Source organism: Mycetomoellerius zeteki, unplaced genomic scaffold (assembly GCF_001594055.1).
Source record: "Mycetomoellerius zeteki isolate Tzet28-1 unplaced genomic scaffold, Tzet1.0 scaffold243, whole genome shotgun sequence".
Lineage (NCBI taxonomy): Eukaryota > Metazoa > Arthropoda > Insecta > Hymenoptera > Formicidae > Mycetomoellerius > Mycetomoellerius zeteki.
The window spans coordinates 31412-103500 of record NW_017257220.1 but is presented as its reverse complement, the minus strand read 5'-3'; the positions used below and the strand labels follow the sequence as shown (position 1 = coordinate 103500).

The 72089-nt window shown below is 35.6% G+C and overlaps 1 protein-coding gene across 1 annotated transcript; it reads left to right on the top strand.

Moving 5' to 3' along the window:
* Positions 1 to 24081: 24081 nt before the first annotated feature.
* LOC108723510 (homeotic protein proboscipedia) lies at positions 24082 to 51005 on the top strand. Its single transcript, XM_018449327.1, has 3 exons — positions 24082 to 24607; positions 48661 to 48803; positions 49021 to 51005. The coding sequence occupies exons 1-3, from the start codon at positions 24082 to 24084 to the stop codon at positions 50914 to 50916; spliced, it is 2565 nt and encodes an 854-aa protein (XP_018304829.1). The 3' UTR covers positions 50917 to 51005.
* Positions 51006 to 72089: the final 21084 nt, after the last annotated feature.

The window sequence follows — 72089 nt, the reverse complement described above, 5'->3', positions numbered from 1 at the left end:
AGTGATGATGCTACATGCCTGTTGCTCGCTTCTCTGAGATCTCCGACGCATGGTTGCTAGTCAGTGGAGTATCCTGGGACCACGAACAGTCCAGGAACCTGTAATGGGAGGAGCCGTGGATTCTCTTCAAACGGCGGATCACAGCCTGTGCACTTGACTAATCGAACGTCAAACGCTAATAAGCAACCACCGATTGCCGGGGCAATTTCATTCGGCGAGGCGAAAGCAGCTTTGCCACGGTTGCCCATCGCCTGTTCTTCCTATATGCTTTTTCCTCTTCCATCTTCTCTTTTCGCGTAGAAGTTGCAAGTGCTTCAAATCAGACTTGCTTGCGTTGAATTTCGCGGTGTTTAACATTGAATCGTAATCCGATCGTTTTATAATGTAAATTTTAAAAAATACTATACAATTGAAAAACTAAAAGTACGATTACTGTATTAACTCTAAAAAATACAAAAATGAATAAAGCACAGTTACGCATTTTAAGCAAAAATATCTTTTAATTAATATGTATGTTCTTATGCACATACATATATATATATATTCTAGTAAAATAATATATTATAGTAAAATAATATATTAATATATTTTTATGAAAGAGGGATATCCGTCGTGTCAAGTACAACAATTTTCAGAATAAAATAAAAAGATGAGAATATATTGGCCTACACATGTTCAGTGCCGTGTTAAAAGATAAGAATTCGTTCCACTAAGTAGCGTTAGGAGAAAAGAAGGAAATTAACTTTGTTAATGTATATCGCGAAGTGGAACAATCACTGTTCATACATGAAGCTGCAATTAAAACGCTAATTATTGTGCTGTATACGCCACGATGCACTTCATGCGGGTGTTCTGGTCACCTATTTCACATTGCTATCTTTCGTCTTTGTTTAATTCTATCGGCTTATTACTCTTAATATTTTAAAACTTTTAGAAACAGATTTATGATAAATCATATAAAATATATAAAAGAGATAACAAAATATAACAAGGCAATAAATATATATAAAGAGGTGTAACAGAATTTGGCAAAATCAAATAAATATAACTAATAATAAGTAAATATAATATATAACTAATAATCTGTAAACATAATTAATAATCTAAAATAAAATATTATACAATACCTAATATCAATTTATTTTAATTGCTTATAAAAACAGATGCATTTTATGTGACATTTGAAAAATGGATTCACTGGAAACATAAATTTATTAGATACATTTGACTCAATGGCTGCGTTCAGCAGAAAAAGCAGCTTTGCAACAGTTATAAAATTCTTTAATATGATTGGTCTTGCCCTTAGTTCCTCGCTGGATCTAAATGTATAAACCAATGATATTCAAGAATTTTACAACAGTTGCAAAGCTGCTTTTTCTGCTGAACGTAGCCATTGATAGTCGTACGTATGAAAAAAGGCAAAACTCTAGAGACATAGAAACCTATCATTCCCAGCATCAGAGAACAAGCCATTATACTGATCATTTTTTACTGAATTCATTGTGTCATCGCCGCCATTATTATTTATAATTGCGTAATAGGTACGGAAGGTATGGAGAAAAGAGTCCCATCGGCGCGGAGAATTACAAAAGGCCGAATCAACTAAAGAGTCTCGCATTTGCAAGTAGATTATCATTCTGAGAAGTGTCGGAACTTCCTTCTGCTCCGAAAACAACTGGGCAACGTCTTTGTGCTTGACGTTTGACAAATAAGAAACAGGGTCCAGCCGTATCATTACCCATCCTTCGCGGTGGATTCGACTTCGCTTCGGAGCCCGGGCATCCTCAAAAACTCCTTCGGCGATCTAATAACGTCGAGGACGCACCGCCTCATTAGTCAAGTCCAAGCTCCTCACCCTCAGGCTCACCCTATTACAGGCGCTTGCATGTAACCGTTGCCACGTCACAAGCCAACCTGGATACCCTGCCTATGAAAATGCTTCCTTCTCCATCTCGCCGAAACTGACACGAAGGCCTTCACCTTTCTCTTTTTTTGCGCGAGTGATCGATCGTTGATATAGATGCTGACAAAATCAGGATTAGATACATCTCACGAAAATTCTCAATAATAGTACAAGAAACATATGCGAAAATATTGAATTGTCGCGATGTATTGCACAAAGCATTGATGTTCAGTTTAAAATAAAAATATGGAGAGTAACAATTACATCAATTACATAAACAGCATATACACAATGTATATTATGCGCATATAACTTTTTAACTTTTCGGTATTTGTTAATTTTGTTATTTTTATATAATAATATTAGCCTACAAACACATATTTACTCAGTACACTACGTACACACTCACAAATAAAAATAAAAAAACAATGCAATAATTCAAGAAGTGTTAAATACATTTTATACTTTGTATACGTAATTAATAAAGTTATACAATAAATATTAAAAAATTTACTTTTCTTGTGCAAAGTAAGAAATAAACACAGAGTGTTAAAAAAACATTCAGAATTTACCTACACATGGTAGACAGTACAAATCATAAGTAAGAAAGTGAGAGAGAACATGGGTTGAAAGCGTGCAAAAAAACATGGGTTTTAATCGTTCCTGAGATATAAACAATTTTGTATGTTAGTCTCATAATTAACTTATTGTCTCTTTTACGTGTCGCGTACAACGTAAAAAGAGAGAAATTGAGATAAGTAGCACTGATAGCCTATTTGAGAGAATTACAGCTCCAATGAGGTGATCTCCCAGAATGCCTATCGTAATGACTGCTTGATGAACTTACTAATACCCGGTGAAATTTTTCATTATAAAGTGTATATGGAAATTAAATCAAAACATTCAGAACGTGGTTTGTAAACACTGAGGTAAAATCTTTATGTCGCATACGACACATAGAAGTCAATAAGTCAGTTATGATACTAACATACAAAATTATTTATATCTTATTGTTAGAAATGGTTGAGTTTTCGACTTATGTTCATTAACACTGTTTTACTCACAATCAGTATTGCATGCGTGTACTATCTACCATATTAAATGCTAAATGGTTCTTTTAACACCTTATAAATTTGTTTATATTAAGTGTATACATAAATACAATGAATTATAAATATAAATAGAAAATAAATGTATTCATAAATAATTTATACACATATTAATAATTGCTTTGTTTTGTTTATTTCATCGCTGTTTGTCTCAAATATATCGTCCCAATTAATTGTCAAATCTGTGTGGTAATATGGGATGTATGTTCACACGGAAGTCCGTTGACACAGCGTGTCACCCACGATGGTAAAAATCAAATAAGTGGTAATCAACGCGTGTCAGTCGGACGGATTACGAGTCCAGGAGGGCCAAACACGGATCATCTCCTCTTTCGCTTCGCTCTCAATCTAGAAACAGAAAGCGCCGTGCGACCTCGCCGGAGAAGGCCCGCCATAGGTGATGGATGGGTCTCGCCTCTAACAGTTTTGTCTATACATGCCCTCGCGCCGTTTCCCCAATTAAACAATTGCATTCACATCCATTCACCCCGTGAGATCGCGACCCCCTTCCTCCTCCCCCTCGTCTCGGTCGCCATTTCTTCGTCCCTCTGTCACTCATTGTCCTCGTACGTTTCTCTCGCCGTTCGTACCGAAGCATTAGACGTACAACGGACTCGTCACCGGAAGATTTCGCCTCGAAGCAATTTACGATCAAATTGCTCGCTGCAAGCCCACCACGTAGCTCAGCGCGCGAGCTGCAAAACGGCGGATACGTGATGTCTGATCAGAAGTAATTGCGCTTGGCGCGCGGAAGGTATACCCGATGATTTGCATGCATTCGCGATGCCAGCTCTAAGGCAATTTTTCGCTCCTTCCTACTATGGCGTTTCCCATTTAGTAAAATGATTGCGCATCCATGACAACGAACAGCATTCTATCCCGGTAGAAATAAACAATTATATTGTATTTATCAAATGGCTCTCAAGAGCTTATAAAACTTTTAAGATATTTAGCGAAATTATCTGTGTTTCAGCAGCGCGCGCGCGCCGCGCACTAACATCTAAAATATCCTCAAATGTTTTGAACGTTCTCTGTAAAATATTTTCCAGTTTCTTATGCCATTTGAGAGTTTACCGAGATATCTAACGCATGCTATAATAATGCATGTGGAAGGAAAGGCTTGCTGAATGTAAAGCACGACGGCATATAATCCGTAATCATAATTCAACGTAGCGTCGCGTCGCCGGTTTTGCGACCAATGACTGTCGGTGGTTCGTCACGTCTCCCCGTCCATCTCTTGAAATCACGGCTCTCGGCCGGAATTTTATGTAAAATCCGATGCGCCTGTTAGTTTATGCGGGCAGCATACATTGGCGGTGGTCCCACGAACGTGCCCTACGTACCAAGCCCCACTCTTTCTCTCCCTTTTTCTTTTGTTTCTTCCCTTCCTCCTCTACCTCCTCCTTCAACGACCCCAACGTCGATTCGAATCGTCCTCGATATTTCGGTACGATCGCTCACGGCGATACCGAGATTTAACGACCCCGCCAAAAGGGAAAAAAACGGATATAAAAGATCGGCAGAATCTTTTTTTTATTTTCCGCGGTGCGGGGGAGGGGGGGGAGAGACGTAATGGATGGAATTGAAATTAGAAATTTTTGAGTGCCGTTCATTTTTCTCGCTTACGACGCCCGTACGATTGATCACGAGAACGTCGCGGCGCGAGAGGAATTGCAATAATGTGTCTCATAGCCGGATCAGCACGGCGGATTCAATAGGCTTCGTGTGTGTACCGGCACGCGAAATGGAAGATACGGAAATGTCAAGGAAGAAGAAAGACGCATTACAGGCAAAGGGCAGCAGACTGTTCGCTGACGTTTGACATCGCCGGCGGCCTCGGCCGGCGTTTCTCTCGCTGTCTGTCTCTTTTACGAAGCACCGTTGAAAAATGATTCTCCCCGTAGCTGCCCTAGCTAAAAGCACAAAAATATTTTTTCGCCTGCTGAAAGATACGCCTCTCGGTTTGCAAATGTAAAATGTGCCGCGGATTCTCTTGTTCTTATTCTTGTTCATGAATAATTTATTTCTATGACAAATAAATACTTTATATAATATCATTCAATAAATTCTTCTAAATTATCAAAAACATCAGAACTCTCATTTATATATAAAAAAATACAATATTAAAATATAAAACATATTATAGAATATTCAAATTAATGTAAAAATTTAACGCGTTTCTTATTAGCTTTAATGAAACTTGCCATAACTTCCGTGAATATGCATATCCAATTCTTTTAACCGCAGCGTGACCACGTGAACACGTGGTAACCAAGTTTGGGGCTGAAATTTGTTCCGCTTACGAACGCGTACTAGCTTTCCGGATAGAATCCTAAATTCTGTCCAGAACGCAAAATTAATGCATTTTCTGGACACGACATGTCTAAAAAGAAAAGAAATCTTATGTAAACATCGCGTGAAATTCACCGACAATATCACTAAAAGAGACTTTGAAAAGAATAAATACTAAATATTGTAAATGTAAAAGATATAATCAATATTATAAAAGATATAAACAGTATTAATATTATAAAAAATAATGTGTCATAGTACAAGGTATATAAATTCCATAATCGAAAACATAATTCTTTATAAGCACACAATGAATATTAACAATCAGCTGAGCATATATATTCATTCATTAAAATACGCAACGAATTTTTCTCTCCTTTTAATATAAAAAAAAACAACAATCGTAAACAAATGTTATACTTCGTTTAAGTTGAATGATGAGCTCTATTCACACAAAAGTACCTATTATCAATCTTTATATCAACGGGACCTGTCACCATCTATCGTAAAATTTCATTCGAAAGAAACAGACGCTATTTACGCTAGAAACAAAGAAATCAATTAGAATGTATATGGAAGTAAGGTATGAAAAAGTTTCTCTAAGGGGGTAAATGAGTCTCGCTACTAGCCTGAATACGAGAAGGTCGGAGGTTGCAGATTGCTAGGGGTTGTGTCAGTGCACCAAGAGAGGAAGGGTAGCGAAGGGACGAAGCAGCCACGGGCCGTGGATACGCAGGGAGGTCCTAAAGGGCGAAAGGACCGTCCGACGCAGTATTTCTTGTCCGCTCTGCGCTATATGCTCCCTGGTCAAACGTTGTGTCGCCTTTGGTATTTATCGGGCAAGTTCTCACCTCAAGCTCATTTGTCTTCTCGCCGCGGGGAGTTGTCCAGGAGGGGTTCAGCCAAGAGGTGAACCTGTGACGGCACACGGCCGAAGGAGTAGGGGTGGATGTGAAGGAAAGGGAGGAGGAAAGAGATCGTTTTGGAGCTCTCCGTAGAGCTACCAAAAGCTCGCCAACCGCGCTCTCACGGTGGCCGATTCAACTTCGCGTAGCTATTCACTTTATAGAGCTTAGGTTTAAAGGACGTAAGCGCCGCGCCGACACAAAAGTTATCGAACATGGATAAGCATTTAAAGCGGCATTACGGAGCAACTTTGAAAACACAGCCGAAGATAGTTCGTCGATTTATATTTCGTCTATATTACGTTGTCGCTTTCAAACTGTTATTGACATGTAGGTATGCGATCGAGTATGCGATAATCGCAACGATCAAGCAACGTCTCAGCTTTTATTCATTTCAATCTATAACGATTCAAAATTGAATGTTGACACAACAAAAAGAATTACAGGCACCAAGAACGCACCGAGCACGAGCTATTTTTCTACGGATTTGGTAATAGAAGGTGTATGTGTATATAATGTACAGTTCGCGAAGAAAAAAGATTGCGTAGCACGGCTCGGCGTTATTAATGACACGTTCTCCGGCCGCATAATATTCATTACCACAAATAGTTGATTATGTACGTTGGCTCATATTTTACGAGTGGCCGACAAAGGACGTTGCTACGCTGCGAGGCCATGACGAATTAATCTACTGATTAAAGCAATCCCCCTGACACCAACGGGCGCTACCACACATTTAATACGTCACCGAGAATCAAATTTCGACCGCCCTTTACGGCTCGTCTTCTTTTTGTAACCATCTGCATCGCTCACTTTGTGAGATCTGGAAATTTCTCGTCAAAGATCATGCTCGTCGTACACGCACAGCGTAAGCTACCATTTGCACTAACATTCTATGTTATTGAATTAGAGCCATTAAATGTTTTTACGTTGATGTAATTAATTATAGAGACAGTTCACTACCAATTTCCAGGAATTTGATAACAGATATAGATACATTGCTTGCGCGTAATGGTGCGGGTTTGTTTTACATCTCAAATTAATCTTATGAAAATATAAGTAATTAAGCAATATAAGGTTTTGTATGTGGTATAAAAATATTTATAATCATATTATTTCGCGAAAAACCATAAAAAATTTATTTCCAAATTTGTTCCAAAGTAAGTATATAATGTTTACTTCAAACATATTTCTAACGAAGAAGACGCGTATTATTAAGACACAGCACAGGATAACTTATTAGGATACACGTAACAGATTCTGTCAATGTTTATAGGCAGCGATATACCATCCATCACCATTTTTCAGTGTATCTGCGATCATCCATCACCAACACTCCGGAATCCTGGGGTGGGCCTGACGCGAGCTGCCCTTTCGGGCTAACAACTTGTTTCTGTTGACACTATCGAATGAGTTACCACTTTCGGATGGTTTTTGTTGACACTATCAAACGCTTTACAGTTTACGAACAATTATGCGTGATTTATCACCGCGTACGCGCCAATTCGATGTTATCCTTCCAACATCCGCGTAGTTTGCCGGTGCGTTATACGATTTTTATGGAAAGTCGTGACCGGCAAACACGGATGGCGGACCATAATAATCAACCCGAATCCTTCAATTAAATCTCATTTCATAATCAAGGCTTTCTACGTTACACATGGTATGATAGCAAACTATCACGCTCGTGTAGATCTGAAGATTGGACTGTTCAGAACAGACGAAATTTCCTTCTGGCGGTTACAAGTGCTGTCCCTATAACTTTGCAATGAGAAACGACGTACACGCGAAGGCGTACTTAGCATCACGAATTGATATCGAAGCCGGACGGGTCACGTGACCTGAAACATCAAAAGATCTCTATGCACAAGGTATAAGTGTATACTATAAGGGCGGACTCTGAAAGCCGATTGGTCGACGTGACGATCGACATAGCGTGTCACGTGGAACGCCTACGAGTCACGCAAATCTTCTTTGTTCTCCAATTGAATCTCAAATCTCCAAGTTTGCTTAACGCAAGAAAAAACTACCTAACTGCCTAACATTTTTTTTTAAATTGGATCAATCTATGACAATCTATGAAAAATTGATCAGTATAACGAAGGATTTAGAAACATTATACACATACAGTATAATATAGAATATATTACATAGAAAAATAGAAAGAGCAATCAGTCACGTAAGGCACTCGAAATATTTCTTTCTCTCTTTACTGTTATCTTTAATTATTCTAAAATGTAATCTTCGAAAATATCCTTTCAAATATTAAAAAAATATCGCGATACACCATAATTTGTGACTATATGTAACCTTTCTACCCAACTTAACTGCCTAACTACATCAGTATCGTGATCGAAGATACTGCCTCATTTCTCGTCAGTTGAGAATTAGTAGTAGAACAATAAAGCCTGATCTACATAAGACGCAGAACGCAAGTCGCAGGTGAAACGTATTTCAGCTTGTAATAAGTCGCAGACCGCAATACGTAGAACGCAGGACGCGAAAGTTAAAGTTCACCCAACTACCTGCGTCCTGCTTCCTGCAACCTATTATAATTAAAATACGTTAGGTTAGTTTCTAATCTTGGTCAACGACCCGCGTTCTGCGTCTTATATAGATCGGGCAGCATTTGTTATAAACGATGGCCCAATAGCATCGAATACGCCTACTTACGAAATAATTCCCGCAACGATACATACTTAATTACATAGCGACCAGAACTTACCCCAACAAACATACAAACGCAAACACACGCATGCGCGTTAGTGCACGATAGATAAAAAAAATGGCAAAATAAAGAAAGAAAGTATGAAAAATATCTTGTCTCATTCAAGTAGATTAGAGAATAAATGACATTGTCAGTAAATATATATTACAATATCATTGTATATTATATACGTTATATAATTACGTTCATTTATGATTATATATTTGATTAGATTTCGAAATGTTATCATAACTATATCGTAGTAATATAAAATTATTGCTATTATTGTTTATGTCATCTTGATTTAATGCACATAGTATATACATACATACATGCACAAAATCATAAATAAATATCAATAAAATCCAGAAAATACATGCATGTACCTTATGAAACATTCTTTGAAGTTTTGACTTAATAGACAAACACACATTCTCTAAAAATATTTGTATATCTTTTTCATCTACAGGTTTTTATGAAACTCTTGATTGACTGCGGAAATCTTGCGGAGAGATCTGATATGAAACTTTAATGTAGCAAAGGTAGGACACAATTGCTGCAGGTGACCATTCTTATAATTACCGTTACTGCATCTGCTTTCATATTTACCGAGGATCGCGTGTATCCTTTTGCATGCATCATCCCAGTGCATCATTATTTTCTGAGCGATTATCATCACAGTGAATATCTTTATTTCATACTCATAAAATTGCCGAGCGACATTACGCTTACGGCATAATCCAAACTGGCTTTCGTGACACAAATCTTACTTTATGTTTATTTCTCAATATTTAAAAAATGGATATTTTTTAAATTGACATACATTTGTTGTTAAATTATATAATCTAAGGATAAAAATTTATAATCCAGTTATTATTGCATCACTGCTTGATCTTCGCATGTATATTCGATTTATTTACTGAATGTAAATGAATAGGTAAGTGTCAAATATTCTAGAAACATATTCCTATTGAGACCAAGTATTTGGATATTAAAGAAGTTTATATGAACATGGGTTTAGAAACGCTTAGCTTTGAGATAGCAGGAATTTTATGAACATATTGATATAAACTTTTTTAAATATTTGGTCAATTGGAATACATCTCTGGAATATTTGAGACCTATTCATTTATATCTTAGACTCTCTAAACTAAATAAAATTCAACAATTTATAACATTTAACGTAATAGAATTATAATAAATAACATGCAAACATATTAAAAATTAATAAATAAAAGAAGGGCAACGAGCCAATTATAATGTAAGATCTTTAATAAACATATACAAACGTTTCGACACCGATCGGGTCATTTTCAATATAAAATAACAAACACTCTTATTATACATACATTATCAGAAAATTCGGTCAAATTATATTGTCCAGTGAAAAATTAGTTGAATTCATAAAATGCGGTCCATATGTAAAACTATCAAAAGAGATCACATCTCACTTTTCGCAATTCTACAATCTCAATAATAAATAATACATTAACATTGCGTTATAGATTAAATTATCGATGTACATTTATAGTAAATTAAATTAAAATGCAAATTAAATAAAACATATATACCTCATATTGTCTCAATGATGTAAAGTAGACGACGATAGGAACACAGTGGCTCGTTGCCCTTCTTTTATTTATTGATTTATTCTAATTGAGCCATATTAACATTTATTTATATTAAAAATTATACTTATAAATTCATTCATCTAAATATTCTTTAAATTTTAATTTAATTGTATATAATATATACATATAGTTTATATATAAAGTATGGTTTTCCTAAATTTTATTTCTTAATATTTATAAATCGATGAACAGTCAACATAAATAATTATAAAATAATATATGAAGCTACACATATATTATAGATCTTATTGCTACATCAGTTTTGCTTCAATCATTTCTTAAAAATTTGTCGGCATACGATAGCGGTTTCCGCGACAATCCTTATCCGAGTGGTTAATAGAATAGTGAGCTCGTAGTCGCGGCTGCGTCTTCGAGAAGTTAAGCGGACCGCCTCGGGCTGTTCCGTCGCGGCTTTCCGTCCCCGTTTTGCGGCATTCGAATTGCAAATACCAGAATGTTTGCATGTTGTTGTCACCGCATCGGTACCCGGAGGGGAAAAGGTAGAATGCCGCGACGGCGGTGGCGGTTGGAGGCGATGGCGGCGCGAGGAGGAGGAAGAACTCCTCAAGAGGAAATGGAGAGGAACCGACTCAAGTCTCAGATAAAGACGAATAAAAATAGGCGAGCAAGCGAAGAGATAGAGGGTGCAGGATGGAGACGGCGTTTCCTGCCTGGGGAACATTAGCGCCCTCAATACTCCCCCGCCCCCGTTGCTCAGACCGTCCAACCATCTACGTTAGGAAAGGGGCCACATTCCCCTGCCCAACTATTCACCTCTCTCGTCCATATGACAGACATTGTGGGAAAGAATCAAGCAAACATCGCTGAAGGCGTTCATGTAGCATGCGTGTATGATCTCCCTCGATCAAATGATTCAATGCATGTCCGATTTGCCAACCAGCATGTATATCATAGTTACTTCAATAAAGTATTATTATTTATATTTGTTTGTATTATTTAAATTTGGAAACATTATAAAAATAAACTTTATCTTCAAAATAAAGAATATACTTTTACTTAAATGTACATTTTCGAGTCTATATCAATATTGTAATCTTCGTTAGCCTTCAGCATAAATATCTCGGAAACCGGATGCTATGTTCTGACGTAAGATTCATAAGATATTTATATTAGAGTGTTATGAAACTTCTTATGTCTTTGAAAATATACTTTCCTTTCATACCGCCCGCTTGTATCGCAAGTCTTGATCTCGTATCATGCGAAAAGAATGTCAAGATAACGATCAGTTTGTCATAATGTAGGCGCTAACAACGTGGCCTCGAGCTAAAGCAGCTGATAGACATCGACTAAGAAAATAAGAAGATATAACGGAAATTCCATTTCACTAAGTTTTCCCAGCTCAATTCAACTAGCTTCAATTTGACCTTCAATTCAATTTCTATGAGCTACGGAGGATATCGCGTCATTTAAACACCGTAAGCCACTCGAGTACAAGAAAATCATCGCGCGATAAGAGAAGGAACCGAACAGACTCGCAGACCTGTCGTGATTTCGCGATCATCGTACGCGATGATTGCGCGCGAGGATGCTGGGAGGTAAATGTCGGATCCGACTGTCCCTATTATAGAAGCCATTTCGTTGGCTCCGGACATGGTGGATGGCGCATTACGATAATACAACCTAATAATAGAGTGCCGAGAGAGAGGTAGGAACCTGTGGGACGCCGATTGGCCGCCTCGGGCATCGTAATTGCGGCTGCCCGATGATTATTGGTGGCAGAGAGAGCTCGATCACGATCGAGAATCCGGTGCGTCTCCAGATCGTCGACTGGCTGAGACCTTCGGGATACTCGATCGCTTCTCCTGCCCTCCCGCTTGTATCTTTCTCGACAGCTCCCATCGACTAAACACACCCATTATACTGAAAATGCGACTTTGATGATTGGGTGCGCGGTATCTAAAGCGAGCACGGTTCTCCTTTAAATGTGCAGGTTTCCTCAAGATGTCGGGTGTTCTATAGATTTTGTTTTTTAATTCAACTGCTGATCGCTACTTATAAAAACCAAGGTAGTTAGTGTTGCTCTCTTTAATTTTTACCGAATAGTCGTGTAACATGCACGATTGGCCAATCTTGTTCTTTTAAATGAGATGGAATTAAATGAAACCATTGAAGATCATTAAAGAATTTTCCAATTTACTGGCTTGGAACTACTATCTTTAAATGTTAAATACATATGGTATGTTATATAACAAAGTAAGTTATACATACATAAATTCAACATACATAAAATTACAAATACAAAAGTGTTGTGTAAAAGAAGATGAAATATACTAATCAAACTTTTTTCTGATTCGTGACGCAATTGTTGTAGATCGCTAATGAGGAGTGCTCCGAGATGCATTCTAATGAATCTAAGGTCTTTTGTGTTATATTACTTACACAGAGGGTAAGTCACCATACGGTCGCTTTGTTTCCATTTGTCGTCCGTGAGGCGACTTCTACCATTTCTACTTTTATTACGGGTCGCGCAAGCATGTGCGCTACGGTGGTCAACATGCAATTAATTTCAATTATAAAAATATTATTGTCCTTTTTACAGCGCTGGCAGGTGCTTTGTGGTCAAAGGTTAGCTTTCGTTATGGGAATCTTACGGTTATAATTTCTATGTATCTTTAAAAACCATTATGATTTCACTAATTACCTTGGTATAGGTCAGTATTATTCATCTTACATAAAAAAATATTGTCTTCTAAGTTTGCTTAATTTTTTTCTTTTATTCTATTTCATTTAATTTATTATTAGAAAAAAATATCAAGAAATTAATCTCATGTACGATTTTTACTGGTTCAATGGCAAAAATTAGGGCAATACTGATTTCAAGAAATTATGGATTTTATTACATCTAACCGCTTATGTGGTTAGAAAACCACAGCTGAAAAGGAATACTTGCGGGCGCTTGCCGCGAATATTATTCAAAATTAGCGGGGCAGCGAAAGTCGGAAGTCCCAATTTCGCGAGCGAAGACAGCAAGCCCTGCCTGCGCTTTCTCATCGTCATTACTTCGTAAGCTCTCGCGTAGCCGGCAAGCTCGCCCTCGCACAAAAGAGCGAGAAACTTAATTAGGATTCTTTTATGATTCGATTTAACCGATCACCGGTCTTGTAAAGCCGGCAGCCTCACGCGCAGAAACGTCTGACGTGAAATTTCGCACAATGTACGCGCAAAGTATTATTGACTATTAGCAAACAGACAATGGCGTGCCTTTTTTCCACCTACCGGGCGTGATCATATATTCCAACGTTATATGGTAAATCGAATAAAGCGCATCAGAGAGACGTAATTTACAAATAGGGCTTCTTTCTTGACAAATTGCATTGAAGCCCGCGGTTATGTTACCCGATGAGAATGCGGTATCATTTAACCTACAGACTACGGGAGCCTTAAAACAACGAAAAAGAGCTATTGAGCTATTGGAAGCTCGGGAGCTATTTAAATCTGTTGAATGGCTCGTGGAAGCAGAGCAACCTTCTCTTTCAGCACAGGGATTCGGCAACAAAGGCGGAGGTTTTACTTTTAAATTTAGTACACGGCCGAGATCCCTCCCCGGCACCCGTCTTCATCCCTGCCGCCTTTCGGTAAATAAAATAGGGATTTAGTTTCATCTTGACTTGAGTTTATTCCGTATAGTCGCTCTTAAGAGAGTGAGGACTACGGGATAAATCAGCCGCCGAAAATGTCGCGTGTAATAATTCGAATGCGATTAACATGGATGTAATTAAGATTAAACTATAATGAGATAAAATGAGATAAAAATCAAAGATAACTCCTAATAAATTCTTTTGTAAGAAAGTAGCTTCATGTTTATAAAAATCAAATACATTATCTTATACAAGTATTTTGTAATAATATATGATTAAAATAAAAAGAGGAGATATACAAAGGACAGAATTTCGTGTAACAAGCAACAGCGTTTCGACGAGAATTTCGTAGAAAGGTGCACAACTTTCGGAAGTGTGCTGGATTGCTCGTGGCACAAATTACCTCTTTAACGGAGGGCTACCTACTTCTCTCCGAGGATCCGGTTCAGGGAGGAAAGATGGAGTGGTCCCAAGAGGAAGAAGGGAAAGGGAGAACCGTTGGAAAAGAAAGACCACGTACGACGTGGTGTCGGACTCTGGCCAGGCGTCACGACGTCCTACTGTCTTCCCGAAGACAGTCTGCTACGAGGCGGTCCAAGTGACAAATAGATGTACGTCGTGACCACACGATTTACTCCTCTTGCCAAAGGATAAAAGGTTTCTGACAAAATTTCGCAGCGATAGCGGATCTTACCATTACGATCCTATTGTTTCTTTATAACCAATCAATCATTATAATTCTTCGAAAGACCAATACATTCTTTTAACACATTTAGATCTTTAATGTCCTCGTGTGAATCTTATATCATTCATAATTAATTTTTTTAGACTTCTATATTTACCCTCGTTCGTCTCTAACAACTGTTTCTAATTTTCCATATTTCTCTTTCAGCACCTTTCCTCTCTCGATAAGTTTGACGTTCTTTTCTCCCTTTTAACACTAAAGGAACGGCGTCTTCTTCCGGAACTCCTGCCGGTATCTTCCCGCCCACCACCGGCCTCACTTCCTCGTACCCACTCTCATTATCTCGAGGAAATTAAATATGTCATCTGATTCTTAAAGTTAATTGAACTTTTAGTGAATGCTCAACCAATTTTTAATTCATTAATGTAATGCACTGAGAACATGCCAAGAGCTTAATAAGCAAAAAGTTTTGAATACACGATAGACTAAGCCGGTTTAATTTTATTCAAATCCAGCATCCAATATAATATTGTTACTGATACATTCAATAATTACATAAGATGGCAAATATAAATTTCAAATCCAAAGAATATTTATTTCAGATATTTTGTATAGAAGATGTAATAGATATGGACATTTTTGTTTATCTCTACCAACTAATTATAAGTATTCAGCAATGTAATTATAAATTATAATTTTTAATATTTTATATTAACATATAAATAAACCGTTTTATTGTATTTAATTTAATTAAATTCTGTCTCTCATTGCATAAAATACCGCCTGAAGAAAGTTTTATATAGATATTACATATATCTATAACAATTATGTGGTATATGTATGTAAAATAGCATAATCGAAATATAAGAGCAACGTTATCTAGGGATTATATATTTCCAGTTAAAAATAAATGGATGTGTGATCCAAACAGATAACGATCTCGAAGGGTAAAACGCATCGCACATGCACATGAAGGAGATTCATGCTATGTGCTCTGGATGCCTGGTCACGAATGTGCAAGTCATCAAGCTCCATAAGGGGATGATGAGACGCCTAAAGTTAGAACACTGTAGGTGTTTGCGAATAATATGATACACCTAACGGCAGATACAGAGCATGATTGCGTGAATCTGCTCTCTGATCGATTGGAGAAATGTTATTTCTTTTCGTATATTATTCTCAGAAGAGAAGTTAATTTTGTTTTCTTTTATTTACTTCTCCAGTAAAACGACGAGCAGTCAAAAGCGCGATTTATCATGGTTATCGAAATTTGTTTATATATGACAATTATACCATACCGTCAGATTATGTGTCGAGTTATGACGTCATTACAGTACAATTAGCGAGAAACTTGTATACATAGGTAGGTCAGAAAGCGATTCGCCTAATTCCAAGGATTGCCCATATTTTGTCAGGCCATTACCGGAAAGCCTAAATGTACTTCCTAATTGTGTAGTTAATAGTGTAGGATTCTCTCTCTTTCTCTCTCTCTCTCTCTCTTGCGCGCGCGCACGCATGTCTCCATTACGTGTCATATGCTTTGTTAAGCAATTAATTTGAAATTTGTTGTCTTTCTTCCCTGCTTCTTTTTTTAATGGGCTTCAGTGCTGCAGCACTACCTGGACTTTTCTAAATTCTGCTCGAATCCTTACAATAGCAATCCTTTAGAACACAAACATAAATATCTGAATCTCTACTACTATGTAAATATTTTAAGATGTTACAAAAATAAAATAAATACTCTTTAAATTAATTCTTTATTTGTCTGATCAATTTATTTAAATATAATGTCTGCACCTCTTTGATATTTCTCAGAGTAAATAAAAAAAATATAATATTTAAAATACTTTTATAACAATATTTGCTCAATCATATTTGTTGAATATTTACTCCAAGTTTTTTAATTGATTAGAATTAGACACATATATCTGTGATTTATTTCGTAAATATTATAGATGTTTATAATTCATATTGAAATTGAAATAATTTTCTCTATTTCATAATATTATTTATGGCCACAATGTCATTATAACACTTTGCGGAAAAGTAATAGATAAATGTTGAGTAGCCGCAATTAATTATGCTCGATCATCGTCGGACATATAGTCCCATTCGGAAAACCCGCGTCGACCTAATCGCTGCCAATTTATTTAATCGAATAAAGAAGGGCTTACGCTGGAGATCCGAAATTCCTGGTGTGCGACATGGTATTCGCATTACGAAAGGCCGGGTCTGGCTTTCTGACCACCCGAGTAGCAAGTGTGTGCAGAGGTTACAGTTAAGGTGGCCTGTTAGGAGCGGAAGGGTTGGCGGAACTCATTCGGGGACGAGTGGAATATGAGAGACCGACAAGGGTCAAACAAAAGCGTTGTACTTTTACCCAATAGAGTACCACTGTATTTTCAAATACGTATACGCGTTATACTTCCTACCGTTTGCTTATTTTACATACATATTACATACACGTACGTATGACTTTTATTAAACGCGCAGTCATAATTTCCTCTGCTACAGAAGATGTTATCTAATCAAGATTGTACTGAACGATAGAAATGTTTAATTCTGGAAAGACTGTCCGTATTAATAAAAGTAGTTTTGCGTAGTCCACTTCGATTTGAATACTTGGAAGTAAACGTGTATGGTCAGGTGGTTGCGAGAAAAGAGGGATACGAAAACGTGGAGAAGGTCCTCGGACGTGCGGCATGTCGGTGTAGAGAAAGAGAAGGTTTACGAGAAATGCGGCCACCGCAACACACGCGGTGGCCGAGACCAAACCAAACCAAAGATTAATGTACTACACTTACTGGGGCAATTTGCGCCAAGTGTCGGCTGTAGAACTGTGTATACCTCGAGTTGTGGAGGTAGATTTGTTCCACGGGCACTCGCGGGGAGATCCCTCGCTCTCTTCCTATCCCCAAAGAATAACTCAAAAGGAAAGTTTCGAATTCACCATGGGAAAAATGAGGGAGAATGATATAATTCAAATGATATCTTTTAAATTTCAATCTAACGAACACAGTTCGGTTATTGACATCACCAGCGTTTACTAAATTTTATATATATATTATATTATATATATAATTATATATATACATATACTAATAAAAATTTTTTGCTACCAACTTTGAGGAAATCATCCGACATGATTCGTTAATTAATGTGTCCGAACAAATGAATAATTGCTGCCGCGGAGCTTCAAGTTCTGCCAACGTGCCACGTGGGTGCCAAGATATAAGCAAATTAAATATGCATAATTAAAACGAAATAGCGACGGGAGAAACGTCGCTCGTGAGGTTCTAGCTGGCTCGAATCAGAGGGAAGAGGACTTAAGGCAAGGAACATTCTCGTAGCAACATCTGGCCGCTATGAAGTATAAAGAGGCATGCGATATCATCCGCAGTGAATGCTTAATTAAAACCTCAGACTCCTCAGCCACGGAGTTCCCCTTAGTCGCGCGCTAATCGCAAGAACCACCGTTGCTGTTCAACACGAACCAGCTCACCTTTACGTATATTTCCCTGTGATAACAATCTCTTGCTTCTCAGATTCGAATGATTTTCATCCCCGCTGATCATTTAACAATCATATCTGCTTCCATCACACAACTATAATTATCATCAGACTATATTAATGACAATTCAAATCATATTACTTACAATTAATTAAATAGTTTTCATCTTTAAAATTTATTTAAAAGAAAATTGGATTTATTTAAAAGAAGTTTATCTGAGTAATAGGTTTTTTAAATTACGCGTGGATCATTTTAATAATAAAAACTTGATTTTTACTCAAAACTTTCTTCGTATTAAGTTGAGCAATAATTTTTAATCGATCCTCAAAGCAACGTAATAAGCGACAAGAAAGGTGAATTTAAGAAGCGGTAGTGAAAGTAGGCGCTCTATAGCATTTCCGGTGGCATACTAGCTACCCAGCGGGACGAGAGAAAATTTCACTTGGAGTCTAACGAGTTCGCTTTTACCCCAGACGACGAAGAAGAAAAAAGTTGGAAGGGTCGCGAAGTGGGGAGAGGAGTTTTAGGTACGAAAAGCGAGGCTCTCCTTTCCAGTGAAGCAAGGACGGCAAAGACCCGTCTCAGTGATCCGGTGAGATTGACAGGTCGAGCCCTACTCGTGGACTCGTGCCGGTTGCTATGCTAAGATGGCGATGAAAGATGATTTACTTTTAATGGTGGAAAACGCTACTTTCAGTACGTATTTCTTTTTGCCTAGTATTGCAACTCGTTGAAAGAAGGACCATGACCTAGTAAATATTAAGTAACCCTCCCAGATTTCTCATTATAAAATATTATTCTAGCTAAATTTTTGTTCATATTATATGGTAGAATAGAAATGTCTAATCCTAAAATCACTTGATATACAGTGCTATTATTAAGCTGTTGTAATGACGAATATTTGAGCAATGACAATTATTGCAAAGATGCAGGTATGCATTTTTTGTACACCCTATAGTACGTATATCACGCATCATCGCAGGAAAGACAGCAACGTCAATATATATGCAAACGCCGATATAACGATCTATCGGTACGTAAATACATAAAGGGCGAGGACGAGCGTGGGAGAAAAAGCGATGGCACGAGAGAAAAGAAAAAAAATGAGCGAGAGACGCGCGCACGGAATAAAAGAGAAAGAGAAAGAGAAAAAGAGAGAGAGAAAACTCTCCAAGCTTAATATAAAACTTCATTTCGCAATCGGCAGCAGCCGGAGGAAATACGAAGATCCGACACGCAGAAATTCCGCGATCGTCACAAAAAGGGTGAGCTCGAAAGAATCTTATTTTTCTAGCATTAAGCTTTTCGCGGTGCGCAAAATTATTTCAAATATAACTTATTATTCCCAACAAAAATATTGCAGCGCAACGTGCTGCTTTAAAATGGAAAAGATTTTGATGACAACTTTTGAAACGCTGCAGAAAGCAAAGCGGCGAATTATTTTGAGATTAATAAAACGAACGTAGAGATTCAAACGGTGAAAATTATCGCTGCGCAGTTCTCCCAAAGAATCCGTTATCGGGGAAACTCCGCCTTACACGGCAAAGAGAGTAAAATAAAGAATCGCCGAAGAAAGATAGCGTTAGTCGCTTTTATCACGCGAAGCGCTGCAACTGTGTCGATCTGAGGAACGCGCGCACACCTTTTTTCTCCCGTAGCTCTTTTCTCGAACTTTTCGTTCGTATATTTCGGGCCTTTCTTCCTATATGTTTTCGGAGTGCGCTTGAAAGAAGGGGTCGGGCTGCCGAACATCGGTGGCGCGAGCGAGGCGCGCGCGATGAAACTTTTAATAAATGGCGGAGTCGATATGAAGTATAGGACTTTGACATATCGTGTGTCTGTAATGTATAGTTAAATCTGGTGGCAGATGTGGAGGGTGTTCTCCGTTCTCTCGTCTCTCTCTCTCCGTTACCCTCCCGCTTAGTCGCCCTCTTCACCTCCTCTCTAGCCATCCGCGCCTGCTTCGCGCTCTGAAACGGTTGACACCCTTATCCCCCTCCCACCCCTCAGAAATTTCCTTCTAACCCACTGACGCAATTGAATTATTAATTAACAACTATATGCACACAAAATAATTAAAATATAATAATCATTTCTCGGTAAGACTCGTAACCATCAACATCGGTGATCGTTTTCTAATTTTATTACATTAACTATGTTATTAACTTTTAATTTATTTTAGACATTGTGCAATCACACATGGATTATATATTTGCGTGGACGTTTGCTGACTCCTGAGGTCCTTTCATGAGACCATCCAGCTCACTAACTGGCCATGGGAGTATCACATGGAAGATAAACCAAAGGAGTCTACATACTCATCACTAATCGTGACGCAATTTGTTAATGTATTTGCTGAAGAAGGCTAGAATTTAGCCGAAACGTATGATATCAAATTATAGAAAAATATATTATTTGACTGTAATGTATTTAGTCTATTAAGCGCACCACTACGAGCGCCGATTCCTAATTGCCCAAGTTTTGCTTTACTTTAATTATTATTGTTACAAGGAATCTTACTCTTTTAATTATATTAATTAAAATATATTTCGTTCTACTGATAAATAATCTTTTGTAAACGTTTTTACAATTTTTTAATTTTTAATATTTTTCTCTATATTTTTTTTTCATTAGTCTGTCATAATTATTTTTATTATTTCTGTTGTTTAAATATTTATTTTAAGTCTTAAGCTTTATCATTAAAATTTATATAAAGAGTAGTATGCGAATATAAAAACGTTAGCAAGTTTTATCCTTGTCACTCTACTGCAACGTGAGGTACATATAAATGTACCGTTTAACTGTTGCAACATGTAGAACACGATGAATGTGATCATCTCATGTTGAAAGGGATCGATTCTAGCGTAAGTAAACGACTTGCTATATACGGATCATTCGATGAGGGTAGCGGCACAAATTTTTTCTTTGGTAGCGACAGTGAACTTTTCAATCAAACTGCCTGTCTAAATGAAAGCTTCTCCACAAAGCGGATCAGGGTAATCTGTCATCAAAACTGCTCCACAGCGAACCGTCGCGATGCCAGTCGGCGCGCCCCCAGCAATTCTGACCGTTGCAATAACGACACGGGTGCATTCGACCCATGAACCTATCCAGTATCAAATTCGCTTTTGAAGAAGCATTCTGTATATCATATTTGCGTGATATAAATATATATGTATACAAATATAACAATTTACATTCCAATACATGGATTGATTATGGGTGGATAGTTGAAATTTTTCTTGTATGCGTGCGTTGCGTCGACACATTTCCCGTCTCTAAATAATAAGTAAATGAATAAACGAAACCAACATAAAAAGAAAAGTAACCGCACCATTCCATATAGAATCGTCAGCAGTTACAACGAAATCAGCTTAGCCAGGACGTCAACCGACGACAAAGTTTCTGTCAATCAGTACTGGGACATCACTGGCAAATGACTGGCTGACAAATGACGGCCAAAGTTCTGTCAGCCAGTATTGGGCCATCACTGTATGCAAATGACTGGCTAAAATGACTGAGTCAGTGTCATCTGTCAATACTGGGCCCAAGTTATCATCCAATATTTAACCAGTATTGGGCCAGTAGTTTGCCCAGTACTGCGTCAGTACTTGAACTATGGCAGTCAATCCTGGCCTAGTACTGGGCCGATTGTTAAACCCTAGGATGGGATTTGTAATAAAAGTAAAATATCTTAATGGATAATTGTATACGATTTATAAATATACGATTAGCCATTAAAATATTTTGCTTTACAATTATAAATCACAACTTTGAATTATTCCGAGAGAATAATACCCGACTCAAAGACATTCCGTTCTGAAAAAAAATATCCAAAGACCATTCCTTTCCCCGAAAGAATAACATTCAACCCAAAAGCTATACTATTATTATTACATGACAAATACAAAGAAAAAAAGACATTGTTGGACCAGGTCCAAGGCAAAATGGAACGTGTCGAGAATAAATAATTTGACAAATTGTTTTTAACGTTTCCGGTGTTTATGCGAAACTTGACAATGAATTCGCAGTATCATTCGTGGGTTAATAAAAATTAAACTAAAGACTGTCGTACCTTGATTCGAAGGCTCATCCAACGATCCAACGAAGGTGGAGGACCGCGTGGCCGAGCACGTGAGAAGGTTCCCCACCACTTCGCGGGATACCGAACGACGCGCTCGCGCGTACCGCCCACAGTTGCGCCGGGTAACCGTGGCCGCCCAAACGGGCCTCGTGCTCGTCCGCACGAGAGTCGCCCGCCTGCACTCTCACGGCACGGACCTGGTCGTCGTACCCTCCTGGCTGTGTGCCCTCCGAGCCCTCCAAGGCCACCGTCGCCACGACAGGCCAGCCCGCCTACGTCGGCGGAGGGCTGTGCCTCACCGCTCGCGTTACCGCTCCACGATTGGTCGCTCCATTCCGACGAGCGAAGTCACGTGATCGGGCCGCCGCCACATTAAAGGACGACTTCCACCTCGATGCCAAAGTGGACTCCCAGCCGCCCCCTCCCGGAACGAGGAAAGAGACAGCAGTAACAACAGAGACACCGGGAACACCAGAGAGGCGAAAAAGATCGTGGAAATTTCGGTCCTGGCGACTGGAGACAGCCGTCTCTTTCTACGGGACGTCCTTCGCCTCTTCTGCCGCACCTTCTCGCTTGGCAGGTACCTCCACCACGGACTTCTCGGACCCCCACCTTCCTTCGACTACTATCTCTACATCCTCTCACTCCTTCGTCACTTAGCAAGTATACCGCGATCGGTGACTGGCTTGGTGTACCCTAGCCCGCTTGTCTGGGTTTCGGCCGATCGGCACGGTAACAGCAGTCGCGGTACGCGCGATTCGGCACGGCGTTCGCCGTCGATCGGTCGGACTATCGATCAACCCGTCGCGACTACGTGTGACAGTGGTGATCTGTGCTTGGTTGTATTGAGATGGCAGATCTATGAATTGGATCTGTTGTCTGAGCTATGTCGACCTCGAGTAAGCAGTGTCATGTTCGTAGCGTGGTTCAAAAATTTGCTTCTCGTTGACGTCAGATTAAATATCATGAGACACACAAATTATTCCAGTTAGTTTATAAAAGAAGATGAATACGGATATACAGTTTATGATAATGATGATAATATATCATAGTGAGTACCACAGTGTGTAATGAAAATGTACTAAACAATTGTAATTAACCAATTGTTGATCGATGTACCTCTTGGCATAAACCATAACGCAAGTAAGTAATAAGTGTAATCGAAGAAAAGCGACGCTTCGCATGAAAAATTCGCATGAAAATTAACTGATTTTGTGTTATAAAAGTAAAGAATGAATAAAGTTTTGCATCATACGCATATTAATGACAATATATGAAAGAAATGATAATAATAAGTTAGAGGCTATACAAGCATATCCATGCTTTTCTCTAGAGCCTTCTTAAAAATAAATTTTAACTTAACAAATTTCCACTATTAATGACAATGCGATATTTTAATGTAAAAATACATAATAAATAAATATACATACATTTTGAAAGTTGAAGAATAAACGAAACTTTTAGTGAGACATTTATCGAGTGAATTTAAGTGCATAGGGTATTTTTCAAAGGCTACGCTACATTTTGAAATTACATCAAAAAAGGACATCGTGAAAAAGGGATTAGTCAATATCCCACGGTCAACAATTAATTACAAGTCATTCTCTGATTGCTACATTCATCAGAAGAGACATACTACAAGTCCGTATTGTCCCATGCGTAGCAAGCAACAAACGTTGGTACTTCCCGAAGAAGATCTGCGCCAACCGCCATTGTCCAGCTCTCGCAATCTGCAGCTTAGCAATCATCTTCAGAATTTGGTCCACGCGAGTAAAGAGCTATCGACCGTGAAGACGAGGCCGACGACACCCGTCCTGGCGAACGACGGAGGGGGCGGCTTCTGGCTGGCCACGGTGGCCACGGGGGCAAGTACCCCAGCCGGGCTGCCCCCGCACGGAACTCATCATCCAGTCATGGATCCAACATGTGGATCCGCCGAAACCGGCTTCATCAATAGTCAGCCCTCCATGGCTGAATTCATGACGGCATTGCCACAATTAGCTGGGGATAGTAGCCTAGCACACTCGCCGGGAACCGGTGGTTCCATCAGTCCTGGTGCTCATCATCCTGCGTATCATACCATGATGGATCCCCATGGTGTCGCTGACCCGTCGGGTGTCAACGTTCCTGAGTATCCCTGGATGAAAGAAAAGAAAACTACTAGGAAAAGTAATCAGCAAGGTAAGTCATCAAATTATTTAAACAATAGTAAAAAAATTAATCCAGAAATGTTTAAAACCAATAAACGAATAAGGCCATATTCGATCAAGTGAACAAATAAGGCCTTTTTCGCTTATTTTTACTCAAAACTGTTTAGTTTCATAAGTCATCACATAACTGTTAGCAAAAAAAAATAGTTTTAGGAAAATTAAAGCTTTAAAAAATAATAAAAAACGGAATTCTTTCAATTACCATCATTATATAAAGACAACGCATTATAATTATAATATTATAATATATTCAACGAAAAATTACTATACCCTGTACCAATTATTTTTCTTGTTATTCATTAACAATAATTAATAATTAATAATTTTAAAACCAAGTATTTATTTAAAATTTATTACTTAAAAATCGTTTAAAATTTATTACTTAAAAATCGAGTCAAGTATTTATTTAAAATTTATTACTTAAAAATTATGTTTATTGTATAGATTATATTTAAAAACCTTAGCGAGTCGAGAATTGAGAGAAATAGATTTTCTGATCTTCATTATTTCTATTAAAATCTATATTGAGCAAACATAATAATGAAATTTGTCAAAAAAATATAGTGACAAACGTGAATGTCAATTAACGTGGCCATTAGGATTCGGCATGCCATTTACAACATTAGGAGTCTATTGGCTCCTCACCGCTACATTGTGGTTCACCATGGGGTGCCTATCCGACGGCTAATAACAGTTTCAAGCCGTTCGTTTCCTACTAGCGATGTGGCACATCTGGAACACGTCTGGAACGTGTCAATACCACAGATTTCTAGACATTTACAAATATTTAGATAGCCAATTATGATATATTATCATCTGAACAAAATATGGCATCTAGATGAAATAAAATTTTCGAAAACAGAAAGTCAACATATAGCTTCTGGACAGAATTATGCTTTTTAATTTGTACAATTCGCTCATTTGTAATTTACAATGTACTGTATAATTTACATGTAAAATTAATGTGTCATATGCCAAAAAATACGTTCTACATACTTCATTTATGTATTGCATTTATTATTATATTTAATGAAGACTTAATGAAATCCTGTATAGTATTTCTATACAGAAATAAACGTGTCGTGAATTAACTTCGCTATGTTATGTCGGAAAGATATCTGCAGCAATTATTTTTCCAACAACTTGTTGGATATTGCGAGGCTAATCGAGGACCAACCGATAAATTTATGGAGAGATTCACGATATAAATTTATTGGTCTCCAATAGCCTTACAATAGCTAACAAGTTGTTTGGAAAACGAGTAACCTGCACACATATTTTCCCGAGTTAGCATAGTGAAATTAATTTGCAAGGCTTTTAATTACTTATACTTTTATTACAATATTTTTAAATACAATAAATAATGATAAACGGAATGTAGACTATATCTTTTTAATGTGCATTAATTTACACGTTGAATTACATGATACTCCACGCGTCATTGAAGCTCATATAATAGTGGATAGCAATACAATCCGAATAAGGGTTGACTAACTTTATGGGCCACTAGGGTCACCGTTCGGTAACGTCCGGGACCCTACAGACGTCTTGGTCTATTTATCTATCCCCGTTTCTCTCTTTCTCACATCGATCTTGCGTCTACAACGGCGATTTAACGTCGTGCCGACTCCAAAACGTGGTCGGTCCGTCCGCAGGACACGTCGGAAGATTAAGTGTTTGGCACGGAGGTTAACCAGCCGCTGGCCAGGCGGTAACACGCGGAATCATCTGTAAATTGAGCCCAGGACTAGCGGGAGAGAGCGTCGGGACGGCCATAACTCACATGGGGTGCCGCCACCGACGCCTCGTACACGTCGGCTCTTTGCTTTCAACTACCGTGTTATCCCTTATCGCGCGCTGCCTCGGTCATCTCTTTGTGATTTGCGAGTCTATATATAATAATCATGCACATCTTTATAATTATACTTCTGACAATGAGAGCGTACAAAAATTGCATATCTATGAAAATTTTAATCTAATTTTCTAAATATATAATTTAAAAAATTACGTCTTGTATGCTGTAATAATATTAATAAAAATTTTATATTAGACTTATTTTTCAGTTTTTGATTGAATTTATCTTATTTTATTTAAATGTATATTTCTTTTTAGTTTTAATCATATCTAAATTTCCATGAATTGTAGCCAACAGAAATTAAACTCATTATCTTATTATTACGATTTAACTGTCGAACCCTCATTAATGAATTTCTATCCAAGACGGCGCTATCTCCGTTATGAGGATGGCGTGGTCTACGAAACCTTAAGTAACATCTCGTCTTTTCGTATGTGTCACCATGCTGCTCGTATTAAATTTCAATCTGTTACATCTACGTGCCCTCCAGCTGAGATGTTTTAGTTCGGGAACGCCGTGGATGGGACGATGAAGGAGAACGTGGTCTGATTAGTTGAGTTATTTGCCAGGAGAAGAGGCGCGACCGACGTTCCATGCTTCGTCGGTAATTCTTGCTGGATACCTTTTCTACAAAAAAGCCACGAATCTACGAGTGTTTTTCCCGACGCCTTGTTCCAGGCGTCTCATCAGTCACGTCGGTGGGTGCCAAAGCAGAGGCGTCAACCCAGCAGACTCCTCCAAGACGCCGATGTGTCAATTAATCCCTGCATCCCTCGGGATAGGACTAGGCTAGAAGCTGGATTATCATCATCCTCACGCCGCTATCTTCCGTCTTTCGTCTTACACCCTCCTGCGGGACGGCCATTTTCGTGGCCGAACTGCTTCTTACTAAACTACGTCGGGCTACGTTTCCGTCATTAATTAATATAGCGGTGATACTTGATGTCACTAATAGTCTAGCTTGATGTTCGCAAAATTGTTAAATAAAATTATGATATAGTTTTAGACTTGTGTGAAAAAATAACGGGAACGAGGATATAAGAGTGGATTTTCTAAAAGCCTATGGCGAGACACAAATATCGGTAAGCGAAGAGAAACTGAGGGAAAGGAGGGCATAAAGACTCGATAACGAAAGAAGGGTGGAAGGAATTGACTATACTTGGCAATTCCATGATATAGGTGATTGAGTGAGCAGGGCTTTACCCTTCGGGTAAGAGCGCAGTACGAAAAGAACGGAGCATCTAATTTAAAGATTCATTGGCAAGTAAATCCTCACTGAATTAGAGATAACTCTCCTAGAAAATCCCAGCTACTATGATATTCCACAATCCGCTGTCTCTACCATTGCTCATGGGAAAGAAAAGAGTCTTATAACGACAATATTCATAAAAATAAATTCAATGTATAATAAAATACACCGAAAATAATCTGTTTTATATTTGCTGATATAAATGATAAATCTGTGCCAATCACGTTCTTCCGATAAAAAATACTGTTCGTAATATATTATAAATAAAAATCATTTTATTATTAACTTATTATTAATTGTTCTTAAATCAATGGTGACATAGGTATAAATAAGTTTTATATTGCTTCTAAATTTATTAAAGAATCGGCAGATTAAAGGTTATGTATATGCAATATGTTTGATATATGCTTACAAATACATATTACAGTCGCTATCATTCAAACAGCGAGGAGTGTTAACAACCGTTGTGCGCGATGATTGCAAATATTTGATGCGGAGTCCGTTCAATCTGGCAAGACGAATTATAGAAAGGAAGAAACGTAATTCTCATACATTCTCATACATACAATCTTTCCAACTTGCACATTGGCGCAAAACATCTGGAAGAATAACGCCGCATAAAATATTCCAGATTATCCCCCAAACCGTCTAAGTATAGTATACGCTTCACAGCTGCAGCAGAGGGTTTCAGTAGCAAGATGCGGGTGGCTCACCCGTTTGCACAAAGCTCAAATAATAAACACGGTATAACAAATTGATAATCTGAAACCCCATAATCGTACGCATGTTTCGGCCCGAAATCTGTAGCCCGGCACTAAAAGAAGTTTCCACGCTCGTTGTTACGCCAAATGGAGCGCTATAAAAGCGTGGGGTTCGTATCGTTGCACTTATCTCTGTCTTTCTCTCTCTCTCTCTCTCTCTCTCTCTCTCTCTCCCCCTCTCATCCTTTTTATTATCATTCCCTCTTGTTCCAAATAAAATTGTAAATTGTACGTTACAATTTTTTTAGAATGAAAAGAGATTTTTACATTATTAATATTATGATGGCATAAATAAACTATTAATCTGTCTTCTTTTTTTTGTGGAGAAGATAATATAATATAATATAATATAATGCAAAATATATATATACACGGGGAGAATTTTCTTTTAAAATTTTCCCTGAAAATATGGTAGTTGTGGTACAATACAATATTTTAAAGATTTTTACCATGCACTTCAGTAAAATTAATCAAACTTATTTTATACTTTATTGTAGTTTTATCAATGAATGAGAGAGATTTACATTAAAATTCTTCGAAATACAATGTTGTCCCACTATCATATTTTCAGGATAAACTCTAAGAAAAAATTCTCTCCGTGTATAATACATACACGATCAGGAACATAATACGAACCAATCGGTGATATTCTACGATGTTCCATAAAGAAAGTGAAACAACCGCGATTTTCTGCGACAATAATAATTTTATGCAAATGTTCGAAGGTGAAGCTCTCTAGAATGGCGACGATATTGTCAGATAGACATCTCTCGCCATGCTTTTCGTATTTTCCCCTTTCTAGCAGGGAATAAAAGACATTTGAGAGTTCCTATATCTGTTATTCTACTCGTAAAAGGAAAGGAGGTGTAAAAATTTACAAAAAAGGCGATAACGTATGCCAGAGGGTCAACTATAAATCGTAAAAATAAACATCTTATTGCCATTTAAAAATCTTATTTCTCATTAAATGAGCTAGTGACATTGTTAATAATCACTCTAATTATTTGTGCTAATTCTGTGTACAACGCGAAAAATTATATTAACATTTTTTAGTCACGTTAATTGAAAGTAAAATCTGCTTTCACTAAATTTCTCTGATTTGTGTAATACTTACATTCTTTCTAATATAAATAATCCTCTCACTTTGTCTGCTTCACAATATTTTTGTATTAAATACATAATTTTGTATTAAATGATTTTTTTTATATAAATGCTATTATATTTAGACGAGATATAAAAATTTTTTTTACAGAAATAACAGAATTTCTAATTTGTTTAAAAAGAAAGTTTAAAATTACGTAACTTGAGTACACTGATCTCTCACGATCTGTATTTAAAGAATTCTGACTGCCAGTTTAATAAATTGCCAAACTGTTTATAAATCGTTTAAGCATTAACATGGGATGGGAGTGAGAATCTGAAAGGAACTTGAGCCATAGAGTAAAGGGAGAGACGATGAGTGCTATGATGGATGGAGAAGTGGACAGGTCACGAATATCACATGACAATAGAAAAAATTGTTATCTATTTTTCTTATATCTTTTATATTTTAAGGTTTTAATATATATAATTTTAGAAACTTTGCATAGTGATATGACCATATGACTAACATTTTCGCATTTTAAGAAACAGTTCAACCTAATACCTCTGAAGCACAGTGAGGCACAAACAAGATATGCCTTTAACGTGATAGATTACCTACAGCCGTAACTTTCGCAAACCATTAGATATTTCTTATTGTAAATCCGTAGATCTAGATCTAGAGATAGGTGACTCAGCAGGGCAGTTGCCATATTCTTTTTGTCACTGCATCCCGGAAGATCTCGCCCCCGCTCGCGCTTTATATTAAAAATGAACTGTCGCTTCCACTGACGACATGGACGGGTATTTGACTGTACTACCGCTTTTATTTGATAAATCGCGGCGCGACCTCCTCTCTCGGTCATCTGAATTTCTAATGCATTATTTTTCCCGGTCGGAACCATCCGCCTGGCTACGTCGAGTCGCGAGGGTGAATCGCGCCACGCCAGACAGGGATGTCGGATGGCTGAAAGAGCGATTAAGGATAAAGCAGTGGAAAAGCGACCGAAGAAATAACGGTCTGATCCGAGCGAGCTTGGAAACTCCTGACTTTTAGTTATCACAATGATTACCATTAACTTTTATCGTAATTTGAGTATCACGTAATCGTCGAGAGAAAGTTGGATTATTTCGAGCAATCACTTGGCACGCTTCACGTCTGATTAGACTTTTGCCAACCTTCTTTTGCTAGAAAAATAGGGATCAACAAGTTTGCAATGATTTTAACGTTTCATAACAGGTAATATACTGTCTTCAATGTTACCTGTCATATTTCTTGTAGATTTGCTGCGGTCCACTCGGATTTCGCTGTAAACTTTCTAAACGATTAATCAAACTATAAAATTAGAAAAAAGTATTTTAGATATCTTATCAATACGTAATATCGAGTGAAATACAAATATAATTTTAATATCGTCACTTCAATTCTAGACACATGTATAAAATAATTTGGAAACTGTTCTACCTCCTTCCTACCTGTTAACCCCCTCTTCTTTCTGGAGTGGATCAACCAAAACCTGTTGCCTGTAATGGGCCTCACAGAGCGATAAAAAGTTTTCAACTCTACAGAAGCAAAAGCCTACATTTCTTCTTCGCCGACAGTTTAGCTTCATAATGCAAAGTCGCGAGTCATTCGGTGATCAAAGTGCCGCGCTCTCTCTCTTTCTTTCTGTTGGGTGAGTGGGTACGCTTTCAAAAGCTATTCTGACGTTTCTTTGAGTCGCCATCAGATGTAACATCAGGACATTGACACAAGGAAGCACCGTTTTGCAAGACAAGAGACGGTAGGACCACAGCGAGCGAGGTGATACGACATGTCCTTTTGATTCGTTTCAATGATGGAGAGAATTGCATCCTTTGGGTGAGCAAAGTGCATTTGAATTGCTGCAGGATCAGACCTCAATTTATAATTTTGCGATTTTAATTTAAGTTTGTCGACAATTCAATGTAAAAGAAACAAAAAACAAATTTCGATTTTTTTTTAATGGTAAAAAAGCAATCTTTATATCGCGCGCGAGAATTATTTATAAACATTCGACGAATTCATGCAGTTTTTAATGCAAGGACTGCATTAAATCTACAAATTACCGTAGACGCGGTTTGTCCAAAATCCTTTTTCGTTAAATATTGCCAGTCTACAGACAAATAATGCATTAACACAGATTTAAAATTAACTTGACAATTTTACGTGGACGTTTACAACCAGTGTGGACTATAAGTACTTTAGGGTACATTAGCCCCGAAAGCAATGGAGAGCTCACCCTACCTTATCTTCTTTTCTTTCGCGAAGACAACGCACGGTTACGCTAGGGTGGACGCTGTAGGTCTAACGGAAAGAGAGAACAGTAGGAAGAGAGTGGGGGCAAAGGGGAAATCGTCGACAGAAAGGAGTGGGACTGTCTAGAGTAATTAGCTAGCCAGACCAAGCCAATATCGCGCTGAAAGATTTTCAACTCCCCGACGTCAACTTGGAACCGTTGCGGGAAAATCCGGCTCGAGCCACTCTGTTTATAAAATGTCAGAACGTCAATAAAAAGTCATGCTACGTGAAGCATAGATAATATCAAGGGAAAAAGAGAGAGACAGAGAGAGGAAAGTGAATGGAAAATTCCGTAAGTTTATTAACAACTTAATTGTACAAAAAATTGCTAGTAGGTATTTCCGATTCCCCCTGTGTCGTTTCAGATAACTGTGTACAAAAGTCTTATACCAAGAATCCCAAGTGACCTTCTTCTGTAACACTTTTGAGGAAGCTTACTTTCTTCTTGAGAAGAAAAACATGAGTATCGCGATATCTAACTTTCTTACACAATTCGGTAGATCTAAATTAGTATATAGGTATAGAAATGTTTGTGAATTATATTCTTTATATCTGTCTTACATATATTATCAGGTATTCTTGTTATATAGAAAAAACAACTTGTTTATTGCAGTAGAACCGTTTGATTTCTAACATACAATACATATCAAAATCACCACTTTGCTATTAATTATTTAATATTATATTTAATGTATTAATAAACTATTTTTTTTCTCTGTGTATATTCCTGTATATCTTCTTTAGTTTTTATTTGAATAACGTTACTATAGGATTAAAAATCTATATAATGACAATCTTATGCCTTTGTTGTTATACGTTAAGCAGTTTAAGACGAATTATTTAAATTAAGATGAGTTGCGACTGCATTTTTCTATTAATAAACGAGCTGAGGATCAAACGTCTCCGCTCGGTTGTTCCTTTACGTCTGTATTTTCTTCACGGAATGGTCGAATAGAATCCTTAGGCATGGCAAAATAATGGAAAGAACAATTCCGGAATTAGATGTTAGTGCTCAGGTTCAATCGATTGTCAGGATGACAGTCCAAGCATGACTCGCGAATTCGTAGGAAACCTCCCGCGCGAAACTCTGTACACGCTGGACGTGGCTGACCAGCCGGCCGACTGACGGACGGCTGACTGCCTTTCTGATTGATGATCGCTACTGGACTCTCTCCGCCGCCATGCATACCCTACCAACACATCCTCCTCCGTCCTTCACAGGCATCCACCATCCCCCGAGCGTAGCGCGAGTGCCAGCCTTCACCCTCTCCGTTCGCTGGACGCGTCGACTCATTCCCAGAATCGCACCTCTACCCTAATCTTTTTACGTTGCTCGGATAACACCTTGTTCTCGAGCCAACTCACTCTAGAAATGCAAAGTTTAAATTGTGGCTTGATATTATTAATACATTGATAAATATTGCTATCTGAAATAGCCAAGATGTATATCACATAAATTTAAAAATATATATTGTACATAAAAATTATTATTTAAACGATAAATATTTTGTTATTTGTTAAATTCATTATTATATCGATTTTTTTTACAGCATACTTAAAAAATACAGAGATCTTATTATAATCTTTAATAGAGAATAAAACTGTATATACTGTGTATGTGTGTAGGTATATGTTATATACATGTATGTATATATTAAAATTAATGAGTATGCTATTTTCTTTATTGATTGCTTGCACGAAAAGATATTTTTATATAAAAATATATCAATTATTAATATACTAATAGCAATTAATATTTTCTTATATAGTTCAATATAAAAATGATAAAAAAAGTGATCAATCGATATCTAAAAAATTATAAATGTATCAAGGGCTAACGAGTCAATAGCTGGTTCTTATGTGCTTATAATTAAAAACTTTTAATAATAAATTCAGATATAATAATTATGACAAACGTTTCGACCTATTATTAAGTCATTTTTAATGTAATCATTTTGTAATTATCACAAACAATCGCAAATATATAAAATTGTTAATACAAGTTAGAGGTTAATATATAAAATCGATCTTTTTTAAACGGATAATTTCGCAAACAAAGTAAAAAATTATATTAAAAATATCTACGTAATAAGTGAAATGCTATGCAAATTTATATAATATATCCATAATTATATCATGACGCAATAATTTACAATAGGAATAAAAGATATTCCAAAAGATAAACCGGAAATATGTGGTTTGAACGTGACAAAGCACGCCCATACTATTTAACTCTTAATCGAGTAGAATTCGCGTATGGATGACCCGACACGACCAGCGAAGGAGCAGTTACAAGTGAATGGATCCACCCTCATACCCCGCAGCGCCCCACCACCATGTAGCCCATCGCCCACTTCCTTTCATTGGGAGCAATATTTCTTTTCGCGAGTCCCCTCACAGGGCCTTTATCTAACAAGGAGCAAATCATTTCCCTATTATTTGCTCGCTATCGCACTCTCGCTCTTCCAGACTTCCTCTTCTGGATTCGTTTTACTCGACCGAGTATTCGGGCTCTTTATCCCCTCTTTCTTCCACTTGTCGTAGCGTTTTTCTCGTCGCTATATTTCTTGGAGACCATCCAAACCTTTCCATTGCGGTGCTTTTACTCTACTCGGTACTTATTTTAGAGTTTTATTTCATATATCTTCGTTTTGCTTCGTCTCCACTTCATATATTCACATTAATTTAAAGAATGTTACTAATAAGAAATAGGAATTAAAGGTCCATAACGGTCGAAGCTGGATCTTTGTTGTTTAAATAATTCAATATGATTTTATTATATATATATATATACAATATATATACATACATATATAGGTATATAATATTTGTAGTCATTTTGAACTACACGCCGAAATTTTATCGGACTTAAAAGCGCAACTAAACTATTGAAATATCACAATTAAATTTTGATGCTCAATAGGCATCTATTAAAGAAATCTAGCATATTAAGATTTCTTTAATAGATGCCTATTACGCATCAAAATTTAATTGTGATATTATTTTAGTAGTTTAGCTGCGTTTTAAATTCCAATAAAATTTCGGCGTGCAGTTCAAAATGATTACAAATACAGTATATATACATGTACATATATAAAAATTCACATTGAATTATTTAAACATCAAAGATCCAGCTTCTTTCATTATGGGCCTTTAATTCCTATGTCTTATTGGTTGTGTTCTCACATGTATAATACGGTCCAAGATTCTTATTGTTTAAAAAATATTATAATATTTCATTTCTCTCTCTCTCTCTCTCTCTCTCTCTCCCCTCTCTCTTTCTCTCTATCTATCTATCTATCTTAATGATTATATATTGAAGCAATATACTAGCTCTGGATATACTGTATTAAAATAAAATAAACTTTATGTTTTATCGTATTTGTATAAAACTTCCTTCGTTTCAATGAAACTGAATAAAGGAGGCTGGAACAAAGCTTGAAATTCTACTGATCAATCCCGAGAAGATAACTTTCCGTTCGCGGCATTTCTCCCTCGACAGAAGTTTTCTCTCGTAAAGTTTTCCTTTTCCTTTTCCTAAACATGGATTTAATAGCATTTCTTTTTTACAAACCTTCAAATTATATTGTACAATATCGTCTAATATTCTGCAAATGTGTTTACACATACTTCCCGAGTTATCACCGTGTAATTATAAATTTTTTTATCAAAAATGTTAATGTTTGTGGTAATAATATATAAATGTAAAAAACATTTCTTAATTTATAATATCACTTTTACGATAGAAAAGGAATGATTCAATCGTAATGAAGTTCCTACACACCCTACAGAAAGTACACGAAGCTCGCAAGAGAGAATTGATCTCACGATGGTGTTTGAGTCAGTCTAAAGGGTTGGCCAGTGGTCGGTTTAAACAATTATCACGAGGGTTGACCACGTGCAAGAGTCGACACGGGTGGTAAATTATTACACACGGGGTTGCTTAGGACGTACTGGACTCTCTAGAGCTCCAGAGTTCAGACCACATTAGCATTATCACTAAAGATCAAAATCTCCTAGAAGTTATTTTCTAATAAATTTTTAAATATATGTTAACATTAGATAAGAATAAAACATAAAATTGTATTAAATATTAAAAAATATTTTTTTAACATTTTTATTAGGAACAGGATACAATAATCGCTTAAAGTACTATTGAGAGTAATTAATGTATATTTTTTACTTCAATTAGTATTGTATATTTTTTTACTTCAATCAGTCTAATATTATGTATAATTATAAAACAATGTAAATACAATTTATTTATATACGGATACACAATAATAGCAAATTTTCTGATCTTTTATTAATATGTTGTGTGAAATACATTATTTTATACGAAATCCTTATACGTGTAGAGAATCAATTCCAATACAAGTACTACATGTTACTATTCATCCTCTTACTGAATTGCGCTGCATAAGAATCGCACGGAAAGGAGTTGTGCTCATAAATCCAGTCGCGCTAGAGAAAACTTGTATATCTCCGTTCCCCGAGATGAAGGGTGAGACACAGGGCGAGTGTCCTTTATAGCATTGTTAACAACTAATGTATGCGGCTCGGATCTCCAAACCCTCTCGCATTTAACATTCTTTAACATTATTATACACATGGCGCCCGTCTGAGTACTCTCCATGTGTATCCATCCTTCCTCTCCGTCACCCTCTATCCCAAGACCGACCCTTCGTGCCCTCCGGGGCCGATTTTTGTCAGTTTTATTTAACTGCAACCACTGAATCCCTTTTCCATCCTTTCCTGCTTTCTTTCTGTTCTCGCACCCTTTATATCTTCGAGACGAGAAGCTTTCTCTTTCTTTTTTTTAAGATGCCAGGCACGTTTTAGGACTTACGATCAGCGCCGTAATTTCGACGAACAAGTGGCGCTTACTACTTTCTGATGCGACTTTAGGAGCGCACAACGAGAGACACTTGGAAATAATATATCCTATAAATAATCTAGCTGATGTAATGGACTCTAAAATCTGAATATAGTCAATAATAATTTGAAAAGTTATTTCATGTCTTGGATAATTTTATCTTGGAACTAGAAAATGTATACTATGATCCGTATTCATACCTTATTTTTATCAATAAATTCACGTATTTATTTCTTATTTATAAATAAGCACATTAATTGATAAAAGTGAAATATAAATATGAATTTATGCATACAAATTTTTTTTACAAAATCTAGAGAAAAAATTAAATGGATAAAGAAATCGGACCATTAGCAGTCGCGCGTTCTCGTAATCATTGTTACTATTCTTGCCGATTAATTAATCGCCATGTTCAGCGGAAATTGATAATTAAAACTGCTTTCGAAACGGTTCTTTTGGCGTTTCGCTGTAAGTCAATCATGTGATTTTGTAATTACCTGAAATGCTGGTGTACAGTATAACGAACGTTCTTAAGAAATTCATGTAATTAATAACCCACTCGTCTCATGATAAAACGAAGAAAAAATCAGAAAAGGAAACCTTGCGTTGCCGCTGGGTCGAGACTAATTAAAGGTAACTCGTAATATTAGTTAATTTATTGCTGGCTGCGTATAAACGTCACTTCCTATTGGCCGCGCGGACGGCCTGATGCATGTTTAGAACCAAACTTCTCTTTCGGTAGACGTTTTTCTCGACTAATTCGAATAATCGGCAAGATTTCTGTTCATTCGTTATGTCAGGCATAATAACTCATAGTAACGCGATTAATGAAACGTGTTCTAAGTTTAGTTTTGCTTTTACATACATGGCAGGCAGAAACTGAATTTCGACAAATTACGTTACGCATTATTTTTACGCATAAAAAGTACATACCAGAACTATATTTCATACTATACATAATGCTTCATAATTTTCTCTTTTTGATATTTTCGCCATTTGTAATATGATTAATAATTTTAATTTTACCTCTTATAATAGAGCTAGGATTTAGTTGCACATTTCGGCCGATTTTCAACTTGGTTCCTGCCCCTCACTTCACCAACCATGCCGATCGACATTTAAGCTGCGCGCAGGTTGGTGAAGTGAGGGGCAGGAATATATATAAATCTCAGCTCTGTCTTATAATATAGTTCACCTCTTATAATGCACAATGCAACGCAAATTTATTTATTTTTTTATATATCAAAGATGTATTGATATGTTATATATTAGATATATTAATTTTTTTGCGAGATGAGTTTTCAATTAGAATTATTTCAATAAAAATTGCTATTAATATTATTTGAAGAGTAATGGTAAATTTTTATGTAGCTGATACTTAATCAAGAAAACAGTAATATTTGATTAGTAGACGATAGTCAAATATGCCCATAAACACACGTATGTGAACTTGGGAAAGAAAACGGCGTGCACAAATTGCTCATGGTTATCGACCGTACTTCTCTTTTCAAACGAGTCGACCCAGCTGACAGACGCCTAATTACTGCGATATTGATCCGTCGAAACTCGAAACATCGCGTACGATTCTTCATTCTCTCTAACACGACTACGCGTAGAATATCGTCCCCAAGTTAGTCAATGTATAAATAATATCATGTGAATATCTGCTTGTGTATATAATAATACAGCTACATAATACATATTTAATAAAACTTGATATTCAGTATCTAAAATTTATAATAGTTCAACATCTTAACGTTCTGACCGTTATGGCGCTTCTTAATTTAAAGCATTATGTTTAACATTAGCGGTCTTTCAATCTTATTAAAATTATTTGATCTATTAAATTATTAATGTTATAATAAGTATAAGGATATATATTAAAATATGCGAAAATTTAAGGTATAATGCATATAATATTTACTTAGTTGAAAATTATTAATACATTATAAAAAGTACAGTTTACATTTTAATAATAAGGTAACCGAGTCCTATATGGCCTATCTAAGCTATGCGATTTTTTTCAATTTTTTGCTGAGTCTAAAATTGAAAATTGATGGTCAGATTTAAAAGAAAAAATATTTCTGAACATTAAAAAGAATATAAGACATTTTCAAATATTTACAAGAGTGTTGTGAAAACTTTAAGAAAAAGTAGCATTCAGATAATATTGGGTACATACATATGTATCCAATATGGTCTAAATATATATTTTTTCTTTTTTATAAAAAATGTTAAAGAAATAGAAAATAAAGTAAAACCTAATGTTATTTTTATAAGATTATAAGTTTATTTGTTTATTTATTAATACATTTACTTATTGACATGTAAGAATACACAAAAAACTATTTTCCAAACAATTGACTTATCTACTCATTTACTTATTTCCACAATGATTAGCAAATAATTAGAATTTATGGTCCAGAATAACAAAAGTATCTAATAAAAAATAACCGATGTATGTACACTCAATATGTCTAACAAGTAACACTACCAAGTGTTAATCACCGATCGTCTTGAAATTTGGTCTACATATTCTTTAATGGAAAATATTTGATACGTATTTTTTTATATCGGCTAAAAAACATTTTAAGGGGGCTAAAAAAATGTTTTAACATTGTAAAAACTACTATCGCAACGTGTATATTGTGTCACCGTAAAAATTTTTTAATATATAAAACAAGAAACAAAAAACAAAAAAACACAAAAAATAACAAAACTAAAAAAAAATAAATAAAATTAAAAAAAAAATGGGGTCTATAATAGCACTGCAACCTCCTCGCGGTAGACCCTGGAAACTACTATCACAGTAGGCTAACTGCAGGCAAAACAAAGAAGTGTATTTTAAAATAATTATTTATTCTAATTTTGAAAATCTGACTCCAAGTTCGTATTAAGCGACCCCAAAAACACCAGTATTCACATTCTTATGGAAATTAAACAATTTCTTGAAAATTCGTCAGCCATATTGGATACGACATTTTGAATTTTAAAATTCTGACTTCAGATTCGTAATCCCCGATACCAAAAACCCCCAGGTAATACATTTCAGCCAATTTTAAATGTATTTTTCAAACATCCAAGCAAGAAGCCCACGGTGACACAATATACACGTTGCGATAGTAGTTTTTACAATGTTAAAACATTTTTTTAGCCCCCTTAAAATGTTTTTTAGCCGATATAAAAAAATACGTATCAAATATTTTCCATTAAAGAATATGTAGACCAAATTTCAAGACGATCGGTGATTAACACTTGGGTAGTGTTACTTGTAAGTTGGCCATATTAGTTCTATCTTACGAAGAGTTTCCTCTCTTTGTTTATAAACAAAATGTAACAAAAATATAACCGAAATAGTATTATAAAATATAAATACATAGTAAAATATAAATACATAGCTACAATAATATGAACTACGGAAACTAATAACCCTCTCTTGGCAGTGGTAGAAAGCAATTACTTATCTACGAAATATTACATCATACTACAGCATTCTGTATTTTGCTTCACTGACAATAACGGAATGAACAAACTAAGCAATAAATTGATCGAGTCAAACGGACAGCCTGCACGACTTATTAGTGCTATCTGTAGAATTCACCGTGTAATTACCTATTAAACAGCGAGTAGGTCACATATTGGGTCACGTATTACAGCATATATACTTAAAGTCCGGTTATCTTAACACATGATAATTAGCGATGTCTAATAGAAAGATATATTACTAGAACGTAGAAAACTTATGTTCCCTTATCTGTATAAAATTTCATTCTTAAATATACTGTAATTAAATGCTTTGGTATGGTGAGGATATTACGATTCCATCGTTCATTGATGAACTGAAATGTTGGCATTAGTAGTGAATCACAACACGACGATAATCGGCAAAGCCTTTCGCACCTCTGATGAACTGACCACTTTAAATATATAAAAAGTATTTTTCGATAATGTTCAACAATGATATTTCAGAAGATAACAAAGAAAAAAATATAGGTATTCAAACCACACAACAAGACACAGTAATAAAAACAAAACGCTAAACAAGACAAAGTAGGACAGAACAGAACTTTCTGGATATGGAATTGCCATTGTCACATAACGAGGAAATTTTTTCAAAGTATTCGGTCAGAATATCAAGAAGATACAAAATTTACGGGGGTTGGGTTGCAGAAGATGAAAGAAGTAGAGGGGCTAGCTCTTATTTTCTCGCGACGGTTTACATGGACGTTGGGGTAAGCCGCGAAGGATTTAAAATTTGTAAAGATTAAAATAAACTTTTTATCCGGCTGCGACTTCTCGGTCCCAGAGGAGAAGGTGGAGGAAGAGGGGTTGGAGACGACGGCAGTAGACAAGAAGCTTGCTCCGGGACAAGAAGCTCAGAAGAGCTCGGAAAAAGGCGGTCGTAACGCGAATGGAGGATGTAATGAGAATCTCTCAACTCGAACCATAATTCAAAAAATTGTTGAAGGATTCTACGTTCTGTGCCGCAAATTGTCGTGAAATTAGTTTCGAATTTGTTCCTTGGAAGGAGTACGGCACTCGCGATAGAAGTGCCTTAAATATTTATGAGAGCGGAACTAAAATACATAAAATTGTTATTAATATCGATTTTATAACTGTTTGCCCACGCGCTTGAAATATATATACATAGATTGAATATACTTCATCCAAGATTTTAATATATTTAAACCCTGGCTTAACCCAGGATAACGTCCATATGTAATTCTAATTTATTTTTACCCCCAATTTACCTATGTGGTGAAACAAGAGGAAATTGATCCGGGAAAATCAGGAACCGTTATGTATTTTGATCATCACTGGATTATTTTAATCACATTAGTGTTCGAACATCGGGGCACACCGACATCTCGTTACGAAAAGGTGCGCTCACAAAATCAATCTCGCGTCTAATGGAAAGATGGCTTTTCATCCCCCCTGGAGACCACTCCCGTTTCACATACCGAGCACCCTATACCTTAAGTATTACTGTTACTTTTCGGTCGCGTCTTTTCGATATATAATACTATATTTTTTAGCGAAACCTTTTCTCATAAAGTATATTATTTCAAAAATTGTATTTAACATATAACTAAGCATATTTTTTGCATAGAGATTTTCAGTATAAACGTTCTGTTTAATTTTTTCCTAGATATTATAATTTTTCCTTGAAACATTTAAAATGTCTCGTCATTATCGTAACAAATTACTAAACATTGATATTCAATCCGCAAAAAAAAATGATATTATGCGCTAGAAATCGACTTCCTTTGTTATATAAGCCGTTATTTAAATAATATTGCACTAGTAATTATAGAGAAAAAATATGTAAAATGCAAGTGTACACATTCCAAGAATATGCATGCGGAAATAGCAGAATTAGTTCCAACCAATTGCAGATCAATCGCGAAACAAAACACCAATTGACTTGTTTGTCAGGTAGCTTATGTGTACCTTGTGTTGCGTAATTATTTCATGTATGTCATCGGTAAGCATGCTAAACAGAGAGTTGTTAAAAACGGGAAATTTCTTCACTTACAGTTACATAATTATTTGCAAAATAAATATCTTATACAATTGTCATAAATAATATGGCACGTTCTGAACTATAGATGATTGATAATATTGCGATCGACATCAGCTTCCAAGAACTCATCAATACCAAATGATCGTCACGAAATCTCGTGAGTTTTTATTACGAAATAACATCTAATGCTATCACATAGTGAACCCAGAAATATCATTAATCAAAGATCATATCCCTTCAATTATGACTCATGCTACCTCAACTTTTGCGAACATTTTCGAATGAGCTAGGCCAGGCTTACATCTTTAGGTATATACTTGTATATATAATCTTTTATCGCGCGGATCAACATGAGATGCGAAACTGCGCATTCGCCAGTCGTGCACGAAGAAGTCGAATGTGCCTCGTCGTACCACCCCAATGATTGCAGGTTGCATCGGCAACGCCTTCTGACGTATCCAGCCAGTCTGAACCACGCATATGTACGTTTTGCCTTTCTTTCACCACGGGAGAGATCCCTGCGTCCAATTTTCTTGCACGAAGGGCCGCTCGCCGTCTCGCCCACCATAATCACAGGTTGGCGAACCTGTGCACGTCCAATATGGCCGCCGCGGTGGTTGGTGCGGAGCACCAACGTTGCCGTGTCTTCGGCAGCACCAAGCCAGAGTACGGCGACGGCGACGGCTCGCGATGTTGCCAACAACTTTTTTCGAACACGCAAATCTTCTCGTGCCGCTTTTATATCTTTTTCCTACCATCACCGTTCTTCCGTTCTTGTATTTCTATCCTTTTTCATGCTTCCTCTCCCTCTCTTTCCTTCTTCTTTTTGTCTATTCTACATGCTAGCTAGCTCGGCGACTCCTCTCTTTTTCCGTCATTACAACAAGATAACTATATAAAAAGTTATGCTAATATCTGAAGTGCTATTATACCAGACAAAAACCAAGTCAGAAAGATGTGGACATACAATGATATAATCATGAATCAAAGCGAACAAAGACTTCGTGATAATAAATATGACTATATTGTTCTTTATTAAAATTAACGCTAAACTATGATTAAAAGAATGCAAAGCCAGTATTTTGCATTACTCTTCTTTAGGGTGCCTCTACATAATTCGCAAATCGCAAAACGTAGTTCGCAAATGTTGATGCAGAATGACGATCACCGTACGCAAGACACACAAACGAAAACCAACTGCATGCAATGAAAAAACAAACGCAAATCTTCATTTTGCATCTGCGTTTACGAAGTACGTTTTGCGATTTGCGAATTATAAAGAAATACCTTTACTTTGGAAAAAAATATTTTATATAATCCTAAATATACACAACCTATTTCACTGTTTTACATACGTTATACCTACTAACTCACATCAATATCTCGACTGGAAAATAAGAGCTTTAAATTCAAATATCAATGGCTCAAATTGATTGGTACTTGGTAGTATCAATGTTCTAAATCGTCGCATAATGGTACAATGCTAGAATCAATTCCCTTGAACAACAACCCTATCAGCAAGTGAGGTAGCCACTTGAACGTAGCGATGGGGTTCCAGCCAAACTGGAACAGGAAGGTACGAAATATTTTGCGGCCGTGGTCGGTGGTCGGCCGCAGTTCTTGTTTTGCTCACTGTTAATTGATTATAGCTCGTATCCAACGCAGAGGCCGCAACCCCCGACAGCCCACCAAAACCAAAGCAGCCGAGAGCCCTTCCTGCCAGCCATTCCACTTGGACTCCCTTCATTCTGTTCCCGTGCGTTTAGTTTTGTTCATTGCCCCTCACCCATCGTTGCCCGTCCTACGTCTTGGTGTAAATCTGTAATGAGCCACAGTTTATGCCGATTCCACCTTCTAGTCTTCCCTCGCTTATCCGCCACAAATTACCCAATGGCGCATTAAATACCTACTTTATTCTTACGCGATGAATAATTCTTCCATTGCTTCAAACAAACGCTGAACATTATAATGTAAATTTTTTTGTATTAATACTATTTCCAATGTCAATTTGATTTGAAGTATAAAATGGGAATTGAAAACTGATTTTTCGATTTGTAAATATTTGCTAATCCAAATTCAATAAAATGTAAAATTTTATAATATATGTTGTTTATACATAAATATTATTGATAAAAGAATTTTATTGAAGCAATACATTTGATATAAATTTTAAATTAAACAAATTATTTTACTATCATAAAATTGTGAGGCGGTCCAAAATTAATATTACATTTATTAAGATGTTATACAACTATACGGTATTTTAAAGCAGATCATTCCCTAGAATATAGATTTGCAATGTTCGGCGAGCTTAAAACGCTGGAAGGCATCCGAAACGATCAAAAAGTTATCGATCACGGTAACCTTCCACGCTGACCGCCGTCTACCTGTTTCGGACACGTCAAAGCACGGACATGGAGCCGGCTGTCTTCTCGTTTGTTTCAAATTCTCGTCACTCATTTTTCATACGTTTACACTGCCGACGCCGCCGCCGTCGCGCCGCCGCAGGTTCCTCTCGATACTAAAAGAATGAGAGAAAGAGAAAAAGAGCGAGGAGGAAGACGGAGGAAAGAATGGGGAAAGGTGGAGAAGAGTGAAGAGAGGAAGAAGTTGAGAACGGAACGAAGAGGGGTAATCGTTCTCTTCTCCACGCTGTTCGAAATAGTGGTTCTTTCCGCCCTTTGTTCTTCCTCGCAAGTTTTCTTCCTTCAGACGCGGGGGGAAACAAAAGACAAATTACAGAGACGCCCGTCATGTGACCCTTCCCACCTGTCTATAAACGACCTGGTCCAGTCCAGAGAAAACGAGAGCACACCGAAGGCGGACACAGGAGGAAAATCTGTGATCCGGACGACTTGGTCGCATGTGTAAACTACTTCTCGATTGAAGATCTGCTTTTTCTTCTTGCCTTTGATGATCGTATTTCGCTAGAACATATTTCTTTATCATTCAATGAGAACATCTACGAATTAATCATAAGTGCAATGGAGTAATGCAAAAATTAAAAAAGAAGCGGAGGGCATGAGAATTTTACCAGCTGTTCCTAAATATTCGAGCAAAGACAAAAAAATGAAAGAGACACGAACAAATGGAGAGCAAAATTGAATAATTACGTTATTTTCTATAATTTGTTTTTATGACAAAAAATTTCAAAAATAGTTTTTTTTTATAAACAGCATTGATAGCTTTTATTGCTATTTTTAAAGATAAATGTAAAAAAAAGCGTTGTGCTAAAAATATCATCCTAAAAATTATATACCTTTGATATAAAAGTAATATCTATTATATTAAAAAAATGATCACAATTAGTATCTATAATTTAATTATCTACAAATAAAACCTAATCTCAAATAAAAAAAATTGAAATATTGAAACTAGAAATATAGTACGCGAGGATATAAAAAACAAAATAATAAGCGAAACGTTGATAAAATGCTATTGTTTTAGAAAGTTGTTAAACTTTGTTTCATCAAATCTTGCGTTGAGATTAACACATGCTTTTAAAAAAAGTGATAGAAAAACATGGCATAACTTGCGAAGTTATGTTTCATCAAAAGGTTACATTTTAGAGTGTAAACTCATACCAACTTCCTCTTACTTCGATGAGAACGCGCGAAGCGACGGTTGTCAGTTTTGTCACGGACATCAGCATCTGCTTCAACGACGATTGACGAACTATTACATAAATTACATTATAACAAACCTGTTATTTTAATATCATTTTTCACATTTTTCCTTTAACTTCTTTATTATTTCACTATTTTTTCATTAAAATAGAAAAATAGAACGTATTGTGTAAATTACAAAATAAAATTATGACTAAATCGTAAAAAGAATGACTTATTAATTATTTATTATTAATTACAATTATTTTGTAATATTTAGTAATTACTATAATATTTTGAAGCACTCTATGATATTTAATTTTGTATCCCGCAATTTTTACATTGTTATAAAAAAACATAGATTTATAACTTTTAAATAATTAAGAACATTGATGTTTGAATTTGAGTAAAATCTGTATTAACAAAAAACATAATAATTCTTGTGTAAAATATTTGTGGTAGCAGTCTTAACCGGATGAATCCATAGACAAAACTAACAGCGTGATATACGAAAATACAGACTCTATTTTCGTGCTCTATCTTTCTCACCTCGCACACGATCCTGTCAGGTCGCGCTCTTCATTTTGACTATGCCTTGACAGTTCGTCATCCTCTACATCATCTCGCAAGAACAAGAAGCTTGCTAGCAATGCCGACATTTTCGTCCCGAAAAAGTCGTTGTCGTTACAAAGCAGTAACGCTTGTCACTAAATTAAATTAGCAAAGAGTGGTGTGACATGGTATTGTTATTTTACTTACAAATACTAGCAACAATATTTAATTATTGTCAACAAGATCTAACACTCTATAAAATCTCTATGCACAAAAAATACTGTATAATCTAAAGATTTATTTGTGTCTATTAATACTTAAGTATATAAGATACAAATAATTTTTTTATAATAATTTAAAATATCATAAAAATATTTATGCAAGCTCTCTAAAAAAATATTCTTATCTCTTGTGTTATATCGTATATATTTTTATTTAGTAAACGGTTTAATTTATTATATCAGGTAGTTATTTGCCATCCCAAATATTGCTCCGCATTCATCGCCGGATTGAATTAAACTCCTGAAACGATTGAACAGATACAGGGCGTGGAGTGGAGTTTGATCGACAGTTTCGTCCAACCAATCGCAAGACCGAAATGCTGATGAGGCCCACGTCAATCATGCGATACTTTCATCTCGCCACCATCGCCCTCACCCTATGGAAACTCCACGTGCAGGATTTGCTAGGTTCAAAGCTTACTACATCTTCAGTCTACACCTTTCTCCCTCATCCCTGAGTGTCTTTTCTCTTTTCCATTCTTCCTCTCCCTTTCTGACCGTCTCTATCACGTACCCTCCCCGACCTTTTCCAGTCACTATACCTTCCTCTTTTTACCTTTCGTTTTCTCCACATCTTTTTCCTTCCTATCTCGTTCGATTATTCTCTTTCTCTTTCTTCTTTAACCCCTGACGACTCATCCTACTGTCGAACCACCCCTCAGCCACCCTACATCCGCTCGCACGCTATGGGGTAGTTTAGCATCTCGGCCCTACGAAACGAACCACCCTCTCCCTCGCTGCCCCCTTTGCTCCAAACTGCGTCACGCCGTATCGGTTTTTTTCTTCTCTCATGATATGGCAACGCGTAAAAAAGTGTAACACCCCTGATTCTTGATAAAAAAAAAGTATTTTGACATCCAGGTGATCAGTATCACCGATAGAATAAAATATTAGCATAAAATATTTTTTTCACATTGTTGATGTCCACCAAAGTGTTTTTTATGCTCTTAAATGGTAGACAGAAAATCCGAAGTAGTCAGAAAGTAACGTATTGTTGGAAAAAGTTTTTCTAAACGTTCAAAATATACGTTGTTCCTAGAGAATTTGCCAAGACACGTCTTGTTAAACAACGCAAGCTCGGCGAGCCATCAAGTTTGATTGAAATATTACTCCTCGGGGCATGCAGCGAATTCTGTAATTACGATAGGCGGCTATTAATAATTGTTTACAGTTGGGTGGAAATTACTCTTACGCCACATGCCTCAACAAAGTACCGTGAGATACTTGGTCGCTACTTTCTAGAATCTGCTCGAATAAACCGCGATATGCTTCCTTACACCATCCATCCGCCTCCTCCCTCTCATGTTTTCACGTCCTCTCGATCCTGTGTGGCATTCCACTTGTTATCGCGGAACAAGTTTCTTATCCGATAACAATTAGGAGGTGTTTCACATCGACACGGAATAGTGCTGGTGGGAAACTTGCCCAAAAGTTTCTAAGGAGCCCAGTAACTCGCCGGAACAACACCAGAATGGTCCTTTTCGTCACGCGGGAATCTTCGCTTATGCATTGTTAAGGATGTCGTGTCGTCATCCCTTCCTGCTTTCTCCCTATCTCTCTCTTCCTCTCTATAGTCTAGGTTGCTTAAATGATCATTAATTAGGATACCATTTACTTCCTATAACAGACAAAAAGAGAACATCGCTGCGATAAAGACAAAGCGAGTATCGGAGCGCGAAAACTTCATCGTGCTGCAAGAAATAAAACCGAAAATTAAAATGAATGATTTGCATAATGAGTTTCCTGATAAAATCTTTATGATATTTGTAAAATATCTAAATACATGATATCTTACCCTCAATGCAAGAATAAATTATCACAGATAACTGAATTGATCTTATATTAAAGAAAATCCACGTTATGATATTTCGAATTTATATTATTATTTGTAAAAATTGAAAAGAGGATTCTTGTTTTACAGAGAACGGTCTACCAAGAAGATTACGAACAGCTTATACAAATACGCAACTTCTCGAGCTAGAAAAAGAGTTTCATTTCAATAAATATCTTTGTCGACCACGAAGGATAGAGATCGCAGCTTCATTGGATCTTACGGAAAGACAGGTAATAACTTTAATTAAGTAATACTATAAAAATCATTACATCATTTTCATTTTTAATACGTTACAATTATTTAAAAATATTTTTATGTTGCTTTATTAAAAGTGTTACAAAAAACATCTTTCTTTTTTTTATACGGTTGTTGATGCATCATATCCATCGTCTATATTTAATAATTAAAACGTAAATCATTATATAAATATCGCTATCTTCCTCTCAGGTAAAAGTTTGGTTTCAAAATCGACGAATGAAACACAAGCGGCAAACACTTAGCAAGGAAGACGGAGACGAAAAGGATGGCTCCACTTCGGACGGCATGGAAAAACCTAAGAGTGACAAAATGTTATCAGCTGATGATGAAAAGAAGAGTTGTCATAACTGTGATATTTCGGGTGTGGGCGATGTCGGAAGCACTCTTACTGGCGATGTTACCGAGTTAGGTTCTTCCGGTCGAAGAAACAGTAACAACAATAATACCCCTGGTGCGACTAACAACAATAATAACAACAACAACAGTAATCCAGGCTTTAATACGAATAGCAATGGTGCCAGCAGCGTCGGCAGTACTAACAGTGTGTCCAGCTCGTTCGAAAAGATGATAGTGGACGACGATTCGAGATCGCAAGATGGAAGTGAAGTGACATCGCCGAGCGTGACGAAAAAATTGTCGGGTGAAGTGAGAGTGAAGGTTGAGAGTGGTCACAAAAGTCCGAACACAGCGAAGCAACAACAGATCTCAGTGAGCAAGAAATCGCCATCGGCCAGCACGAAGGACATGTGTTCGGTGAACAGCAACGGTGTGCTATTAGCTATGCCGGACTCGACGGTCAGCACGCCGGTACTACCGGGTCAGAATTCCACGAGGAGCCTAACGCCGTCCTCGACCCCCGGTACTCCCGTTTCCGTCCAGCTTCAGCAAGGCAGCCCCCTCGGTATCCAGCAAGCGGCTCACACAGCTTACATGCAGAGACCGCGAAGCTCACCGTCCTCCACGACGTCCTTGCCAGGCCCGATGTTGCACGCCCCTACAAATCCAGGAACGATGTCGCCGCACGGTGGCCGAAACATCTCGAACAGCCAGCAAGCACATTTCCAACAGCAAGGCGTATATCAGCCCACGTCGACTATTGATTATCGAAACGGCGTACCCGCAAATAGACAGAGTATACCTACGGCGTCGCAACAAACTCAGTCGCAAAATAGTTACTGCACCAGAGATTCATATCAACAACCAAGAATCTCTTATCCAAGTGAGGTGAATTCTCTATACGTTAGACAAAATCAAGCGGTGGGCTCGAGAGTAGCGCATCACGTGAGAGCAACGGGCACGGCATCAAGATCAATGTACGGTGCCAATATGCAGTTTCATCAGCAACAGTTGCAGTACGGTAGTACCGGAGAGTATAACGGATATCCTCAAGCTGGACCACCTTATCACGCTTATCATAGAGGTATGCAAGGTACCAATGCGTACAATTCCGGTCAGGGATACTCGGCGACGCAGAATGAGCAGAGCACCGACGGCTATATGACGCCTGGAAATTACGGTTATTCGACCGGCAGTAATTATCATGGAACCGGCGAGAATCTAGCGACACACGGACACGCTGCTGTATCCGCGCAAACCGGACAGCATTATTTCAATGATATCCAACAACAGCAACAACACCCACAACAACATACCGCCGAGGGCTATGTCACTCATCAGCCGCCAATGCATCCAAGTTCCGGCGACTACCGACCCGGGAACAAGTGTCACCCGGGCGCGTATTATGAGCAGACCGCCGGTCAGCTGCACGTTCATCAGGGCGGCGAGGCTTCCAGCATCCCAAATAGTTACGTATCGTCGCCCGATCCGTTTCCGGCGCCTGGCATGACGACAACCGCGACGGCAATCGCAGCTGCTACCGCAGCAGTTATTACGCCACCCGGAAGCGCCGGCCAGACTGACGGTAACAACGAATCCTATGGCAATTATGGGAATTTCTACGGCGAGCCGGTACACACCGCCGCGGCTCCGCCGCCATCCGCTGACAACAGCAATAGCTCGTCCGATTTCAACTTCCTCAGCAACCTGGCGAACGACTTCGCGCCCGAGTATTACCAGCTCAGCTGAGTTCACGAGACCGAGAATCCTTGCCAGCTGGATTGGGGCGATGAGCAATGTCTACTCAACGCTTTATATTGAAGCTAACACATCTACGTGATTTGTATATACTTCAACATTCGTAATTTAACTCTGCGCGTAAGTGTAAAAATAAAATGGGGACTAAAAATACTATTAACGGTGCGTGTGTCTATATAAATAAATCTATATAAATAAATCTACCATCCGACCTAAGTTATCGAATATCCTCTAGTTTGAAGTGACTGTCTCGTGAGTTGTGTCAAAATTACTTTCAAGACTAGCTGCATTCAATCAAGACACTTGGACTGATTTATGGAATGGTTGTACATAATAAAATCTGAAATATTTAAATTGACTTCAATAACTGCAAGCATATCTGAAGTAATCCGGATTACAAATTGTTGACTGTTTTAGAATGCAAGCATAGCCGATCAGTCGATATCATTATGCATCCGAGTGTAATATCAATTTTAATATTGCTTACCATGGACAATATGTAATTTTACCAATTTACATTCCAAACATTAAAGGATGTTTTGGAAATATACAACAGTAACAACGAGTGCAATGGTTGTGTTAATTTTTAATTGGAACAATGTTAACAGAGAGTTCCGCTATTCACAGAATTTTTTAAACTGTATTACAAAGTGACATTATTATATCACCACCCTTTGCGAAACGCGCTTAATCGCAGAAGATGAAAAGTGATTTGTGAGTGATATTAGACTGATATACACGAGCTGTGGTTTACAAATGTGCATGAAGAATGTTGTAAATATATCAAAGATTTACCGTTACGGAAATTCGATGGAATTTCAATTCAACGGTCCAATTCTCGTGAAAGGAAACACGAGGTGTAAGTGCAATCTTCTTGGCGCAAACGGTCTCTATATTAGTGCATCGTTAGGGTGTTCGAAAACTAGATTGTATAGATAACTGAAGCCATGTTCCTTTTGTTTTCGATGTAACTTAAGTCACCGGCACAAAGTATATATTTTGGTTGAAACATTTAACCTTATTTGATAATCTCGAAAAAGGATCTGACGAAGTTTTCAAATTACACATATCCCACAAATGTTTCATTTTCACGTGATAGTCAATGAGATAACAAATTATATTTGATTTAAAACGATAAAACGAGGCCTGAGACTGTAGGTGCATGTGAGCAATAATTAACAATGAAACTATGTACATATATATCATACGAAGGATAGATTAATGGAACACAAATGAATAAGAAAATCGCATTTATACACAGTCATGATTATTATATCGAATATACAACTTCTGAAAAGTGAAATAGGTACAATCTGTTAGTTTTAATTAAATGCAGGAAATAGATGTCTCTCTCTCTCTCTCTCTCTCTCTCTCTCTCTCTCTCATAAAAAGAAATTAATATCCTCCAATTGAATATGGAGAATAGTTAAAAATCATTATTTGACCACTATTGCGGAAAGAGACAAATGCACTTGTAAAAATGTTGCGCTAGTTTCGTGAAAAAATAAAACAAGCTTTAAAATTAATTCGAATTGATATGTTATTATTCTGTGTCGTGGATAATATCATTTAAATAAAAATGAACGAATATTGTTGAGCAATATTTTGAATGATAATCCACACTTTCTAAGGAAAATGTATTTATTGCATACCCACTATATAAATATTGGTTGCATTATCATTTTTTCACAAATCGCATTTTTTTCAAAGCTCTACTAACTAGCGCTATTTTCAGTGAACCAAATAAATTATTGTCTCACAGTAGGTAATGTAAAAGTAAACGTAGGTAGGGACATAATTTTAATTTTCACCTCGCGACAACATATTTAATACGCAGCTCTTTTTGTATAAAATTAGATGCCGTCATTGTTCATATAAAGACTTTCATGTACATATGCGCGTACGATAACCGTATATATTGTTTATTCGTTCTGACTACATAATTGTGTTGCAAGTGAGCCCTCAACACGGTAAACGAAGTTATCACACATGTACATTCACTCACTGATACATTTGACAAATACAGATCATAGTGAAAAGTAATGAGTGTTTTTATTTTCTCTAATAAGCTTCTTTTTGCTATTTTAGTCGCTTAATTAAAAGTGCTAACATGAACCATATGGAGTATAAAAACATTATAAATCAACGAATATGATACGAAAAATCATAACTTTAACGAACGGAGTGACCATGAACGGAGGCGGAACGCGTAAATTTTGATCGTAGATGGCGCGATTTGCCCATGCTGACGATGAAAGTGACGATGATAGATGACCCAAAATATCGGAGCAATCGAACTGAAATATTATTCTTAGCAGCATCCTTACACCATGTCAACTTCATATCCTATTCAGAGATTAACGCGTCATTTGTTATACTAGAGAAATTTCTTCACGCATAAATTGATTTATCATACTCGTATATAACTAAAGAAAAAAATAAACATTAATTTACTAAGTCATCCCGTGATAATAGGGTTATCATATTATCAGAAAAAGTTTTATTATTATCAGAGTAGCGAAAATAATAATGTCGTAATAATTGCGATAGAACAGCGAGAATCGTGAATCGCGACGTACAAAATCACAACTTTGACGAAAGAAACTCAAATCGAGAGCCTCGCGCATTGGTAGGACGGACGGCTGTGTCAGTGAAGAGACTGACAATGATGGATGACTACGCGTGATGCGTGTGAGTCAAGCCCATACGACGCCATAGCTCCGAGCTCATATGTGACCTCCGGTTCGAGCGAACCGAACTGTTGCTATCGTTGCATCTGTGCAGAACACCCTCCCGAAACACGATCCCCGATCAACGATCCTCCCCACATCGGCTAATTTCTTCAAGCTATTAACTTTTTCTCCGGCCAACGAGGCCTTATGATGAAAAAAAATAAGAATTGGAAGATTAGAAAAATTGCGTTTTGCAACCTGCACCGGTTTAGCTTTTTGTGCGCCGCTTCCGATTTTCGGATATACAGTATTCCGCAATGCACGATAGTATGACATAACAATTTGGTAAACATCGGACAATTTGTCGTCGTCGTATAGAACATCTCAATAAAATTTACATTCAAACATTTTACAATATAACTTTATCATTGATTATGCGGTGATATCGTGGTCATATCGAGGGTGGATTTCGAAGCTGCAGGGTCAAGGGTTACCAGCCCCGAGTCGTGCGATGCTTGCCCTTTCAGCCCAACCGTCGCAACCATAAATCTTACGATCGTCAAGGGACGACTCATTCACGCCACTTTGCTTTCCATCCGATATCCGCTGAGCAGAAAACGCATGGATTTCTACGACTTTCACCTTGATCATTCAAATCATACGATACTGTTCGAACTATGTAAGACGCACTTTTCATTGTACATAACGACGCTCGGTTATGATTCGTTAATTTTCTCAATGTTGTTTTCTCAATGTTTAATTCAGTCGCAAATATTCCTCGATTAAAAGTGATTTATTAACGACGTGTCGTACACGCTCAAAGATTTCCAGAATTACCGCAATTGTTTTATTTAATCGATTCTTGCTATATTCTCTTGAGACAAAGAACGTAAATCGAAAGAAATCCCGAAGTGGAAAGCAGCAAGATACGAGTAGCCGGCACTACGATTCTTATTCTCTTTTTCTTCCGGGATGCACGAGAGAGAAATGTCGTTAACGCTTAAATGTTAATAAATGTAGATAGGGAATAGGGGGTCCTGTATATCAGACAGGTAGACGCTCACCTGAGCGCCCGGTGACTAAGTGAAGAAGGTAAGAAAGTGCTGCAACGCTGGCGGCTGCTTTTGAGGCTTGGTTTGTCATGGTTCGCATGATAGATGGAGGAAGCAGGAGCTTCGGCTCTCCAGTGTGTATATATATATATATATGTGTGTATATATATATATATATGTATGGTGTTGAGTTTTAACCACGGAGACACCTTACGATCATCCCGTCCGTTAACTCGTTCGCCTACCGCAAATAGAATCTTACACGCCTCGCGTGTTCCCATTGCCGCCAATGAAGAAACTGTGAAATTTATTTCCGATTCCTCTGCTTCTAATGTCTTCCTTGTGAATGTATCAAAAGCTAATAATCTGCTTCTAATCTAGCTTTCCACGCTTGAACGTAAACCGCAATTTTGGTCTATCAGAAAAGACGAAAACAGATTTCCATGAGTGGAAGCCTTCTCATTCGTGGCGTTACTCATTAGTTAGCAATAATTCTACGATGACTACGATACGACGAGAAGGTCACAATGTGCGAAGGTCTTTTATTGCATTACAGTTGAAGATATGCGCCGTATCTTGAAGAATAATGAAACCTGCAGCGAGGAAATTAATAAACGTAAGTAGTAAATGTTAGTAAAAGTTGCTGAGTAAGTCAAATATAACTTCTTGTACATTAGCGCGACCTTATAACTGTTCCCATTATGTTTTCCATTATTACTACCGAGTAATTTTAATATTGAGTTTAATAATACATAAAACTGACGTAATATTAATTAAATATTTTCAATTTCATGATTTTTATATAAATAGACACACACGCTTCATAAATATTAAATAATTTTCGAATTAATCATTGAATACAATGAAACAAATATTGACAGAGTTACAATTTTCGTTTCATTAAGCTAAACTTAAAAATATATAATTTGGTATTTTAAATGATATGAAAATTATTGCATAAACAATAATAAGATGAAAGACCGCTAATGTTAAACATAATAATTTTAAATTAAGAAGCGCCATAACGGTCAGAACGTTAAGATGTTGAACTATTGTAAATTCATTTAAATGAATTAATTTCAGAAATGATAATTGCGTGCCGATATGATTGTCGGACTTTCAACGCAATCAAATCTGAAAATATTAATAATCCCCTCAAATTTCCCAACTTAAAAACTGTAATAAACTTATTGCGAAAAATAATGCCTCGACCGGGAGCATTATTTTTCGCAATAAGTTTATTACAGTTTTTAAGTTGGGAAATTTGGGGGGATTATTAATATTTTCAGATTTGATTGCGTTGAAAGTCCGACAACCATATCGGCAATTATCATTTCTGAAATTAATTCATTTAAATGAATTTACAATAGTTCAACATCTTAACGTTCTGACCATTATTGAATAAGTTTATTATAGGAAAAATATTTTGAGTGAAAATTGTTTAGTTAAACTAGGCAAAAATATATTATAGAAAGCAATCGATATCGACTTTTTGATATTTTGAAAAAGACAGTACGAACATATGCGATAATTGCTGTGACGAATTGACTCACGTCACGCCACAGAGAAATCAAATTATAATAATTACATCAGACCTGAACATGACATAATTCAATTAACTTTATTAATTGCGCTACGTATGACGTAATGTCAAATTTAGATTTTACAATATCTGATTTTTAGTAACATAAATAATTTCCTTGATTGAAACAACATTCTCTAACATTTAGTAACAAAAATAATGTTTAGATAAAAATTAGATTAATCGCAATCGATGAACATACAATCTTCCCGACCGACAGACTTATGTCGGGATGAGACGACAAATCAGTCTCGAGCAAATGCCGCGTACGCGTGTAACGGAGCAGAACGGCCCTATAAAATGACTAATGATGTAAGGTGGGTGTAAAGTGAAGCGGCTATTGATTCGTAGACGCATAAATGACACGTCTATCGGCTACCGAGGCCACCAGTCATGCTGAGGTTTCAACTCTTAGCATGGTGAACCCCCAAATCTCCTCACTCAACGACCCGGTAGCTATAGAGACGATGATAAACGGTCCATAGTAGCTGTGGAAGCTGCGGTTTACAATTACCTAGTAATATCTTCTTGCTTCCAAACCGCATAAGAAGGAAGAGAGGGTGGTATTAGCAATCCGTTAATTTTTAATCAACAGTAGTACTATTGCAATAAGAGATCTACCTGCAAAATACCTATCGCATGTGTCACGACTATGTTAGATATTAAAAGACAGGTTAATCGAACAAATTATTAGAATAATGACGATGTCTCTATGAATTATTAATAAGCAAATATGAATAGCGAATTGCATCGACTGTCACGTCATGATCATTAGTTCTTTCATCAATACATATACGAGATAATTAAATAAAATTTAATTCCGCGAAAGACCAAGAGTGAAAGAAAAAAAGAAATGAATGACGCGTAATGATAGAAAAGGTGTTTACTTCTGGTTTGACGTGAAATCCAATCAACGTCTCCATTGCGACTTGACCTTACGAGAATTGGGTCGAGGATCCACTTGGAAGATTAATGTTTAGTCTGATTAGTCTCAGGATCTCCCCGAGACCGGCACCTTCAACCATTAGCCGATTCATGATCTTTGTTCATCGCTTGCGAAGCAATTACAAAATCAGAATTCCTATTTCTCTTCTTATATTTTATCCTATGCAAATTAACTATTATAGATATATTAATTATTAGTAATAATATTATTGAACCAAACGTAATATGCAATCATTTTACAAATTTCATAATAATAAAATGTAAAAGTTTAAAAGTATTAGAGAAAAATATATATATATATCAAAATAACTTATCAAATAGTATATTTTCATATATTTTTATTATACAATGGAATATATACAATATGCACACTTATGATATTAGATTTTAATTAAAATTGCAGTAACAATAAAATAATTACATAATCAATATTTTAAACAAAGTCTAAGTAAATTTAACAAAATTTTAAAATTTATTTATAATTTATTTAAAATTTATTTATAAATATGTATTATTTATGTTAATTTATTTAGTACATGAGAGATTATATAAAAATTTTTCAAAAAATGCAAATAACGTATAACTCTATCGGAATGAAATTGCTTGTTACATGTTGCTTCCGCCGTTTATCAGTTACAATGCGTAGGGTTTGTTTATATATGTTAACATGGCGTCGGCTTGTCTCCCTACCGCCCATAGGTTTGATTTATAGGCGGAGCATCTGACAGTAGACACCACCCCTAGATGGAAACAACAGCTGTTTCATGCGGTGCGCCGAGAAACTCAACTAGGGTTATGACATCTATGTGACATAAAACAAACAAATTTTTCTTCCTATAATATCGCATGTCGGATAATTCATTATGAATTAAAAATTGATTTTCTGCATTACTATTTGTAGATATACATATATTTATCGTTTGCAAGTAACTCGATTTTATATACTGATTGAAAGTAAAGAAGAAATTTACTTTATCATATTTGGATAAGATAAAATATTATAGCTGTATCAATAATTTTTTATTATATTGTATTCAATATACCCAGATAGCATCACATGCCAGCACGTTTATTGTGTTTTATAGCATTTCATATATAGCTGAAATGCAATCACTGTGTTATCTTGTATCGATAAAGTAGCTAATGCTTACATGGCGCTATCACGGTGTGCAATTTGAAATTTAAACATGATGTCAGCACGTATATTATACGCTGCATTATATCTTCCTTGATCGTCGATCTTTAATATTATCGATCTTTAAGGGGATGCTGGAGCCGCCTGTATTACCGATAAAACTAGCGTTTTTAATGTTTTTGTTCCTGTCGAATTTCTTCATAATGGTTTCACAGAATAAAAATTCCTTTTCCACGATTAAAATATACATGCCAATGTATTTGTCGCTGGTATATTTTGTGTTCAAAACTAAAAAAAATAAAAAATTACAGATTTCTTTATCCATTTTTATCTTAGTATGGCGACCAACGCTGAAGGTAAAATGAGTAAAGAAATTTGTATTTTTTTATTTTTTCTAGCTTTGAACATAAAATACACCAGCGACAAATACATTAGCGTGTACATTTTAATCGTGAAAAAGAAATTTTTATTCTGTGAAACCATTACGAAGAAATTCGACAGGAACAAAAACATCAAAACCGCTAGTTTTATCGGTAATACAGGCGGTTCCAGCATCCCCTTAATATAAATAAAATTGGCTATCGCTATAATATTTTTGCATAACAACGGGGAAATAAAGTTTCGCACATGCTATCGTCGTGATATATAATAGTCGAAATATAACTATCTTGAACATGATATATGCCGTCACTGTACTTACTAGATGCGGAGTCAACTGAACATCTGCACAGTGATAGCAGTCTATAGGTCGACTGTTTTCTATGGCTAAACTAGTGTACGCTTTTAAAACTTAAAGTAACTTACACCCGTGGTGGAGACACTCGATATTTTGAAGCTCGGTACACATATAGAACATCAAAATAATAATTAAAAATAGTTAAGAAACTCTTGAAAGATAATGCAGCGTATAATATACGTTCTGACATCATGTTTAAATTTCAAATTGCACACCGTGATAGCGCCATGCAAACATTAGCTACTTTATCCTCTTGAAAAAAAGTTCTTACAGAAACATAGCTGAAAGCTGAGTTGGAGCTGTTTCTATAAGAAGTTTTTTTCAAGAGGCTCCTTTCTTAACTATTTTTAATTACTATTTTGGTATTTTATATGTGTACCGAGCTTCAAAATATCGAGTGTACATTTATTTGTAAGAAATATTACTTTAAACATATAAAAATCGGGTATTTGTAAAAAATAAAAAAAAATTTTATTTAATAGACAGACGCAATTTGATCTAAAATTAATAACAGATTTCTTCTTATTTTGTCATAAGAAACAACTGTAAAAATCTTGAGAAAAATCGGCGCTTGACATTTCTGAAGATTTACTTGTGAGTATCTATAATCAATTAGTTATTTTTCCTTTTGTAAAAACAAAAACTTAATAATAAATTTAATTACAGTTTTTTCAACATATTAACATCTTTGAATATGATGCTTGATTGAGCATCGAAATTATTAGAATTTAATTTAATTCGCGAAATTACTACAGTGGTATAATTGTGTTTGGTTCGGAAATATTTCGGCGCTCAGTTCGTTAAACTACAAGTGTGGTATGTACGTCAAGTACATATATATCATATTTAGTGATTCAAGATTGAATTATTTAAGCATTTAAGATCTAGCTTCGACCGGTATAGGGCTCTAATTTATCGATTGTGTTTCTTACATAGACGGTTTAAAAATAATATTATTATTAATAATAAATATCAAGATTATTACAATATTGTCTTACTGTCTTTGTCTCCAATTTTCATCGCAAAAGATTGCAGTTTACTATATATACATTCTACAGTAATTTAACTTTATCAACGTATTTTATCATATATTGATAAAATAATTATTATCGAATTTACTATTGTAGATAAAGCAATGCTTTACATTTACATTGTTTTCTATAATGAATAAATTAGATCTCATATTTAATGATAATTAATAAAGTATAATATAACCATCAATTGAATATATAAATATATCATTCTACGAAAACATAGAAAACTTTATCTGTAATATAAAAATGACATTTTAAAAATATGTGGACAAAATTTTTAATTAAATTATGTTGTTTTATTTATTGTATAATTTATATATAATATATTATTGCTTCCCAAATTTATGTAGATCGCACTTATTAAAATGACCGCAGCCTATCTAGCTTTAGTATAGATATGAAAAAGCGCGGGGGAGAAGTGCATATTAATTATTTATTTATATCTCTTTATATTGTTTACTTTTTATAATCTTTTTACTTAATATAATTTTATTGAAGTATATGAAGAATACGCTTTTTCTCTCTCCTATTTTTGTTGATGATATTGACATCAACGTAAGTCATGTTTAGGTGCAAAGAGTTTAATAATTGTATTATAGTTTACTTCAAAATTTGATTTTGATTCCTATTTTCGTTGAAAATCCAACTTCACGCATGTATAAAGTCATGAAAGAGCTTGAGCATACAAGTTTGTAAGGATGCAAAAATAATGAATGTAATTTATCATTCTAAAGTTTTTTGCTACCCACTAAAAATTGGCCTATGATCTGTACTTGAATATTCTTGATTTATATTATTATGCTTAATATTTTATTTATGTTTTTCTTCTTTGTTTAAAAGTTTTATATCAGTAACAACAAATATTTTAATAATTCAAATATTTTTTGTTTTTTAATTTGTTTAGATAATTATATATCTGTAAATATGAATCTCTAACTTACAAAAGTTATAATAACTTATGAAAGTCAGGATTGCGTTTTATTTTGCATATTATTGTGAAAAATACAGCTTAAAAAATATGTATTTTTGAACTATACTAATATAATATATATTAATTAAAATTATTATTTTTAGTTTATATAATATATACATATAAACATTTTTTTATACATATAAACATTTTTATATTTAATTTGAACATATATACGTATGAAATAAAATATAATATAAAAAATAAAATAATTTCTGCCCTTTTTCAAAATGACGACGTACTCTCCAATAAAGTTTGCTATTACTTAATATAAAATTTTCGATCGTTTCGAATGGGACTTCTTAATAGAAACTTCACTCGGGATTGGCAGCATCTGCGAGAAAGTGGCAGTGGATACGACCTTAGTCGAGCCACGGGAGGGGAATCAGCGATCCGGTGTTGACGCCTGAAATGCTGTCCGATCGATCTTCGTCAGACTTGATTTCGCAGCAGTACAATCATCCAACAAATAGAACTGTACGTTGCCCTATGCGGAACCACGTTCCCCAAAAACTTCACAACTGCCGTCTGTTGTCAACAGGCCTTGCCGAACTTACGCCTAAAATCCTTCCTCTATTCAGTTCAACCGGCTTCATTGCTTGTCTTCGAATCGCGTCAGTTTATAACACGTTTACAAAGAATTTCTATTCAATTATAAATCACATTGGAATAAAAAAAACTCGCACGAAAATCTTTGTAACCTTATAGCTTCGCCGCGATTAAGATGTCTCATTGAAGGCAGCATGTACAGGACACGCGGCATGATTGATTCTCCTGCGTGTTATCGTATTTACCGACGACGACGTCGTTTTAATTAAAACGTTACTGCCCTTAGTACTGCCGGAAACTGGGCTAATGTGTCAACTAGAAGTGACATTCCGCATTGTTTCGTGATTACACGTTCGTTTAACGATAGCAAATTGATGCTTGAATTTTTCAATTACCATTTTTATCCGTCATTACGAATTCATTTTGTTATAAATTAATCATTTCTATGACTCTATCGTTCCTTTTTCGAAATCTATAGAAACATACAATATTCTCTAAAATTTAAATTTAATTCAAATTTGAATATATATTTAAAATTACTCTTTTATCTCTAACTGTAATTTTATATCATGAAACTTTTCTCATATACTTGATAAATTATAAAATCTTTATAAGAGAGAGAGAGAGAGAGAGAGAGTTTTATAAAATCTTTTGGCATTAATTATTTTAACATTTCCGCCTTCTATTATTTCTATTTTATTTTATTTATTTAAATTTTTTTTAAATTATACTTAAAAATTTTGAAAAACTTATACTTATGAATAAAATAATAACAATGTTATTGAGTATTATATTGAATATTATATTGATCAATGGATCTCTAAAAAGTTAAGAATGGAATTTGATGAAAAAGAGCGAATTTTTCGCCTAAAGTAACGGACATGCGAATACGCGAACTGGCAAAAGCGAATAGAGGCAATAGCAACGAGAAGAATGTCATAGCTAGTTGTTTCTGGGCAAAGAGGGAGGCTGACATTTTCATGATGGATGGTCGCCGCCCGTTAAAGCTGCAGTTGCTGTTGCCGCTACCACCGTCGGTGCGATCGCTGCAGCTATTGCTCGCTGCTGGAAATGCGGAACTGACTCCGATCTTAAGAAATTCATCGAAACTTATTCTGTTCCATCGATTGTTTCTTAACGTAGCAAGATAATAAAAAGCTTCGCTAACCATGTATCAATTATTGCATCACAAGATTCTACTATATAGATCAACAGAATAAAAAAAAATTTTAATGATTAATATTTGAATCTTTAGAATTTATGAAAGGAGCATTATTAATACATAATCAACAACTCTATTAAAAATATTCACTCAAGATGTTCTGAGATATAGACTGTATAGGTTTTATTTATAATTTATATTGCTACTTTATAACTCTTAAAATAACCAGAAAAGCTTATACTTAAATGTTTTATAAAATTTAGTGCTATGAAAAAGTGATTGTCATCGTTGAAAACAAAAATAGCAAAAGAAAATAATTTCGAAAAGAAAACGAACAGCGTCGGAAAAGTGAGACAAGAGCTCAAACAAGTGGATAAAGTACGCATCGAGAGTACCGGTACGCACAGAAGCATATACGCGCAAGCTTTAGCTATACGGGGCATTCTGTGCTACGCGCCGGTGGGAGCGTGCTAATGGCTACTGACATGCAGTTTTGATGGATCGAGCACCACTCTTCCTCCTTTCCCATCCCACAACGGCGGAATATGCGACTCTCGATACTTTCCCGTCTGAGAGAAACAAACGCGAGCGCTAAGAAACGCTGAATTAGAAGGTCACGACTATGGAAAAGGAAACAGCATACACAGATGTAGAAATAAAATTTTGAAAAGATTAATTTGAAAAAAAAAGAAAGAACTACGTCGCTAAATAACTTTGGCATAATTATTTGTGTAATGATTTATATAATCTTATATAATTATTTAATTATTATGTTAAAAATATGGCTGATGTAGATCAAACAGTCAAAGCAAATCTATAGTACAGATAAAGTACTTCTTCTGTTCACTAATTCTACAACTTTCATTCACAATTTACAAAAGTTGTAGAAACAAAATCTTCTCTGTTATTTAATATATTTCGCATCTTTCTCCATCTAAAATTTATCTCTTACTGTACATAATTTGTGAACATTTACAATACTTTTCTATAAAATCAAGTACAAGATATAAACTTTTTTATAAAATTACAAAAGAGAATTGTGTACTGGAAAAGAAACATAAATTATCACTTCTAAAAAATATATAAAACAACTAACATTGATAGATTAGGAGATAGTGTTAGCGTTATCTCAACAGAATCATAGCATGATCCCAACTTATATTATAGCTATAGCAGAGCAACATCGGAGCAGCGGAGCACGCATTCGCGTTGTCCACGTTGACGTATCTGTCCCTAAGGATACAGTTCTGATTCTGAAGCCTAAAGGACCAGACACCTCCGTAGGCTGAACTCGAAATTCTCATTGACAATCTATTCACCTCCGCTAGCTCGATGTATATACATAGCACAACGCGAGACATCCATTCGTGCCAACTTTTAGAGATATCTTTTCATAGAAGTTAAACGGAATTATATGTATAATATAATACACGCATTAATTTTTAAATAAATTATTTCAATTACCGCGGATAGTATAAAAAACATTCATTTATTAATCAATTGTTGCAAGTTGCAATTACTCTTTTTATTATTAAGGAATCGAATGAATGTAAATATATGTGAAAATAAAAATTGAGCTCCTTATTTAGCACAATATAAAAATATAATCTAGATTTGTTTATACATGTGTTTATGTAAATGCAAATTTCTAGACATGTTGGAGACCCACAATTCAAAAATCAGCCTTCAATCTGGAGGAACGACGAGTCGGTTACATGTTTTGGGGGATTAAACGCGTGACTACGAATACGAATCCTCAGGGACACGACGAGAGGTCTCACAAAGTGTAGGATCGTGTACGTACCTTCCGTCGAGTCTCCCTTAGGATTTCCCTTGTACCTGGGCCATCGCGATCAAAACCCGAAGGACCACCGGATATGGACAACCGTGTTTGAAAATATAACATATAAGCATATGGGTTGAGACCGCGCATAATCAGAATTTTCAACGGTCTTAAGATATTTTGCTATCGAAAAATATTGTCATTTACGTAAACAAAGAAAAATTCGAAAATGTAAAAAATTATTTTGCAGCCGCAGTGTCTCAAATGAGAAATCAGGTTCGAGCAGAAGAGTTATACGAAACGTGAAATCCTTTGAATTCGCCGCAATGAAGCGTGTCACGATTACATCAGAAATCTGTCGATTATTACAAACTGACAGCTTCAAATCTGGATCGCTATCTTCGAAGAAAAGATGTGTCCTTTCCCGTGCGTCTCCGAGAAGAATTAATTAACAGTGTTGATAATAATCTTGAAATGGGACCGAAATCAAATTGTTGAATAACATAGAACGGTTGAGCAACTGTCTTCTCGATTCGTTGTCTTTACCATTCTTTTCTCAGTGCTACTTACTTTAATTCCTGCTTTTGATTGTCATACAATTATTACATTAAAATAATACGAGTTATATTAATAAGGAAAAGTAAACACATTAATCATTACAGATAATCGTATCTACGTAGACTATATGCTATCTGTCGTCTAAAGTCTTATCGAGCAATGCACTCATTGCTTATAAAAAACGAATAAATGTTGCTTCTAACATTGAAGACAAAAATCAAATTGATTTTTTTTAAATCAAATATCATAAAGTGCATCGATTGATCATTTTTCATTCAAAGCAGAAAGAACATGTATAGAGATTAACAGATAGTTACAAATATATATAAATTTTGAATTTTTTTCATAACATATAATGTTTATATTCCCACATCTACAATAATCATTATTGGGATGTCATTGTTAATTACCGAGCAAAAAATAAGAAGACTATCTCGATACAACGACCAATCTAATGCAGTAAGTTAAATGACTTAAGTGCAGGTCTGTTCTTATCTCTTGGTCCAGTTGCAGCCAAATCGAATTCTGTATCGGCCATTCCCGGAGCTGACAGCTATCGCTAGTTAGGGAGAAAGAGATCCGAGGAAGGAGACGAAGGGACTGAATGACACGGTCACCGAAAATGACAGGTACACGGCCTCGGAGGAGCTGTGGACGAGAACTCGATATCGCGACCGCATCTGATACAAGTCCTGAAACGGTCAGCTTCGTCATCTCTGTCGCTCTTTCTGTAGTCTCCGTGTCTGCCTGCCAATATACCTACCTGTCAACACACGCTGCATTCAATTAATTCGGGGCCAACGCCGTGCCTGCGTAATGACGCGGAAATCAAGCCTATCCTGCCACCCTCTCTTTCCGTTGCTCTCTGTCGAATCTTCTTCCTTCATCTCTTTATTGTCCTCTATCTAGGTCTTATTTTAGATTACCAATATATTGGACTTGATATCTAAACTATTGCGACTTATATACTAATAGAAATGAATCAAATGTTATTTTACTCACTTATCTATAGAGTAATACTTTTAAAACTATAAAGACCGTGAAAAAATGGTTTTCATAAATAACAGATTAATAAATAAAAGATAATAACAAACATTTTATAAACATTTAAACATTTTATAGAAACAACAAAAATATACAAAAAGAGTTTATTTCATTCTTATAATAAAGTATGTTGCTCCTAAAAACACAAATTTGTATATATTATATAATTTGCAGTTTGTTGTGTTATTAATTCACATATTGTTCAATTACTATTCTGAAAAAAAAATTTGTTTAAGAATCTTTAATATTTACTTAACTAAATAAATCGTTTTTATTTTATACTGTAAAATTCAGTAAGATGTAATCTTTTATTTATTCTGTATCAAGATACATAAGGAATGCGGAAAGATTCAGAGATCAAAGATTTCTCAAATTCTGATTATCTTATCTCGGGTAAATAATTCGAGTCTCGTCCGGCGTCAACGATTATCAACGGTAAGGACGGTGAAGGAGCTCAACTGCCTATTAGAGAAATAAAATTATTTCTCTAATATATACTTGTTATGATATAGCTGAGATTTATTATTATTATATTTTAACTTAGCTTAAAAAGGTGTAGCATATAAAATATTAGTACACGGAGAGAATTTTCTTTTAAAATTTACCCTGAAAATATGGTAGTTATGGTACAATACAATATTTTAAAGATTTTTACCATGCACTTCAGTAAAATTGATCAAACTTATTTTATACTTCATTGTAGTTTTATTAATGAATGAGAGAGATTTACATTACAATTCTTCGAAATACTACAACGTTGTCCCACGATTGTCATATTTGCAGAGTAAATTCTAAGAAAAAATTCTCTCCGTTTATATAAAAAAATTTAGCATAAAAGATATTAATACAAATATAAAAAATAAGTTTTCTAATAATGCAATCTACATTCTAACAAAATAATAAAAGAAGCAGCAATATTAAACAAAAGAAGCAGCATTATTACTGTTTTATAAATATAATTATACAATATAACTTTATTATATTATAAGGTAATTAATGTTAATATTAAACAACATTTATTATAATATATATTCATCTTTATAACTTTATAAAAAATTTTCCATTTAAATAACTTATTCTACGAATTATAACGTAAATATTAAAATAAAAAGTAACAAAAAATTTATTCATTTGTGTTCAGATAAATTTTTACATAAATATATTAAATTGATATTTATATGCATAACTAAAGCTTGTTTACGAACGAAACAGAAATACACGATCTCGTACCAGCCACCCCTTGGTTCGACGCGTCCATTCATTAGCACTTCATATCCCGTAGCGACGTGCTGGTAACGAGCCTGTCATAATTACCGTGCTAACTTTATTACCGCGAATGCACGTTTCTCCTTCATGCGGCTATGATATTCGTGCGTCATAGGGCAGATCCAAGCCGTACCTTCTCGCTGTAGAAGGGCACGGAACATAATCCCTCAAACATCAACCCTGCACGACACACGTTCATCGATTTAGTGTCATTAAATATAATGGCAAATGTAACAGAAATTCATGAAATATACAACGAGCATATAATAACAATGTTTTGCAGATATTTTAAATTGTTATGTAACAGTATTAGGTAATATAAATTCATTAACTCGCTAATTATTTGCATGCCTAACATTACTTGTAAATTAGATATTTATAATAACTATATAAAGTAATACTGGATTATTATACAATATTATTATCATTGTTATGACATTTTTATGCATGTAGTTGTGTATAAATATAATCGTTTTACTTTGTATTTACAACTTCCGATATATCAAGTTAAACAAGAGATGAAAAAAGCTAATAATAAGCTTTGATAACAAACTTGTTTCTAACGCTCAATGTTTGCTTTACTGCGTGGACACAGAAGTTACATACTCATCACGATCACTTGAATGAATAATTCTATCGTGTGCACGCGCCTTTCTAACACCAGTGCCTAATTACATTTATTCAATATTTACTACGATACGATCAACACGTAGAACAGACTAACTGTGAGTCAGGTTGAATGAAATGGCATATCGAGCACTGCAAAGTCATCCTGCGTGCCTGCTGAATAGTTCCCCAACATAACTGCCGACGTTTTCCTATCTGTCGTCGTGAAATTTTCCATATTCGTTTGTTCTGATAATGTTACAAGTGTAATACATTCCAAATTTTCAATGGTACACATAAAATATTTCTCTTTTTTACCCTCTACATAAAAACATAGTATTAGAATATTTTAAACAAAAATATTATGTAAAAAATTATATAAAAAATATATATAATTATTGTTTATTTGCAATTTTTTAATGGATTCTACTCGTTATTTTTTTAAATTGTGGATCCGCATTCAAAGAATAGGCTTTTATTTGATAAATGCGCACTTTTATTTTAGGAATTCTATAGTATATATGTAACGTGAACTATGCGCGAAATGCGTGCTAATATCACTACAAGTGCGTTCTGAATACAGGCCATTGACTTTATTTAACCGCGAGAATACAACTATTTCTTTCAGTTTATAGAAAATATTGATTTAAAAAATACTAAATTAAGTAACTAAAATAGGAAACGAATCTACAATTATCTACAATATTTTTAATATTATCTGTAAATGTATTTGATATTACATTCACATTTATGCTTAACTCGACAAAGCTGCGCGTAGTTAGAGCAGCAATCGAGTAACTCTCATACGGAATGATTGATGACTCCATTGTGCAGGGTTTCCCATGTCCCTGGTACGATTTCGTGCGAGCGGCATACAAAAAGCCAGGCGCCATTTCGAAAATGAGCAGAATTATGGAAAATTCTGACCGGAAGATCGATTGGATAATAGATTCCGAAGGAGAGTTGTACGTACCAAGCTCCAATTCTAAATCCGAATCGTTTCGTTTAAAGGTTCGAACATTTTTTAAAACTTGTGTAACAGATGTAGATTTTTATTTTCGTGATGCTCCTATCGAATATTTTATTAGTAAGAGGAAAGAGAAAAAAGTTAAAGAAAGACATCAGTTATTCGATATCTCGTTAACATAATATAGCGATTAGGACTTAATCACAGCTAAATAAATCTCATAAGATATACCTAATAAAACATAAAATTATAGTTTCTTCTTCAAATTTCACAACTTTTTTGTAAATAAAATACTCGATGTCAAATGGAATAAATGTAATATAAAGAGAAATGTAGAAATTATTCTTTCCCTCAAGAGAAGATATTACCTATTTGAAATTTCGGTTCTACCTTTAACTCGTATCTTCTTCCTCCTTTTATTTCACGCGGTTTCAAAACTCCCATTTTCCTCGCAGAAAGTGACATCGTTTCAGTGGAATGTAGTGCATCATTTTATAAAGACGGAATTCTTCTGAAAATCCCACGCGATTCTCTCAATAGACAGCTGTCTGTTCGTCGGTAGACACCCGCTGAATTGTTGTGACTGGTTCTTTGATGGACACAACACCCAACATCCGAAAACGTACTGTTTAAGACGTGACATCTGGGTGCGCTGGACAATTAACATTAGGCGCTCTTCAAATATCATCTCAAGCAGTTGACACGTTGACAGAAGTCAAAGTTTACTACGTTTCTCAAACAGTAAATATTTCTCTATAAGCAAACACGGAAAGAAAGAAAGCGAGAGAGGGAGGGGATATCTTTCAAAGTTGTTTTTAGCACTTCTGTTAAACATTATTGAAGGAAAGCTTTTGAATTAAGTTTCTAATCTATCTTATTACAAAACATTGTCGAATGATATATTTAATATTTTCCGCTTTATGATTTAAAGTTATTTTGTAACTTTAATTGTTTTGTTATTGTTTATTAATCTTGAATAAAACATGTTATAGTTTTCGATAATATAATTGTTAATGAAAACATTAATATATGTTATATGTAAACAATCCTGATACTAGAGTAAAGGAGTTTTAACAGAAAAAAAAGAAGCACTTTAGAAAGCGACGGATTATTGTGGCTTGCAGATAAAAGTCAGGACTGCAACAAAACGACTATAACTCAGCATGACAATGCAGGTGCCTCATCCCACGTCAAATCTCAGCATGATGCCATACGAGACGACGGTACTGGACCGATTGAGTAGACTATAATTGTTTAATGGGATTAGAACCCCAAGCAAAAGTTTACGCGTCGTCTGAGAAAAAAAGGTGCTGATATTTATCCAATATTAGACTAGGCTAAACCTGAATTTACTAGTTTAATCCTTGCAAATTTCGACAAATACATCTTCCAAATATTTACCTGAGAAATCACACACTTTGTCGATGAAAAATCGTGCAGTAATAACGATACAAATTGTTTTTGTATCAAAATTCGGTTCTGCCATATTTCTCACAATAACAATAAAAACCTTCATAGACAAGATGCTAACTATTATTAACTTTACGTTAAATTAAGATTCGCTATTTAAATGTTTTGATAAGTCCTTATTTATTATCTAAAAGTTTCGACACGAGAAAATCATATAGTAATTGTAAAAAACGACTTGATTAAACAGAAAAACCTTATTATTTATTGATTTTTAAGTACACTTCAATTTTTTAACTTTAATTTAACATTTTACTATCAAAATGAATTACTGATATATAGTAATAGTATATTATAAAACAACACACACATACACACACACAAAACATTTTCTATAGAAACTTTAAACTGGTCCTAAGCATAAGCCGTTAATTGATATTAACGGTACTGAGATATTATATGTATATATATATCAATAATATTAATCTTAACTGTACAAAAATGAGACATTTAAACTCAAGATCAAAGATCAAAATGTACGAAAAGTCTGAATTACACATATTGCGATAAAGATAAGGTATGTAACTGCGCGTCCAAGTGAAAAAGATTAGCCGACAGCAAGAATCAGAACTATCAAACGTCACTGCGGCTCGATCAAGATGAAGATTCCCTGGTCTGATGTACGGAACAGGACGGATGTCGCGGGTGGCCGCAGGTGGCGCCCTCGATATAAGCTCTTCTGACTGAACTGCTGATACGGGACCATGCTTCTAAAACTCTCACGGTGGAATGTGTCATCCTGTCACTGCGCTCTCGCATGGGGTAAGAGATATCCCATGGGCCGTCACGCGTCCTTCGGACGAGCGAGCTCTTGTCACTTTTCTCGGATCCCTTTATTGCCAAAAATGTTCACGACTCATCTGTTAAATAATAATTAGGATGATGTTTCTCCTACAGTTAACTTAATTAATATAATATCATGATTATTAATAACTACAGCAGTTTCTTAATAATACATTAAAAATTTTATTTATATAATATTATTCATAATATTTATATATTATTATTCATAATAATTTCTTTTTATTGCATTACATGTACATCATTAATATAAAATCCTTTAGAGTTATATTTATATTCTTAACTATAGTTATTAAAAAAAGCTTATTTTATAGCACTAATTAAACTTTAAATATTAATAATATATAAAATAAACTCAGCATATAAAATATAATGGAAGTAAATATATAAAATAAAGTGTGCTATTTAATTGAATCATATCATCACATACATACAATCATATTTTCTTATAAACATAATAAGAAAATTAAGAACAAAATTTAAATAAATAAATTTAATACTAATTTTAAAAAGGTATAATCTGTTAAAATTGCATTAGAAGAAAATGCTTTGTATATTTTTAACTTTCAATTTGAGACAGAGAGAGAGAGAAAGAGAAAGAGGAGTTCTCAGACTTTACTGAAATCAAATAAGAAACTACAACATATTTTGTCTTATATATATTTCATTTTTCTTAAATCTAATTTGCAAAATCTTGTATACTTATAAAAAAAGATTCTAAATTTATTTAAAAATTTTAGTAAAATATAATAATGTAATAGAAAAATAAAATCTTTATGAAGTATATTAAGTGTGAAGTACATTAAGCTTAAAGAAAAGTATTATATTTAGAAAT

Coding starts and splice junctions, on each gene's coding strand:
- LOC108723510 (XM_018449327.1), top strand. CDS start 24,082: ATGCGTAGCAAGCAACAAACGTTGGTACTTCCCGAAGAAGATCTGCGC. Junction 24,608..48,660: donor TAGGAAAAGTAATCAGCAAG/GTAAGTCATCAA, acceptor CTTGTTTTACAG/AGAACGGTCTACCAAGAAGA. Junction 48,804..49,020: donor TGGATCTTACGGAAAGACAG/GTAATAACTTTA, acceptor TCTTCCTCTCAG/GTAAAAGTTTGGTTTCAAAA.